At 36.9% G+C, this 71,395-nt stretch overlaps 5 protein-coding genes and 1 long non-coding RNA gene across 6 annotated transcripts; 3 read left to right on the top strand and 3 right to left on the bottom strand.

The window, feature by feature from the left end:
• Window positions 1-8,381: 8,381 nt before the first annotated feature.
• On the bottom strand, window positions 8,382-9,360 carry LOC133801882 (uncharacterized). Its single transcript, XR_009877044.1, has 3 exons — window positions 9,236-9,360; window positions 8,535-8,598; window positions 8,382-8,411 (listed from the first exon to the last, which is right to left on the bottom strand). It is a non-coding gene; the product is annotated as an uncharacterized LOC133801882 (long non-coding RNA).
• A 17,335-nt stretch (window positions 9,361-26,695) lies between these two features.
• Window positions 26,696-27,957, top strand: LOC133802426 (membrane protein PM19L-like). Its single transcript, XM_062240724.1, has 4 exons — window positions 26,696-26,970; window positions 27,114-27,333; window positions 27,454-27,499; window positions 27,615-27,957. Exons 1-4 carry the CDS (start codon window positions 26,844-26,846, stop codon window positions 27,699-27,701), a joined length of 480 nt encoding a protein of 159 aa, XP_062096708.1. The 5' UTR covers window positions 26,696-26,843; the 3' UTR covers window positions 27,702-27,957.
• Window positions 27,958-28,323: 366 nt separating this feature from the next.
• LOC133802425 (membrane protein PM19L-like) lies at window positions 28,324-29,423 on the top strand. The gene is made up of 4 exons (XM_062240723.1): window positions 28,324-28,569; window positions 28,663-28,882; window positions 28,960-29,005; window positions 29,115-29,423. Exons 1-4 carry the CDS (start codon window positions 28,359-28,361, stop codon window positions 29,199-29,201), a joined length of 564 nt encoding a protein of 187 aa, XP_062096707.1. The 5' UTR covers window positions 28,324-28,358; the 3' UTR covers window positions 29,202-29,423.
• A 222-nt stretch (window positions 29,424-29,645) lies between these two features.
• LOC133802424 (suppressor protein SRP40-like) lies at window positions 29,646-33,366 on the bottom strand. The gene is made up of 4 exons (XM_062240722.1): window positions 32,957-33,366; window positions 31,739-32,547; window positions 31,508-31,606; window positions 29,646-30,115 (listed from the first exon to the last, which is right to left on the bottom strand). Exons 1-3 carry the CDS (start codon window positions 33,045-33,047, stop codon window positions 31,514-31,516), a joined length of 993 nt encoding a protein of 330 aa, XP_062096706.1. The 5' UTR covers window positions 33,048-33,366; the 3' UTR covers window positions 29,646-30,115; window positions 31,508-31,513.
• A 12,290-nt stretch (window positions 33,367-45,656) lies between these two features.
• LOC133802434 (SH3 domain-containing protein 3) lies at window positions 45,657-50,399 on the top strand. The gene is made up of 10 exons (XM_062240732.1): window positions 45,657-45,903; window positions 46,486-46,608; window positions 47,705-47,774; window positions 47,877-48,022; window positions 48,361-48,462; window positions 48,581-48,778; window positions 48,877-48,939; window positions 49,028-49,114; window positions 49,587-49,661; window positions 50,017-50,399. The coding sequence occupies exons 1-10, from the start codon at window positions 45,844-45,846 to the stop codon at window positions 50,119-50,121; spliced, it is 1,029 nt and encodes a 342-aa protein (XP_062096716.1). The 5' UTR covers window positions 45,657-45,843; the 3' UTR covers window positions 50,122-50,399.
• Window positions 50,400-50,495: 96 nt separating this feature from the next.
• Window positions 50,496-57,682, bottom strand: LOC133802427 (ABC transporter B family member 9). Its single transcript, XM_062240725.1, has 11 exons — window positions 57,282-57,682; window positions 55,614-55,668; window positions 55,336-55,511; window positions 55,025-55,246; window positions 54,161-54,399; window positions 53,533-54,058; window positions 53,082-53,355; window positions 52,316-52,985; window positions 51,730-52,225; window positions 51,383-51,646; window positions 50,496-51,297 (listed from the first exon to the last, which is right to left on the bottom strand). The coding sequence occupies exons 1-11, from the start codon at window positions 57,555-57,557 to the stop codon at window positions 50,650-50,652; spliced, it is 3,846 nt and encodes a 1,281-aa protein (XP_062096709.1). The 5' UTR covers window positions 57,558-57,682; the 3' UTR covers window positions 50,496-50,649.
• Between the last annotated feature and the right edge of the window lie 13,713 nt (window positions 57,683-71,395).

Genomic DNA, 71,395 nt, shown 5'->3' on the forward strand with positions numbered 1-71,395 from the left:
CTAATATTGATTTTAAAATTGATGAGGAATCTCAAGCTGTGATTTTGTTGCAGGCTTTACCTGAATCTTACAGAGAGGTGAAGTCAGCCATGAAGTATGGGTGTGAATCAATATCCCTTGAAGATGTTTGGTGCAGTCAAAGCTAAAGAATTTGAGTTGCAACTAGAAAAGGGGAAGAACAAAGAAGAGGTGCTTTTAACAAGAGGAAGACCCTTCAAGAAAGAACTAAGGGGGAGAGATTTCAGCAAGCCAAGAGATCACAGTAGGCCAAGGTGGAAGTCTCCAACAAGATCAAAGTCCAGGGGGCGTGAACTAAAGAAATGTTTCGACTGCGGAAAGGTTGGACACATCAAGAGATTTTGTTGGGAATTAAAGAAGCAAATGAAGGAGAATTCAAACCAAGGTTCAGCATCTGTGGCTGAGGAGAATGAAGACTCAGATGGGGAATTATATTCAATCTCAAATGAAGGGAACTCAGATGATTGGATAATGGATTCTGTATGTACTTACCACATGTGTCCGATTAGAGAGTGGTTCTTTGAATATAAAGCTCATAAAGGCAGAGTTTTGATGGGAAACAATCAATCATGCTTGGTTGAAGGAATTGGCTCAATAGCAATAAAGCACTTTGATGGAACAATAAGAATACTTGATAATGTTAGACATGTTCCAGATTTGAGGAGTGTTATCCCCATTTCCTGCATGGGCTCGTGGCCTTCGTCCTGGCCCACTATCAGGGGCCAGCTCAGCACGCGGGCCCGGCCCAAGGTCTCTTGGTATGGAGGGTGCCCAAGGGGAAGGGTACGGACCGGGGACTCAAGACTGGGCCCATTGGAGGGGTCCGGGATGTCCCTCCGGGTCCGTCTTCAGCGAGGATAGTCCAGGCGGCGTGCAGAGCGTTCTAACCATCGCGGCCTACGCGTCCCTATCTCGGACCACTGACACGGTCCGGGCCGATGGTAAATGAAGCGGGACAAAGGTAAATGGACCCGGATCATCTCGCCCCCGGTTGAAGGGGCCAGGCATCCAGGACCCTGACGCCGCCTCGCTCCACGTGGGCGTTGTCCCCCACTTTTCACCTGCAGAAAAGGTCATCTCGGGATTGCACGCCAATGTGTCAGGTCTGCGCAGCCAAGTACTCTGACTGGTCTTGTCCCCTGAATCTACCTCGTGACTCGAAGTGGCCAGACCAAAAGCGCCGTTTTGTCGGGCGAGATATAGCTCTAAGGTCAATCTGTTGGGCCTTAGCTGGTTTTGGATTTATGTATTTTGTACCTTTTTGTATTGGGCCTCCACTAGAAAGACCCCTTATATCCATTTCTCCGATGGGCCCGGTCTGGACCCGGTCCAGACCCGGTATTCCCATCAGCTTATAAATATAAGCTACAGAACACTGTAAAAGGGGTCTCCTTTCACACAAAAGGAAGGAACTCTGTCAAAATATAGAGAGAAAACTCCATTGTAAAAGCTTCTTCAAGCTCTAATAACATAGACTCGTGGACTAAGGCTAGTTAACGCCCCAACCACGTAAAAATCCCGTGTTGATCTTCTGCTTTCATTATTATCATCAGTAAATATTACTTATCGATAGAGTTGCCGAAAAACTTGGTTAACAATTTGGTGCTTTCATTGAGAGCTGAAGGAAGCTAGTGCTAACGTCACGCCTTTACTACGATGGTGAACACACGACACACCACCTTCGACCCTACCAATCCAGAGCAAGGCAACGAAGACCCGCTGCCTTCTCAGCATATTCCTCAGGACCTGCCCGAGGACGTGCCTCCTCAAACATCTCACCAAGATGAGTCGCAAGACTACGAGGGTGGGACAGAGTACGAAGTGGAAAACGAGGAAGAGTATTATGAGGAGGAAAATCAGGGGGAGTACCAGGACGAAACTGCGGATCCCAGGACCCCCCACGACAATCAGCAGGACTTGGAGGTGACTAGACTAAGGCACCAAGTCCTGGATCAGGAAGCCAGGATCGCTGAGCAGGCGGAGGCGCATCGCCGGATGCAAGAGTCTCTCCAAGCCCTGCAGGCGCTCATGGTCGCGCAGGGTCCGGCAACCAACCCCACAGCTGGCCCACTTCCAGAAACGTAGCAACCCGCTCCCCAAGAGCAAGCCGGGGTCCCCAGAGGTCCCAGCCCGGTCCGTCCCCCGGAGCCTTTTTCCGAACCGGCTCCAGGAGTCCCGGACAAGGAGCGACGGAAGACCCGGGAGAAGACCACCCCTGTCGAGAAAGCCGGGGCACGTTCACGACCGTTACCTAGGAAAGAGAAGGTGCGCCCCGTCCCAGGACGAGGCCACCCGATCGATCCGCAGGGGACGCGGCCACGGAATGGACAGTCCCGGCACGCCCCAGGGCCAAACGGGCGGGAAAGGTCTTTGCACCCAAGTGCCTCGGTCAACAAGAACCGTCGAGAACAGCCTCGTCGCGAGGAGCGCCACGCTCTCAGTTCAGGGGACGACACTTCCCGGATAGATTTGCGTGATGGACTGAACGCTCGGAAAGAGCGGGCCCGCAAGGAAAAAATCCTCCCTCGGGACGGCGACCTCAGGAACGACATCAACGACAGGAGGAACGAGAGAATCCCCCTGAAGGATAGTGCGGCCAAGCTGCTCCTGGAGCAGATGGCCGCATTGAAAAAGGTCACTGATCGCCTAGTCCGCAAGCAAGAAGGCGCGGACACTGACTCCGACGAAGAGGATAAAGAGCCATGCGCGAGGCACATCCTGGACGCCGTACTACCCAAGGGGTTCAAGATGCCAAGCCTCACTGCCTATACTGGAAATACCGATCCCAGGGACCATATGTCCCGGTACAACCGACTCATGACAGTAGCTCATGTTAGCGACGACGGCAAATGCCTCTGCTTCTCGATCACTTTGGGTGGCCCTGCCAAAGAGTGGTGGAAGAGGCTTAAACCGGGGTCCATCCAATCCTGGTCCGGGCTACAGTCAGTGTTTCGAAAGCAGTTCGTGGCCGCCATGAGGATGGATATGCAGAGCAGCGCTCTCGCCAATATTAAGCAATTACCCGCGGAGACATTGAGAGCCTACATCCAGCGCTTTACTGAAGAAGCCTCCAAGACGAAAGTCGACGACGGGCAGCGCCTGGTGGCACTGCAGTCCGGGATCTGGGCCGGGTCCCCCCTCTGGGATGACATGCAGGGCAGCAAGGCCGCCACCTTGGAAGAGTTCGTCAGGAGGGCCCAAGGATTCATCAACTGGGAGGAAGCTCAGATCCAGGCCTTCGGGTGGCACCCAGCTCCCCATCCCATCTCTCAGACGATTCCGGAATGTACGGGACAGTTCCCGGCGCAATCCTACGTCACGCCCCCCATTGCCCCGGGATCGCCCGTCACGCCCGGAGTCAGTTATACCCCCACGGTATACGGCCCTGCCACTTCGGGGTACGCCCCGGCCCAGTCCACCCACTTCTCCGGTTATGGCGTCGCACCGGCAGGACACAGCATGGCCCCCATCGCAGCCCATCCGTCACAAACGGGAGTGACTGAGGCAAGCGTGAATCCCTCCCGGGGGAAGCGATCAGGCAAAGGCCAAAACCGGCTCGAGCCGGCCAAGAAGGGGAAGAGGGGCTACGAGCCCCAATATTCAGAATACACCAACTTGGTGGACACCAGGGAAAACATCTACCTGGAAACAGAGAGGGCGGTCCACTACCGAAAGCCTAGCCCCATGTTTAAGGGGGGAAGGAATCCGAGAGACACCAGCAAAAGGTGCGCATATCACAAAGACGTGGGCCACACCACCAACGAGTGTCGACAGCTCAAAGATGAGATTGAAAATCTCATCAAGCTGGGGCACCTCCACCAGTGGGTAAGGATGCCCGTGGGAGTCCCGGGCATGTCAGCAAGCCCCAGGCAATCCACGGCCCCGGTAATGACTCGGGCATACCCCCCCCCTAGGGAGGATATGCACAGGGACCTCTAGCGCAGGCCCCTCAGGGGGCCCTCGCCGCGCAAGTTCCCGGCCCCAGAATGCCCTATTCCTCCGAAGCAGCACCCCCTCGAGTGGACGGGCATGTGGCGACCATCTCGGGCGGACCTCACCTAGGAGGGCCTTCGAGGAATGACCAAAAGTGCTATCTGAGTGAGCTGGACCACGACCAAGAAGTTTGCGCCCTTGTCCAGGCTCCGGCTCAGCGCCCTAAACTGATGAACCTCCCCATCACCTTCACAGAGGACGACGCCCGCAACGTCCATTTTCCGCACCATGACCCGCTGGTCATAGATGCGCAAATCGCCAACAAATTGGTGTCCCGCGTGTTGTGGATGACGGAAGCTCCGTCAACTTGTTGTTCAAACCCGCCCTCACCGCCATTGGCCTGACGGAAGCGGATCTGGCGTCCTGCCCGACCCAAATCTACAGCTTCAACGAAGATGCGCTTCTCCCCATGGGAAAGATCCAACTGTCGGTTACGCTGGGGGGTGAATTGCAGCACTCGTTCAAGTTCTGCACCTTTGTTGTGGTGGATTGCCCCACCGCTTACAACATCATCTTTGGCTGTCCCACACTGGTCGAGTTCGGGGGCGTCACCTCCATCCGCCATCTTTGCATGAAGTTCCCATGCGACAACGGAGGGGTAGGGACTGTCCGGGGAGACCAAAAGAGCGCCCGGAAGTGTTACCATGTCTCCGCCCGGCCCATATACATGGTCTGGGAGGAGCCCGTCGAACCATCCCTCCTCCCTCCTGCTGAGCAAGTGGTCCAGGAAGAGGATGATCTAGACCCGCGGATAGGGGACGATCGCGTCTTGGAGCCAATGGACGAAATAGAAGAGGTGTGCATCAGCGAAACCGACCCGGCCAGGATCATCCAAGTAGGAAAGAACCTGCCGGCAGACATTCGGGCCGCCATCATCGCCCAAGTCCAGGAAAACCAAGACCTTCTGGCCTGGTCCCACTCCGATATGACCGGGATCGACCGCAATATCATCTGCCACGCGTTAAGTATTGACCCAAACGCGATCCCGGTCCGCCAGAAGCGCAGACCTTTGGGGACGGAGAGGGCCGAGGCCCTCAAGTTGGAGGTGGAGAAGTTGTCTTCCATCAACTTCATACGCGAGGCTGTGTACCCCGTGTGGCTGGCCAATCCCGTCTTGGTGCCGAAACCGAAAGGGACCTGGAGAACGTGCATTGACTTCACGGACCTCAACAAAGCGTGTCTCAAAGACTGTTTCCCGCTCCCCCGAATCGACCAAATGGTGGATGCCACGTCTGGATACGAGATCTTGAGCTTCATGGATGCCTACTCCGGCTACAATCAGATCTCTATGCACGTGGCGGATCAGGAGCATACCACTTTCCAAACCGACAAGGGCATCTATTACTACATAGTCATGCCTTTCGGACTCAAGAATGCTGGAGCAACGTACCAAAGGCTCGTCAATCGGATGTTTTGGGCCCAGCTAGGGCGAAACATGGAAGTATACATCGATGATATGCTGGTCAAGTCTAAGACGTCCCGAAACCATTCGGACGACTTGGCGGAGGCTTTCGCAGTTATCCGAAAGTACGGGATGAAGCTGAACCCTAAGAAGTGCACTTTCGGCGTGGGTTCCGGGAAGTTCCTGGGCTTCATAGTGAGCTTCCGGGGAATAGAAGGCAACCTGGACAAGATCAAGGCACTGATCGACATGGCCTCTCCCCGGAAACACATGGACGTGCAAAGCCTGACGGGGCGAGTGGCCGCCCTGAGTCGTTTCATTTCTAAAGCCACGGACAAGTGCATCCCTTTCTTCAACGTCCTTCGGGGAAGCCAGCGTTTCGAGTGGTCACCCGAGTGCGAGGAGGCCTTCCGGAAGCTAAAAGAGCACCTGGCCAAAGCCCCTATCCTGGCAAAACCAGTAGAAGGAGAGCCACTGTATCTATACCTGGCCGTGACCGAGCACGCGATCAGTGCCGCTCTGGTGCGAGAGGAAGAAAGGACACAACTCCCAGTATACTTTATGAGAAAGCGGTTACTAGACGCCGAGTCTCGATACCCATTGATCGAAAAGCTGACTTTCTGCCTGCTGATGGCGTCCCGGAAGCTTCGACCTTACTTCCAGGCTCATGCCATAAAGGTCCTAACCAACCATCCCCTGCGACAGGTATTGCAGAAACCCGAGTCGTCAGGAAGACTCCTGAAGTGGGCAATGGAGCTGAGCCAGTTCAATATATCTTACGTGCCCCGGGTGTCCATCAAGGGACAAGCCCAGGCCGATTTCATTGTCGAATGTTCCAGGATTTCCTCGGAAGAGAATATTCCCGAAGCCCCCGCGACACCCGTGTGGAAAGTCCTCGTGGACGGAGCCTCGAACGAGAATGGGGCTGGAGCCGGGATCATATTGGTATCACCGCAGGGGCACCAGTTACAAAATGCCCTTCGTTTCCAGTTCAAAGCATCGAACAATGAGGCGGGGCATGAAGCTGTCCTAGCCAGTCTGCGCTTGGCCCGGGAAGCACTACAAGAAAAAACAGTATTCATAACACTGAAAAACTGCTACCTGGGACTATTGATAGCACTTCTGAAAATGCTAACATAGCCCCTGTTATTAAAAGTCCAGTCTTTTCTATAACAGTTTTTGAATGTTATCTTCGGTGTTATCTTAAACTATTCAATAACACATTTTTAGGTGCTATAATATTGAAATAATAACATTTAGATAGAGTTTTTGGTTATAAATTTGAAGTTTAATCTTGTACTTTTTTCATAACACTTTTCAACTATTACATTTGATTATTTTGATAACATTTTTAGTTTGTTATATTATATAAACCATAACGATTTTTTACGCTTATAATATGTTTCTAAATCATAACATATTAAGGTTTTTTATTGTGATAATGGTACTTATAAGTTTTTTTTTAAATTAAAAGATTTTCATTATTGTATTTTGATAAAAAAAAATCAAAATTAATCATAAAATATAATTCTCAATAAATTGATAAACCATAAGTATTACATTAAACAATAACTAATTCAAACTCTGAATATGTCTATTTCATGAGATCTTAGTTCTAACTTAAGTTTGAAAGCATAACATAATAAAGTTTTATAATCTTGAACATTTTTTACTTCAAAAATGAAAAACAAAAAATTACAAGATTGACAAAAGTAAACCACGCATGAAACTTGCTCCATCCTTTGTTTCTGACTGAAAAGAGTGATCATCAATTTCCCCTTCGACTTTCGCATTACTGCTATCTGAGACACCCTGTCCCTTTGACGCTAAATCAGGAGCTGCAGACACTTGCATTTTTCTGAGAAACAGGAAAATGTATTTTCTAAGGGAAAAAAAATAGACAGTAGCAAAAAGAGTAGAATCCAGTGACTTTATGAATCAGATAGTGCAAGATATAAGACAAACCTATATATGTCATCTACAAGCTGTGCCACCTGTTCCTTCCCCACGGCATTCTTCTTTGCCCACAATTTAGAAACTGTAAAAGAGAACATAAATTCAGCTAGAATTAATTTCACACAAAATAAGAGAATTTAGACCACAACCAGGACATGGTAAAAGCAAGAAACCTCAAAGCAGAATGCTCAATTACAGTACTAATAAGCACAAGTTTGAGCAACCCAACCAAATTCTATACCAGGCTACAATGCCAGAAAACTAAATTTGAAATGGAAACTAACCTATAGAAAACATAATAATAACTTTTTTAGAAAAACAAAGATGTGTGATGTAGACAGTCGCTGTTTTAGTGTTTAAGACTGACTATTTAATAGATATCTACCTAGACAAACATCAACTACATAGCCAAGGTCCAAATATATAAATTTCACTGGAAAGAAAAGTAAATAACACAAGACTGACAAATGCAAATGAAAGGAATTTAGAAACATAACCAACCAAGGATAAAGGACCACTACCCAAAACAAAATACCAATTCGCTCTCACATCTAATTCTTTTGTTGCCTACTATACGTGAAGCATCTTGGAGGCCTATCACATCTAATACCTTTCCTAATTGCAAAATAAAATAAAAACTAAAACTAAAACAAAAAATATAGAAAGAATATGCTGATATCGATGATTGTGCCACACTAATCCTTCTCATTTGCTGACATTTTACCATGTCACAGTAAATGGAGACATTTTACAAGATTGACCAATCAGCAAAAATAGATTTTAAGGTCACAGTAACTTAGTAATGCATACTATCAATACTAATAGTTCGAACCCAATGTGGACACACCTTTAACATAACGATACTGATTCTAAAAATAGAATCGACTAAACAAAATTAACTTTTCAAATTGTGTTCCATATCAAGACACTGCACCTTGTCTACATACCAGAACATCTGTGTGCAACTGCATTTGTATAAATTTTAATCGAGCAGCTATACAAGGCAAGTAGAGTGAAGCTGCACGCCCCATAAGCCGCACAACTGTAGTTGACAATTAAATTTCGTTAAGCACAGTAGAGTGCAAATCAAAAGATAAGATGGGTTAAAATGTAATCTAAAAGCTAAATCACTACATGTTCCATGACTTTCAACCAGCATACTTACAGTGATAATATTTTCCAGTTGATCTGGCATCTATCATGACATTTCCAATCATTTCTGCATATATCTGAATAAAATGAAGTGCATCACATTATTATTAGTTTCCTTCAGTGTATCTGTTAGTTGCATATCATAGAAAGTGTCACGCTATTCATGCCAAGGAAAATCAGGCAGAACCAGACTTAGGCTAATCAAGTCAGTATTATATACATGATCCAATGAAGTATTTTTTTTTAATTTCTCAGGAAATAATCCTGTTAGAATAATAACTTTAACACCTAATTAGTTTTTTAAGCAGGACAAGGTACATTGAATAATATACTTTCTTGCTAGTTATAGTTGATGGCCCACACAACAATTAACCAACTGATCTGCAAACAATTTTCTATGAGAAGTTCCTTCTCTTAACATGTAAAGGTTGATGCTTAAAGTAAATTCATAAGTTCATGACCATAATGAATTAGCAAGTAAATAAGATGATTCTAGGAATATAAATATAACCCAGTGGCAGTGAAAAAAAAATGCTTCAACAAATAAAATTATCATCAGGTACATGGATAAAATTTTCAAGCTAGTGGGGTTCAAGTTCGTATCTGCTAAAAAATAAAGATTGCTGCTCCAAAATTTCCTACACGATATATGGAAAGGACCACAAAGAAATTTAAGGTTTCAAGTAATAAAAAAAAAAATTTAGTTGCAGTCACCTTGCAAGCAGTATCAAAGCCAAAACTTATTGGGACTTCTTTGCATTTCAAGTCACCATCAATGGTTTTTGGACACCCAATCACCTTAGTTTTCAAATTCTTTCCCCTGGTTGAACAAAAGAAAAAAAACCAAACTGTGTTAAACAAACCAACGAAACAGCGTTAAAGGCAAGACTCCTGTTCTTAAGAAAATCTACACCATCTTACAAAGAAGACAGAACATCAAAAGTAAATTTTATCATGAAGTTTAAACAACATGAAAATTGCCCAAAATAGCACAATAACATGTCCCAATGCTAGCTACTAAGACCATGTTCTTAAGAAAACATAAGTGATTTGCAAGTAAAAGACAATAAACAATATAATCAGAGATAATTAAACCAATCTAGGTTGCTAATGAATTAAACTCATCATATTATATGACAGTTTTAAATCTTTACTTTCTAGACATATTTAAATTAAAGTAATTAACAAATACAAACTAAGCACTGAGTAGTGTACACTTTTGGGTTGAGTCTCATTTAAACGAAACAAATAAAACCCAATTTCATATTAGTTATAAATTTTCTCATAAATAACACCAAACGTGACAAAGTAGATGATTGCCCAAAAATATTTTCTTGTTCCAACAGGCCTGTTGAAAACTAAAATAAATAAATAATATAACAAGTGAATGCAAAGCCAATCCCATAACTATCATATAAACTATAACTTACCAAAGCTATAAATAAGAAAAGAGAATACAGTGCAAATAAAATCAAACTTGTCAAACAACTTGCTGCCATTAAGACATTAGTTTTTCAGATAGTAGAGAGCAATGAAGACATAAAGTGTTTCATAACTTTCTTCATAAAGCAAGGCAAAGGCTTGATACATTACAAACATAATCAAGCAAAGTTTTTTTTTTCAAATAATACAAAAAACAGCTATATGTCCTTTACTGATATTAAAACAAGGAAATACAAATCAATGCAACTTAATCTTAACTAGAGTTTATAAGAGCAAGCATATTCCTACTGAATTCCCAAAAACTTAGTAATATAATCAGAATTTGGTATTATTCCATTGTATGCACTACTAGGAAACAAGGAAATTGTTAAAGTAATTGGACCTATGTAATTGTGGCATGATTAAATTACCAAATTTAAAAAAATAGACCAGCAGTAGCAGCAAAATAGAGCAACAGTAGCAGTAAAAAAATGACACAAACCAGTAACAAAATACACCAAAGCCAATAGCAAAATACATATTCTATGCCATTAAACCAGTAGCAAAATGCACCAAAGATGTTAAAGAAAAAAATAAAAAACAATCGAAAGAAAAAAAATATAGAAGGAAATGAAAAAACAGAGGAAAGGGAAAATGGAGTTTTGAAAGAAAAATCTGAATAAATCAAAAAAGCAAAACAAAAAGTTAAAGAAACAAACAAACAAAATACTAACACTAATACATAACTAAGGCTTAAAGCAAATGATTTACAAAGCATTTCCACAAAGCAGAACCATAAACCTAAATCCTAAAACATAAATAAAAATCCCCAAATTATATAACTTAACAGACAAAATCAATTCTCAATCACAAGAAATATATAAGGAAAAACATAATGCTGAATATTATACTTAAAAACCATAAAACAAAAAGGGATATCACTAATAAATATAAAAAACATGTGATGTTAAAAAAAATAAACCCAAGTAAAGTTTCCATAAATAAAAGCATGATATGTATAAGAACATTTGTAGTTATTGCCTTTGACTAGATATTGATGATAAAAAAAGATACTATGACCAGAAGTCTATTTGTGATTTTGTTTTATTTCTTTTGTTGGTAAAAATTGGAGTAACTTTCCTACTGTCTATTTATGGATGAAATAAAGGGAGCACAACAGGAAGAGATATCAATTCCAGCTACCTTCATGGCATGGTAATTGTACCAAAAAAATAAAAAACTCAAAGGAAAACAATTACCAGACAGTTTGAACAAAGAAATTTTGTATCATCTTCATCATGTAATACATATTATAATATGATGACAAGTTGAGATCCCATGGCATCTATTGTCACAAGCCAATGAATGAATGCTATACTATAATTTTTGCAGACCAATAATGAAGTATCAAAGCATAAAGTTGCAAGTGGATATAGTAATTATATCACAGCATAAAGAATTACTAGCAAAAATATATATCAAAGCATAAATATATATGACCACAACAACAAAGAAAACGTCAAATGAAGAGCCCTATATCATGATAAACTCTCAAGTCATGACTACTAAATTTTGTAGTATCCTGAGGAAATAAAAAAAGAAATAGAAAAAAAATACCCAAACTAGAAAACACATAAAAAACTTGTTATTAAACATAAAAGATGGAAGGCATTAACACATAAAAAAATAACAAGGAAATCTCAAAATACAGACACAAAAACACGTTTAAAACTATTTCTAAATCATGCATACTTATAGTTACTTCAAAGACAGTTCAATTCTGTTCACACCATGAGTTGGCATTCTTATGGTCTTTAGTAGAAATATCACCCAAAAATATTTCTTTCAGTAAATTAATCAAAGAGTTTCAAGGCAAACAAATGAAACATACCCAAAAACAAAGTTATAGACAAAACCCAAAAACAAAGCAAGTTATAGACAAAATTATGGACTGTCCAATACTAAAAAATAGAACTTATATATGTATGCATGAAATCTTATGAAATAGAAACAAATGAACAAAAACTTAATAAGCTAGCTGCCAATATAATTTTCAAGATGATTACAATAAACACCAAAATTTTAAGCCTCACCACATCACTTTTAGCAAATAAAGATACAATAAACATATATGTACATATATATAAATACAGACCAGATTGGAGGGGAATACTTAGCGAAGGAAGATTAAAACTAATTCGATACACCATAAGAAACAACTGCACGGGCACATTCTAGAAGAACAAAATCACCATTTTTTTGTTCTAAACAAGAAAACATAGCAGCAACAGATTGTGGTAGAAATACAAATAGGATAAAAGAACTTACAACCCGACTGTTTCCACCATCAACACCTACCTTGTTCGCCATCACAACAAATGCCAACTTCCCAAGGCCGGATGGACTAGCCTAAAAATCATGACATATTACATTAAGAGACATATTGCATTAGGGCAATTAAAGACCTAAACTACCGTATAAGAACACAAGAAAGCCGATCAAACTATTAAATTCGAATTCTACTCACCTTTCAGAATAATCTGCCTGAAGAAGATCAAGGTAAGTGTCCCATTTGTTCCCAATAACCTACACGAATCATTTCAATAAACCAAAATAGATTAACCATATGCTATGAAAAATCTTCCCACAAATAATTCAGGTTTGATCAACCATGGTTTAACAGAGCATTTCGATAAGAAAAAAGAATACGACCATCTTAAGTATTAGAACCCAAACGAAATATGCAAAAAGAACATAAACCCTATCAAAACTATGGTAAAGAAGAAAGTGAGATCAGTTCGAAGGGGCTATAGAATAGAAGAGAGAAATACCTTGCCGCAAGTGAAACAACGAACAGGGATGATCATCTTCAACCTCTCGCTACGGTTTCTTCTAGCTCTCTACGTTATTAGTCCCAGAGAGTAGAGAAAATTATTTCAGAGAACTTGAAAACAAAAATTACTATTAAGAACAAAGAATCATCACAAGATCTCTACTAACCTCAGGAGCCCATCGCGTGGTCAAATCCCACACATCGTCTCTGCAATTGCAAGTAGAGAGAGAGAGAGAGATATACCGTGGAAAAGAGTTATTGTGACTGAGAAACAACACAAGGGGAAGGCAAGCAGTCCTTGCCCGAAGCCCATCGTTGAGAAATGGAAGCCCCTGTACCCTTCCATTCATCCGTCGGCCATGCGTGAGAGAGAGAGAGAGAGAGAGAGAGAGAGAGAGAGAGAGAAGGGATAGAGAGAAAGAAAGACCGAGTGAGGCGAGAGATAACCCATTTCAGGAGAGTTTTTTTTTTTTTTTTATGATTTTAGAGAATGAAAAAGTGAGTTAAGAGTGGGGAAAAAGTTAAAGGCGGGATGTTTTAACAAAAAAAATTCATTTGGCGCTTTTTTACTCTTTCTCCGTGTTTTTTATGCTAATTAATCAACAATAACATTTTTAAAATTATGTTATATTTTAATGTAATATTTAGTCAAATTTGTTGTAGTGAAGTAGGGGCAGCGAACCTGGAAATTTACAGTGATTCCCAGCTAGTCGTCAGACAAATCTCAAGGGAGTATCAGACCAAGGGAGAGAGAATGGCGGCATACGTGACTCAAACGAGGGAAATGCTCCAAACATTCGCAGCGCATTCCATCCGCCAGATCCCCCGGGAGCAAAATGTTTTCGCAGATACACTGGCGAAGCTGGCAACCGACGCAGAGGCCGAGCTGGCCGGACTAGTTCCCGTCAACCATCTCCCCGCACCAAGTATCAGGGCCTCCACCGTCCACACCTTCGACCACTCTGCTTCCTGGATGGGACCGCTGATCCGATACCTATCCACCGGGGAAGTTCCAAACGACCGGGCCGCAGCCAGGAAACTCCTGTACCAGGCCCACCGGTACGTCATGATGGAGGGAAAACTCTACCGACGGGGGCTGTCCATGCCTTACCTCAGGTGCGTGTCCGGGACTGAGCTGCGTGCCATCATGCATGAGGTGCATGAGGGTTTTTGCGGAGATCACACGGTCGGGCCCAGTCTGCCCAAGAAGATCCTGCGCCAAGGATACTTCTAGCCCACCATGAAGAAAGACTGTATAGACTACGTCCGCAAGTGCGAACAGTGCCAGAGGTACGCGAAGATCCCACGGGCCCCCCCGACAGAGATAACCTTGATGAATAGTCCCTGGCCCTTCGCAGTGTGGGGGATCAATCTTGTTGGATCCCTCCCGACCGGGAAGGGATGGGTTAAGTATGCCATTGTGGCTGTGGACTATTACACAAAATGGGTTGAGGCAAAGCCCATGAACACAATCACTTCCAAAAAGGCCTTAAATTTAGTCATCAACAACATAGTGTGTCGGTATGGCCTCCCCTACAAAATCGTGTCCGATAACGGGAAGCAGTTCGACAGCGCCCACTTCACGGATTTCTGCGAAAGGCACGGTATAGTGAAGAGCTTCTCCACGGTTGCCAGACCTCAGGAAAACAGGCAAGCAGAAGCCGTGAACAAAATCCTAAAAGGGACACTGAAGAACTCCCGGTCCAGACCCGGTATTCCCATCAGCTTATAAATATAAGCTACAGAACACTGTAAAAGGGGTCTCCTTTCACACAAAAGGAAGGAACTCTGTCAAAATATAGAGAGAAAACTCCATTGTAAAAGCTTCTTCAAGCTCTAATAACATAGACTCGTGGACTAAGGCTAGTTAACGCCCCAACCACGTAAAAATCCCGTGTTGATCTTCTGCTTTCATTATTATCATCAGTAAATATTACTTATCGATAGAGTTGCCGAAAAACTCGGTTAACAAGGAGAAATTTGATCTCACTTGGAACATTTGATGATGAAGGGCTTGAGTGCAAATTCAAACATGGAGTTCTCAGAGTAAGTAAAGGTTCTCTTATTATTAGGAAAGCAACAAGAGAAATGGTTTGTATTTTTTGGTAGGAAAAACCATCTTGAAAAGAGAAGCTGGTGTTGTAAAGCAAGTTGATGAACTTACTGAATTGTGGCATGTGAGAATGGGCCACATTAGTGATGAACAAGGATTACAAGAGCTGTACAAACAAGGTAGGGAGTCTAAAATTTTGTGAGACTTGCATAAGAGGAAAACAACATAGATTAAAGTTCAAACTCAGCAAGCACAAATCAAAATAAATTCTTGATTGTGTCCATGCAGATCTATGGGGTGCAAGTTGTGTCTCAACTCATGGTGGAAAGAGGTATTTTCTCTCTATTTTAGATGACTTTAGCAGTAAGGTTTGGGTGTATTTGTTAAAGGAAAAATCTAAATGCATAACTAAGTTTAAAGAATGGAAATTACTTGTTGAAAATCAAACTAGACTAAGAGTTAAAGTTTTAAAAACAGATAATGGTCTAGAGTTTGTAAACCATGAATTTAATTTGTTATGCAAAGAATCGGGTATAGATAGACATAGAACAGTTATACATACCCCTCAAAAAAATGGTGTAGCTGAGAGAATGAATAGGACTCTTTTAAACAAGGTTAGATGCTTACTTTTAGGGGCTAGTTTGTCAAAAATATTTTAGGGTGAGGCTTTAGCAACTGCATGCTATCTTGTTGGCAACTGCATAGTTCTCGAAAAACCGCTGATATGTATTCTGCATCTCCACGTTTGTTGTCGAACATTTTTCAGGTGGAAGTTGCTGATACACGTACTGAAGTTGCTCATTCATGACCTTCACAAACCAATTCACGTATTTCCTCAGTCGATTGTTAAGCTGGTGTCTGAGACTGAGTGTTTTGAGAGGGACGGGTTAACGCTTTTCTCTTTAAATTGCGGCCAACTACTCGCTGGTGGCCCTGCCTTTCACCAAGAACCTAACTTAGTATCTTCATTTGATCGATTGAGGAAGAATCATCGATACCAGATTTAACTGTCTGCTGAGTCTCAGCTTCAAGAGTTGACATCAACTTAATTTGTTTTTTTTCCATAATTGAATTTTTTCTTTCCAGGGATGATTGAGATTTTATTATCCAATAATTTTTTTTCTAGGGGACATTTATACTCTAATAGAAATTACAGAGTATATACTGAATATACTCTGGCTGAAATTACAGAGAGAAATTGAAAGGGAGGCTGAACTGAAAAAAGAATTTGAGATGAAAGATTTGGGTGCTGCAAAACTAATTTTGGGTATAGATTTCTGGTTTATGATGGAGCTGGAAACGAATATAGGACAGCTACTATATAAGGTATTGTTGACTCATATTTTGCAGGCTGTCTAGAAATTAGAAAATCACTTACAGGTTATGTTTTTGCAGTTTTCGGTACAGCTGTTAGCTGGAAAGCCAGTTTGCAAAAGATGGTTGCTTTATCTACTACAGAAGCTGAACATATAGCTTTAACAGAAGTTGTCAAGGAAGTTATATGGCTGGAAGGCCTTGCTCGAGAATTGAAGATACAAGACAAAGTTATCTTCACTGTGATAACCAAAGTGCCATTCACTTGTCAAAAAATCAAGTGTATTATGAAAGGACAAAGCATGTGGACATCAAACTGCATTTTGTTAGAGAAATAATAGCTCAAGGATCAGTTAAAATTGAAAAGATTTCAACTGATCATAATCCCTCAGATATGATTACTAAGGTGATTCCAAGTAGTAAGTTTTTCCACTGCTTGGATCTGATTCAGCTGAAAGGAAACTAAGCCATTCGGGGCCTTAAGTGCAGCCACTTATCTAAGATTATTACTGCACCAAGGTGGAGAATTTGTTAGTTATTTTGGTCCAGTCAACAATCTTTTATGTTTACAACCATTCTTGTAAAGCAGTTAGTTATGTTTCGTTATGTTTACTACTGCTATATATACTGTTGAGTTGTATACTTTTACATATAGTTTTTTAGAAACTCTTCCTTGTAATTCAGTAAAAAAAATCGGTAACTGAGAGAAGAGAGATTTGTACTGAAAGAAGAAGGAAGTTCTAATAAAAGTGGCTGCCCATGGATGTAGCTTAGAATTCTAAGGTTTGACTCTAATTCGGACCACGTAATTCTTGGTGTTGTGTTTTAACTGGTTTGATTTCTTATGTGTTTCTTCTAACTGGTTTGTTCTTGTGACTGTTTCTTTGGATCAAATTGTGTTTGTGTAAGTTGTTGTGATCTCTGGTCTTGGCTCTACATGTTTTAATAAATACTCTATGAACTATATATCAAAAAGATATTTGATCAATATCTTGATTGAGATTTGACTCATTCTCCTTGCATATTATTCCATGTACTGCTTCTTCAGGGTAGGTTATCTAATGGAAAATATATAGCATTAAAAAGACTCTCCAAGACTGCAGGACAGTTTTTTCATTACAGGAATGAATTAAGAGAAAGTAGAAAGATAAGCAAAACAACAAGTGTGGTGGTCCTCATAGTCACAGCATGGGTTATATCAATAAGATTGTCCATAATTTTTCAATCTATATCAAATACATTTTATCATATAGATTATATACATTGGAACAAGCAACAAGCATCTTTCATTTTTATTCTTTTCCTTTCCAACTAGGGCTGCTAGCAATTCTTGGCTCAATTCAAAACATGCCAAAAAAACAACATGGAAATAATTTGATTCCATTCTAATCCCAAGTAAGCTAAGTTGTCTAAACATGTTTTCTATGGTGAGAGGAGACCAAAATATCAGAGTTTGCAAAGCAAAAGATGATCAATGATTGTTTAGGTGACAATGGACCCTATAAAATCAACTAAAGATATGATCTTGAAAGCAATCTGAGAACAATTAGAGAATATTATATTGTAACTACTAAAGCCTCTCTGATCTAATCCAACTTTCCCAACATTTATACCAGTATATTTTAGAGCCAAAAATCAATCAAAGTATCTTGTCTTAAGAACAGTTCAAAATAGCAATCAAAATATGATCTTTAAACATAAACGAGTAAATTGTCCATATAAAAACTCAAAATAAACTGGTAAAGTTGATAAAACATAAAACATAAAAAGTCTGAAAGATGAAAAACTCAAAATAAAAACTTGATAAAACATAAACATAAACTGGTAAAGTTGAAAAAACTCAAAATCAAATGAATGCTTCAAATAGAAAGTCTAAAAATATTTCAAATCAACAAATGCCCAAACCGTACCTGGTGAAAGCTAATGTAGTTGAGGTAACCCAAGTCTTGAACTGGTGGGAGACTGAGTGAGGAAGGGAGGTGCGACTGAGCCGAGATCGAGGGAGTGAGGCCTCGGATTGAAAATTTTCCAACAATCTGCAAAACCCACAATTAATTTTGAAAATGTTGATAACTTTTTAGGTTAATGCTTCCAATAACACCTAAAACTAAATATACTTACCTGGCTTGCCAAGACCGAAGAGAAGGAGTGAAACACAGAACCCAACGAATGGAAACCGATTGACAGAGAGATAGAGAAAGGCGAGACAGAGAAAGGAGATATGAGGGATGGAGGAGACTTGAGCTGAGATTTGAGGGATGGAGGAGATTTGAAGCAGGGATGGATGAAACCGAAGCTGGATAGAGTTCGGAGATGAACTGTGCTTAGCCGAAGAAGAAAATGGTGAGTCCGAAATTGGAAGGATTTTTTCTGAAAAAAATGTATAAGTGGCAGGCTCCCAAAAAATTACCGCCTTTTTCATTTGCCACATATATAGCATTTTCCATAATACTTTTTTATTAGTATTATATTCATGTGTTATGGAAATGGGTATTTGGTGTAGTGTGTTGATACACGTACTGAAGTTGCACATTCATGACCTTCACAAACCAATTCACGTATTTACGCAGTCGACTGTTAAGCTGGTGCCTGAGACTGAGTGTTTTGAGATGGATGGGTTAACACTTTTCTCTTTAATTTGCGGCCAACTCCTCGATGGTGGCCCCGCCTTTCACCAAGAACTTGACTTAGTATCTTCATTTGATCGACTGAGGAATAATCATCGATACCAGATTTAACTGTCTGCTGAGTCTCAGCTTCAAGAGTTGACTTCAACTTAACTTGTTTTTTTTTTTTAAATTATAATACAAAAGAAAAATATAACTATTTGAATTGATAATAAACTTAAACTTACATAATATCGTTCAGCATCGTCGTTGACAAAATTCTTATTCTTTTTTGTCCACTGATACTCATTTCATTTCCTCAATGAGGTTCGGGTTCAACTAATAAAGAAAATGAGAATGTTAGAGAACTTATAAATTCATACAACTTAAGTTAATATTTTCACTTACTTTTTCGTGACAAGTGGCCGCTAATAATTTCGTGCCTTCATTTGGTCTCGGTTTATTTTGTTCTTCACAGAGCGTGCAATAACTCTGGACTTCTGAAAAACTCACAAATTTGTTTCCACTCATCGGCTTTGACATCTTTGGGTGGATTCTTTATGACCTCGTCTCAGTCATCTGGTCCTTTGTAGAACTTCTTGAAGTGGGTGTGCCGCTTAGTTTTCATATCTCGGTATCTCTCAGCCCTTTCATCATCGATACTATCAATGAGGGTGGTATAATCTGGCTGCCTATATATTTGATAGATTTGGTACAATCAAGAGAAAATATATTAATCGTGCTTGAATTATAATACAATTATTATTAAAGTAAATTCTAAAAATTTTACCGTCACTTTACTAATGAATTATTGGGGTCACTATTAGCGGCGACACGTGTCACCACTAATAGCCTTACATATTCATGATTTATTAATTTATTAGCGGCGAGTTTTATTATTATTTTTTATTTTATTAACACTATTACAAAAAATACATTTTAGGACTCGCCAGGCGCGAGTCCTATATTTGAGTGCCTTAAAAATTGAGGTTTTTTAGGACTCGCGTTGCGAGCCCTAAAAGAACTTTTTTAGGACTTGCATTGCGAGCCCTAAAAGAATGTTTTAGAACTCGAAATGAGTCTCGGGCCGCCCCACACCATTGTTGGCTGAAGCTCACGCCGAAGCTTTGTCAATGACAATGGCAACACCACCCCAGCGGAGGTGGTTGAGGAATCAACCCTTGGGTTTTGAAGTAGAGGTCGAAGGGGACTTAAAAATGGTGGTGGTGAGACTCACCACCCACTGTGGCGGTCGGAATAAGGCCAAGAACCCTCGGGTTTCCATGACATGGGTGAGCACCTCCGGCGACATTTCAGACCAATCTCCATAGGGGTTTTGATCCCCTTGAGCTCACGAATCCGACCATGCTATACCCATCGGCCGAGACGACGTCAAAACCGCTAGAAAATTGCTTGGGAAGCCACAGCGGCGGCGAACTACAGATATCACATCGAGGCAGAGGACAACAAGTGGGGAGGCGAGGTTATAGGGCTTTGGGTTTCGGGGGCTCAAGAACCTAGTGGTGTGGCCGGAGGTGCGCCGTTCGGGCCTAGCAGATGCAACGCCAAGGAGAAGGAGAGAAAGGGGATCGGGTAGAGAGAGAGGAGAGAGAAACCGAGTGGTTAAAAAAAAGTTATTCATTAGGGTTTCTAAAATGATTTTAATATATTTATTAAATTATTAATAAAACTTTTGTTAAAAAAATTATTCAAACTTTTAGGACACACATTAGTTTTTAGGACTCGCACTGCGTGTCCTAGGCGAAATTTTTTAAAGACTTTCAATGAGTGTCATAAAAAGTTCAAGAGTTGTGTTTAGTGCTCGTATTTAGATGAGTGTCCTAAAAAATGTCCTAAAAGCCTATTTTTATAGTAGTGTGTAATTATTAAAATAAAATTAATTTAGTTTCTTTATTTTATTAATTATTAAAAATTATTTTCATGTTTAAAAGTCGTAGAAGTACATGCCAATAAACAATTCAAGCATCATTTTACTTCCCTTTTATTTATTTATTTAATTGCCGGAAAAATCATAATTGAAAAAAAAAATGAGATATAGATGGGAGGGCTATCAAAGAAGATGCATTAAAAAATTTGAACTATTTTTTGATATATATATATATATATATATACATATATATTCGTTGCTGCATCTCGAAAGAACTTCTGAGGTTTATATACATATTTGAATCCCCAAGCAAAACGACATGAATTAGAAAAAGAAAAGAAAAAAGAAAAAGACATTCTTCAAAGAAGAAGAATAAGAAAGATGCAATATTATTAGTATTATTATTATTATCCATATCAACATCATCAGATGGAAATTAAAAGACTAAACCAAAACAAATAAAATGTGATATAATTGTTATGATATGAACAAATTAAAAGAGTACTACTCTATTGTTGTTGTTGTATCAGACGAAGAAGACGCTGACGAGGAGTAACCCAAAGCTCTTCATCTTTCAAAGTCATCTCCTTCTTCAGAATCTCCCACCTAATCATCCCTCTCTTACTCTTAATCTCTTCTCTAATCAGGTTTATATCCACTTCACATTCCTCTAAAACCTTATTATTATCATGATCATTAGTACTATCATTACTGCTCAGAAACTCTTCCAATGTCAGAACAGTCTTGGTCAATCTATCAACCACACCATCAGCAAAACCTATCAACTCAAAATCATCATCATCACTGCTGCTCTTCTTTCTCATCTTCAACAACTCCTCTCCGGTTTCGACCAATGCCGAGATCTTGCAAGCCATCACGAATCCCTCCCCTAGAGCTTTCACTTTCGGCTCAAGAACCGCTTTGAATCGCTGAAACACTCCAAGAATCAATCTTTCCCCCTCTTCTTTATTTTCTTCTTGTTCTGAAATCAAGTACACCAGAGCCACGATCAGCCTTGAGAGCCTCCGAGCTAATCGAGTAGCTTCGGCCTTTTCCGAACGTCTTGGATCGTTTTCTGGTATTGTTGGAAAACGTGCCTCGAATTTTCTACGAAGAAGACTGCCATGAGTAGTAGCAGTAGTTCTTCTAGGAGAAGTAGGACTACTACTACTGCTGCCACCATCGTTTCCAACCCTCTGCATTGTTTGTTTCTCGGGAAAATGGAAGAATGTGAGAAAGAAAGAAAATGAGATTATAAGATTATTATTATACTGGTAGTGAGTTTATATAGATAAATGATATTTTGGCGGTGACAAAACGGTGACGTTTAGTATTAGTGTAACGGAGCGTTTTGATTGGCTATATAAGGGTTGGTGCACTTTAGCATTATCTATATGCAGAGGCAGTTAAATTCCGTTATATATACATAGATAGAAGTTAAATTTGGCGCACTTTAGCAAACTATCAAAGGGAGTTAATTGTTTCTGTTATATATATGACCAACATCAATAAACTTCATTTAAACAAATTGCTACTATCAAAGACTTTTTAAGGAAAAGAGAGGAACTATTTTGGCTAACAATATATTAATGCATTTAAATTTCTAAGAGAATTATATGAATGCTTATTAGGATTTTTTCCCATCGAACTATTAACACTACCAAATCGTATCCCTGAATGTTTTTGTTTGTTAAATATTCCCTCTGAACTATTCACGTTATTCAAATGTGGGACTTCCGTCCAATTCTACTAACAAAATAGTGATATGGCGACACTAGAGTGTTGATGTGAATTGCCACATGTATAATTTAAAAAAAATAGGATTTTACCCACAAACTTTTACCATCACCAAATTATGTCTCTCGAATTTTAAAATTTAAAATTTAAACAATATTTTGAATATTAAAAAGAAAATATAAAAATCATTAAACTAACAATTCATTTCCATTAAATTAAATCATACAAAATAAAAAATTAAACCCATACGAGGTTATATGTATTGCTTCACAAGCTCACTACCTCTGTATCAGCACATGTATAATTATACATTGATTTTTGTATTCTTAATATCTTCAACTTCCTTGCGACTAATATCACTTCATGAACTTGTTAAAATTACTTTTCTTTAGAGAAAAAATTACTTAAATAATGATGTGATTCCAACTGATGATGTTCAATATGAGACATAACGACATCGTTTTTGCTTTACAGTTGAGTCAAAAAATCACATATATATATATAGTCATTATTATGAAAATTCAAAGCTAAAAAGACATTCACAGAAAACCACAACATGAATCAAGAACAATGCTATACTATTATTATTGTCATCTCAGTCTCAAAATCCACCAACATCAGCACTAATAACATCGATCACAATAAGATTAATCAAACCAAAATTTTCATCATTCTACATATTGATCAACAAATGAAATCGATCTAGTGACGACGACGAGTCCGTAGTTGGCGACATCTCAAGACAATTTCCTTCTTGAGAATCTCCTTAGCGGTGCTGTTTCTCCTACTCTTGATCTCTTGCTCAATCGACTCCATCTCCATTTCGCATCCTTGCAAAGTTATTTGAGCCATTTCAGGCTCACTCTGATCACTGCTCACGAACTCTTCCAACGCCACTATATCTTTGGTCAACGCATCCACCACAGCATCAACAAAACCTTCTAATTCCAACCCATTATTATTATTATTCTCATCATCAGCGCTTACTGTACGACTCATCATCTTTCCCAGCCCATTCTCTCCGGCTTCAACCAATGCCAAGATCTTCCTCACCACCACAACCTTCTCTCGCTCTCCCAACACCGGCCCAAGAACCGCTTTGAATCGCTTCAAAGCTCGGGAAAGAATCGTTCTTTCATCACTATTATTTTCCAGCTCTGAAATCAGCAACAGGAAATCCGCTATCTGCTCACTCACCATGCCTGCCAATCGAAGTGCTCGATCTTCTTCCGATTCGGTTGTCGCTGGATTTGGATTGTTATGTTCAGATACTGATGATGATCTTTGTTGATCAGTAGTAGTAGTAGTAGTAGGAGGAGGAGCCTTACTACTACTGCAGAGCGAAACAATCTTTAAGAACCAGTTAGGACGCCGACCACCACCACCATCACCATCTTGTTCTGTGGAAGACTCCGTCCTCTCCATTGTTGTTTGTTTCTCGGGAAAATGGAAGAAGAGAGAAAGAAAATGAAAAGTATTGAGATAGCGTGTAATATCTCTCTGCATGGGTTTATATAGAAAGAAATAAAATGTGGGTGAGCTGTTGGATTGGTTATGAGTGAGTTAGGTTAGGTATACACTTTCTTGATGATAACATACGGAGGTAGTTATTTCTGTTATACGGACCACTTTGATTGGCTATGTGAGCGAGTTAGGTAGTGTTATTGTATCTTCTAATATGAACGATAATATGTTCACAAAGTAAGCAATGAGGTTTAAAATGAAAGTGGTTTGGCTCAAGTTATATCTTGGCTTTAAAGAAGTTTTCAAGAAAAGGGTGTCTTCATTTTAGTGAATTCAAATAAAAGCCAGAGAATATTGGGTGCCGATGGTTGGATGACTTGTCTTTGCGTCAACTTGTACACAACAATAAACGAAGAGTTAGTTCTGTGTAATAACTCGGAGTGGATCTTAATGATGAATAGTAAACTAAAAGAGAAGATAAATAAATGCAGTAATAAATTAATGAAGCAAAAATGTATAATGGTTCGAGACCCAAAAAAGATGACCTACGTCTACTTTAGTTAGTATTATTTATGAACTTGAGTTTGATATTGCCATTGGGGCAGTATAGTAATGGAGAGTAGGAGCTCTCTCCAAAAATGAACAGTTACTAACTTGTTTTTTAGATCTCTTCTTCCACCCTTGCTATAGTGCAGGTTGCATTATTTATGATCGCGGAGATGGGAAGAGCTGACCGCGGCACCTTGTTTCCCAATCAGGCTAAATCTTGGTACACTTGGCTGGACATGTTTGTGTCTCGCCAAATATGGCAGTCTGACGTGTCATGTTCATTTAATGGTTGAAGGTACACTCGGTGCGGAATGAGGCTCGGATGGCGAGGGCCACTGGCGAGCAGTGAGGGGCATCAACGACCGGTGAGGGCCTCAGGGATCAGCTATGTCCGACTACAACTTTAGCATATTCTTGTGACGTGTGTTTGTCCAGATTGTGTGTTTGGCTAGGGTGATTGGCTAGAGCCCTTTTTCTTCTTACGATTGAAGTTGGCGTGGCCGTCTAGGGATCATTTGGCTTCACATGATGTAAAAAGTAGGTCGGCACCGGCGAGTCCTGCCTCTCCTTGAGTATTGGGGAAGTGGTGAGGGCCACTCCTTACAACGGTCGATGGTGAATGTTATGTCCCAACACTTTGTATTAACAGCACTTTGTATTGACATGTCATTGCTTCGCAGACTGCCACGTGGAAGTGTCGAACTTTGGGTATAACATTTGCCCAAGTCAGGCTCTACATTGGCGTGGGGTTGACTTTCATATCCAAGGGGCATGTTGCTGCCCTGAGCTTGCTTGGCACTGATTACTCTTCATGGTGGGAATTGGCTTCTCCTCCATTTTCGCTTTCTAACTCGTGCTCGAATTCTGATCACTTTCTTTGAGAGAAATGTCATGAGCTATGTGAAACTGGCCATGGAAAGTGTAAGTTGGACTCTTGGAGGTGAGTTGTTCGGCTGATGGCGCACAACCAGCTCGTATTTATAGATCGTGAATCTTCATTCACTATAGATTCATATTGCCTTTACTCTGCAAGAACTCAGTGAAAGATGGGGTCTAAAAGAAGCCATCAAGAGTAGTTTTTTCTAAAAGTGTTTTCTCATAAGCAAAAATAAAAAATGGGAAGTGAACCCAACCATAGATATGAGAAATATAAGATTCCTTTATATCAAAAATTGGGGGAAGAATCTCAGCACCTCTATGGATAACGATCATAACGTTAAAAGCCTTGTTTGTAAGTCCCAATGCTAATGTAATTTTAATGTGGAGTTTATAAAATAGGGTAAATTCGCATTTGGTATCCTATGATTTATCGAAATACATACTTTATACCATGTGTTTATAATAATGATCATTTGGTACCCTCTGTTTGCAATTCTTACCAATTTGGTACCTTCCACTGGAATACAGTCAACATATATTTCAAATATGATCATATTACCCATCTTTTTAATGATTTATTTGATTTTCTTTTGTTTTTGTTATTTTAAAATGATTCATAGATATTTTTTTAAATTAATAAAAGAAAATTTATTTTATAAAATGAATCAATTAAATGTAAATTATTAAATAAAAATAATATAAATTCATTTCAAAATAAAATTTGATAAAACTATTTTAATTAATTAAATAAACATAAATATGTTTAATTTGAAATATAAATTTAAAAAAAAAAACTAAAACCAATATTTGAAATCAAAATAATAATTTTTTTAAGTTTTAATTAAACTATTTTTGTTTGAATTTATTTTAAATTTTGGCTTTTAACTTTAGGGTGTTGATTTTAATTTTTTGTTTTAAGGTTAGGGGTTAGATTTAATTTTTTATTTTTGTTTATTTAAATTATATCAAAGTTTTAATTATAGTTTTTTTTTGTTTTATTAATTCAGAAAATATTTTTAAAACATTTTAAAATATGAGAGAGAGAGAGGAGAATAAAAAGAATAAATAATATAAACATTAATTAATTAAACTTTGAATAGTTAGATATGTGAGGCAAGTAAGAATATAATTAAAAAAGTATAAACTCTTTTTTGTTTTATTAATTCAGAAAAAACTTTTAAAACATTTTAAAATATGAGAGAGAGAGAGAGAGAGTACAAGGACTAAATAATATATACATTAATTAAAAAAGGAAGAGTTAGAAATGTGAGGCAAGTAAGAATATAGCACAATTGTGCTGGCTTGCCTTGAGTGACAATGAAGAATAATCCTTTTAGAGGGTCTGGGCTGGTTCTGTGCAGCCTTTGCAAGAAAAGAACCCAACAATTTCTTTATAAGAAGAGACAAGTCTCTTCATTCATTCATAAGTACCAAGTACAATTTTCTTTTCTTTTCTGAATTTTGCAGTAACTTTCTTTCTTGATCTGTCTAGGGATCCTATAACTCCTTTCTTCTTCTACCTATAATCACCTTTTCTGTTTTTTCAGTCATAAAAGTTTTCAACTCAGCTTATTAAAATGGCAGCTGGGCAGTTGAAATCTGTTGCCTCACTACTTTTGGTGCTTAATTTCTGCATGTATGTTGTAGTTTTGGGCATTGGTGGTTGGGCTATGAATAGAGCCATTGATCATGGCTTCATCATTGGTAATCTTTATCAAACTATATAATAATTTTGTGTTTGTTTTCATATATTGTTTATTAAATTCATGTCAAATGATGACTTTGACTCAAATTGAATTTTTTATAAGATGACTTAAAAGAGTGTTTTTTTTTTTTTTTTATGACAGGTCCTGATTTTAGTCTCCCAGCTCATTTCTCCCCCATATACTTTCCAATGGGAAATGCTGCAACAGGGTTTTTTGTCACATTTGCATTGATCGCCGGAGTTGTTGGAGCCGCTTCAGTCCTCGCCGGAGTCAACCATATTCGCTCTTGGACCGTCGAGAGCTTACCAGCTGCTGCCACTGCTGGTGTCATTGCATGGACTCTCACTGTCCTCGCCATGGGGTAAGTAATATTTTCATTACTATTACTATTACCATTACCATTACCAACGTCGTTAAATTTTATAAAAAAAATAAATGATCGAAAGTTCTAACATAGGTTTGTTGTTATTATTTGAAACAGATTTGCATGCAAAGAGATTCAACTCGAGCTAAGGAATGCTAAATTGGTAAGAAATACATGTCCATCGAACTATTTGAACTACCCTAAAATATCACGTAATATATCATAAAATTATTGTAAAATATTTACTATAATACTTTTATTTTTTTATCTTTTTGTAGAGAACTATGGAAGCATTCTTGATCATCCTTTCAGCCACACAGCTTGTATACATAGCAGCCATTCACAGCGTTGGACCAAGAAGATAAATTTGAGAGTTAAAAAGAGTTTGAGAGTTAATAGGGTGGCTTAAAATTGTGTGCTTTGTCCCTTTTTTTTTTTATCTTACTTAATTTTTTTTGTAATTTTATTGTTATTCTCTTTACTGTGCCAAAATCTTGTTAGGAGGATTGTTGGCAATGGCAATTTGTTGTGTGATTTGGTGTGATGTGAATTGATTTGATTGGTTTATTTGTAAAAAAAAAAAGAAATAAAAGTATTTGTGAAATACAATGAATTCTTCATTCTTTTAGTGTTAAATTTTCTCACTTCCAAATAGATAAAACAATGGCAAAAAAATAGTGATTCAATTCTTAATGTATTTTATAGGTTGTAATGAACAATTGAAACACATAAAAAAAGTATCACAGATGGATAAAAGACCAAAAAAGCTTCTAAAGAAACAGCAAAGAATTTGAAGATAAGGGTCAAAAAGAAAAAGAAGAATATAAGGTACTAAAGATGAAAAAAATAGAGTAAAAAAATGAGAGGACAGTAGGAATGAATATTTTTTCTTGGGTTGGCTTGTCAATGAAGAAATACTTTTGTGTCCTTTAGACGTAGCAGCCTAATGAACAAGCAAAGAACCTTCCAAAACCTTCTCTCAAAATCTCTGGTTTATAATAAGATATCCCTTCAATTCATTCATGCACACACAAGCACAACTCATCTTCTTTCTTTCTGCATTGTGCAGTAACTTTTCCCAAACCTCTTTTCCTCCACTTAAAATGGTTGATAATAAGCTATTCAAATATGTTTCCTTAGTACTTTTGGTGCTTAATTTTTGTATGTATGTCATTGTGTTGAGCATTGGTGGTAATGCTCTCAACAGAGCCATTGACTATGGCTTTGTCATTGGTATATCTCACTCTCTCTTTACTTCATTAGCATGAAACCAAAGAAAAAAGATAATATTTTTCTTCTTCTTCTTCTTCTTCTTCTTCACTACAGGTCCTGATTTTCATCGTCCGGATCATTTCGCGCCAATATACTTTCCATTTGGGAACGAGGCAACCGGGTTTTTTGTCACGTTTGCAGTGTTGGCCGCGGTGATTGGAATCGCTTCAGTCGTGGCAGGGATCAACCATATCCGGTTTTGGACCGCCAAGAGCTTACCATCTGCAGCTAGTGCTGCCATTATTGCCTGGACTCTCACACTCCTTGCTATGGGGTAAAATGTTCATTTTCATTCTCAATCAAAACAAGTTCAAACACACATGTACTAACCAGGGCTTGTTGTTGATGCAGCTTTGCTTGCAAAGAGATTGAACTCGAATCCAGAAACTCCAGGCTGGTAAGAACAAAATGAAAAAAGCTTTAACATTCTTACAAAAAAAATTGCATACATACATTGAATACTTCAATATTTTTATGTTCTCTGTTTATTTTTTTTGGTTGTGTAGAGAACAATGGAGGCATTCATAATCATCCTTACAGCCACGCAGCTTTCATATGTAGTGGCCATTCATAGCATTGTTATAACAACATAATAATGAGTTTTTGAGAGTTGAGACTGAACTGAAGTGGATTTTGTTTTGATTTGATTTGCTTTGTTTTGGTTTATTTATTTTTGTACTTTATTTTCACTATCTTTCTCTTCTTTTCTTAGCCAAAATCTTGCTAGGAGTTTTGGCACTTTACTGTGTGATTTTGTTTATTATCATAAACATGTATCAAATTATTTTTGCAGATTAATGAGTTTTGGCACATAACTTTGTATTTTCTTAGCCGTATACCAATACAATCCACCATGTCCAATCTTGATTTTCATATGGGTTTTTATGAAATTTTGAGAAACAATTATTTACCCTCCAAAGATAAATAATTAAAGACTCAAGTCGTTTCACAATTGCTATAGTTTTCTAGTCCCCAAATAGAATTAGACAAGTAGCTTAAGAACCAAAATAAATAAATAAAGCATACCAAAAAAAAACTACCACAAGCAACAGAAGATACAATCATTCAAAAGTAGATTAGTCCACCCATTTTGAGAAGTAGAAACACTAGGAGATATCATGCAAGAGACTGAGAAATAGTGATAATAGCTGTACTCTAAAGATGACACCATAATCCCACAAATTCACAAGGAGGGGAAAAAAAAGAGAGGAATACAGCACAAGGAAGAATACTACACTGCAAAATTAACATGTAAAATGTTGTAAGAAGCTAGCGACGTCGAGCTCCCTAGCCTACCATTTTCGAACGCTATAACCACCACCAAACCTTATGCTGTTTATCAAGCCAGGCCTCTTGCCCATTATTCTTCGGAGAAAAAATAAAAATTTAAAACCTTTACGCAGTTCTAACTCTCAAAATTCACAAGGTTGCGCTAAACAGATCCTTCCCCGCCATCGCGAGTGTTGTTCATCCACCGAATTCCCTTCAGCTTATGTTTCTGCATCAACTGAAAACATAGATTGGCAAACAAGATTAGTTTCTACAATTTCGGTTTGCAATTTCAAAAAATTCAGATAGAAAAAAATTATTAACAAGAGAATGGAGGAAGTGTCAAATCCAAACAATTCAAATATATACATATATCTATTTATATATGTGCAAGAGTATATATATGACAGTGCTCATAAGACAAGAAAGGATCAACTAAAAGCATTTCAATGACCTTAGGAATTGCCTCCATAAAGCATTCTTTTTGCTTTCTAAATAGGGTCTGACTAACAATTCAAGCCACTATTGTCTTTCTGGAAAGACAAACTATATCATACTCATCCTGATTTGTGATCTGGTCCTTAGTTTACTCTTTACCTTCTTCAACTACTAGCAATTCTTAAACACTTGATTTATATGTAGAAAAATCCAACCTCCTTGAAAGCCAAATGACAAGTTTCTTCCCTCAAGAACCTATCTCATCACCTTGATTACCAACATAGACTGCATAGAACATCATTCCACTGCTACAGCATTCTCACCTTAATGTCTTTATTAAGCCCATTGAACAGAGATCGCTTGTTGGATCATGGCAAAACAAAACAAAAAAGGAGCACAGATTCCTTAAGCATCCGCAAGAACTAATTCAGTGAAAAAATTCTACCTCTCCAAAGAATGCTCTGGTTTTTTAACTCGACTGTCAAGACTGCGTAACTGGCAGTCCAAAACCTGAGATATTATGATTTATTGACAAACTTTAAGAACTAACATTTTTAAAATAAGCAGGCAACACTATATGACTCTAGGCTTCTTCTTTTTCTAAGTATTGCAAACTACGGTATGGTATGCTATTCTTTCCTTTCCACATCCTTCTCAAATTGTCGCCTGTAACAATTTTACATATTCAACCACTAAAAAAACCACTCATTGTTTCTCAGACAGAATTCCTATACCATATAATTGACTATCAAAAACATTAATTCATTATGTCCCATAGAGAACTTTTCTACCTCCTCCTACACACATGATAGAACAAAAGAAAGACCCATCACTGTTTCTTCCTTTCAAATTCCAACCTGTTGGCAACACAATAACTATAAATACCATAAACAACAGAGAGTTTCATCTCATCCAGAAATAATCTCTTTCCTAGACAAAAACAAAACAGATATTGAATGTTGATGCTGCAATACAATAGGGTGAAAGTAAAAATATGAGAAAAAACAGCCTCCTGGAAGATTTTTCAATGGTAAGTTTAGAATACTAAAAATTAAAAATTACTAGGGAACTAACATATGATATAAATAACTAAAAGTCCACATAACTTCCCCCGTGAAATCGTACATGGCATATTGGCACTTCAAACAAAGCAGAAAAAGTTAAAACACAAATATATGAATACAATACCAACCTGAATTCATCGACTGGATCCTGTAATCACATCAAAAATTCCACAGCAACTCAACCAAGAGGCTTTTTGCACAACGGGTGGAGCTGGAGAAACCAGAGGCTGCATATAATTCAGCAGAGAAGAAGAGATTCAATTGTCATTATATATTTATGACAAAATTAAATAAATAACTGAAAAACTTGTTAAACTTAAACTTCAAAGGGGAAATGGGGGGGAGTCTAATAGTAATACCTGGTTTTCAGTGGGTTCGGGAGTCTCAGAAGTTTTAATGCCTTGAGTACCATTACTAGTTTGAGCCTCATAACCGCTTGAAGGTGGCAATTCTTCAGCCTCATAAGCATTCGAGACAGATTCTGATTTGCTGGGAGATGATTTTGCACTCGCATCCAACATGTGATATATCTTATCCTCACTTTTCTTTGAAGACAAATCAGTATCAGTTTCCCCAGTAGACAATTTCTTTTCACCATTTTCGAAACCAGGTTTAATCACATCAGAAACCAATACATTCTTCATTGGAGCACTTTCTAAGACACCCACTGTCTCACCAGATACTGGAACCACTGGCTTAGGGGAAAATTCAGCAACCTGAGTCTCTTCAGCTGAAGAGGATTCAACTGGCTTGACAACTTTAGTATATGAGATTGAATCTGAAATGGAAACATTGGCTTTCATGTCCTGTTTCTTCTCAATGGCTCGAGAATCGTCATCCGAACTGCTGCTGCTGCTGCTGCTCCTGCTGCTGCTCCTGCTACTACTAGAGTTTCTATCATCCCCATCACGCGATTCCTTTCCAGACTCAACATACTCAATCCTTATGTTTTTGCTTTCAGAATCCTTCCCAGATTTCAAACTCCTTTCACTAGAAACTCTCTCCCCGGACTTATCCTCAGCAACAATTGATCGAACAGCTGATGGGTCACCCTCCTCACTCCCTTCATTAAAATGTCGGTGGTTTTTATGGTGGTCCTGATGTACAGGGGACATAATCTCACCACCATCACTTCCCTTCTCATCTTGGGATTTCGAATCATCGTACCCTGTCATAGATTGGAATCAACCCAGAGAATTTCAATTACCCATTATGGCAAAATGATTCAAAATCAACTTTTCTAAACAAACAAAGTACAAAAATTGACAGAAGAAAGAGCCGATTCAATCACATGACTTTCATCAAACATAAAGCGAATAACAGCTGCCCCTAACCTAAATTCGCATAAAAGTAACAAAGAAACCAACTTTGATAAAGCATAATCCACGATTGATAAACAAATGGATAAGCTGATTCAATCAAAGTACAACCAAAAACACCAAGACTATATTTTATATATATATATAAACAAAAGTAAGCTCAAAACAACAACCAAAAAGGTCGAACAATGATTTGAACAACAACAAACACACCATAAGAATAGTAGTTAATATTAAAATACTGACAAAGTACCATACCTCCATGAGGGTTGGTATGAGACGAGGTGGTGCTGGCTGCCTTCTCCTTCTTCTTCTTGGCAGCTTTTCTCTTCTTCGCACCTGATGGCATGATTATAGGGTCTAGTGGGCTAAAATAAAATCTGGGTTTGCCTCAGATCGCTCGTGGGGTTCCCCTACTCCCCCCTACTCCCTCCTTCTCCCCCCTCTTGTCTCACCAAATCTGGACCCTGCAATTCTCTCTCTCTCTCTCTCTCTTATGCTTCTCTCTCCTCTGTCTCACTCATATTTAACCAAAAAAAATACATTTAATAATTGAAAAATGGGAACGCTTACCAGTGGAAGATGAGGATCCAATAGCGATTTTGAAAAGAGAGAGAAATGAGTGTGTTAGAGAGAGACAGAATCTCTCTGCGTTTTTTCTTGAAGGGCTTATTTGATAGGCTTTTGGAGAGACAAGGGTATTATCGTAATTTCACTAGAAGGGTATTGATGTAAAGGTTTCAACGAAATTTTGGAATGTTCACGAATGAGTGGGAAAAGTTTCAAAATATAATGGGCCATATTAGGACATAGGTGTGGGGGCATTATCGGAATTTATGGCTTTTTATGTGGTGTGTATATATTTTTCTAAATTTAGCTCAATTATTGATATAATAAATAATAATAATGATAATGGTAATAATTTTTTTTGAAATATTATAATAAAAAAAATTAAATTATTATTATGTGTGTAGAAATTTTGTCCAAGATAAGGACAGTCCAAAAATCCAAATGATAAGAAAGTTCCTCTTTGGAGCATCCAAATCAATTATTTTTAATTTTAATAAATGAATTTTAAGAATGAAAGAAAAAGATAAAGTTGGCCTAATTTTTTTTTTTAGGGAAAAAGTTGGCCTAATTAATTATTAAAGTTTTTTTTTTATGGCATGGTTCTTGGTTTAAATTTTAGTTCAATGAATTAGTTTCAAAACGCAATTTAGATCTAAGACCCTAAGAAAAAAAATCAAAATTAATGACCAAATTTTGATTAAAAATAAAAAGTGGGTCATTCTCATTTTATTTGGTAATTATTAACTTACCAAAATTTCTTAACACACATTGATGATTATATGGATTATACCAAGATGAGTTTTTTTTGTGCCCTTAGTTAAAATTAAGATGACTATTTTGCCCTTGAAATTTCAAATTAGTAACAAGTTTAGTTTTAGAAAAATAAATAAAAACAAATTTATATGTGGTTATTAGAACTAGGGTTGTTTATTGTTCAATTTGATTGTGTATAAGAAAAACAAAAAACCAAATGTAAAAAAAAATGGTTTGGAAGTTGTTCATTAGTGTATATCCAATCTATTAGTCGATCCAATTATATTTTGCCACATCACCATTACAAAAGGGTTCTTGCTTTAAAATATATAATATATAGGGGCCTAAAACATAAAAAATGAAAAGCTTAGGGACCAATATATAAATAAATAAAGATATTGTCAAAATTAATGGTGTGGCCACCCAAACCGCTAGTAGTTATTCAAGGTTAATATAATTTTTTTTTTACATTTATATTTTTAATTTTTAACACTTGTCATTATAATATCCCTACATCACAACTACCTGAAAATATTCATATATATTTTTTTTTTTTAATTTTTTATATATGTATATATTTTTTTTGGTTGTGTGTGACTCTCGTGAGAGGTTTTTAAGACCACTAGATATTTTAGTGGTGGATATTTTATTTCATTGTATTATTTGAGCTGTACTAGTATAATTTTGGAAATACATGTAACCTTATTGTGCATTAAATACTAATAATCCATTAAAAATATCTGTCAAAGAAAAATTAACCCATCAAAAATGAATTCTTTAATTATTTTATTGTATGTGAAAAAAAAATACTCACATTCACATCACATTTATAATAAGATTCAAAGTCAAACTACTCTTTGAATCCAAATAAATTGAGATTATTACAGCATGAATGTCATGAAAATTTATATTAATATAAATATAAAAAAAAATGGTATGATATTTAATTATATATTGGGTTCATAAAATTTATGCACAAAAGTTATTGTGTGTGAATTTTAAGAAATGTTTTATCAACTAAATTTTAAAGTTTATTTTATTTTAGTATAGATAAATAGTGTTGTATTATATTTGGTGTAAATGCTATTTGTATAGAATTTTATATATATTTAATCAATATAGAATTTATATTTAGTAACATTTATATATTATAGAATAAAATTTGGAAATAGTGAGTAGTTTTTTTTAGTATGAACTATATTTAGTACAATAATATTCATATAAAAAAAATTACATTTAATACATAAATTAAACTGTATAGAATTTTGAATTGAAGGTGTTCTTATACAACTACCCCAAATTAAATTTATTAAATTTTTATTTCACTGTTAATGCAACTGCACAATAAAAACAAGAAAAGAAGTTACATTAGTATTTAAAAATAATAATAAACAAAATATATATATATATGTATGTATATACTTTTGGTCTTTGATATAAGACAGTATGAGGTACATAAAAGATTTGAAACTGTTATTCTTCAAGGTCACCCTGTCCCATTGACCAATCAATGGTGGTGGGGTAGTAAACAGTAATAAATAAATAAAAACAAAAATAATTAATTTAATAAGTGACAAAAATCGATATATTAATGAGATTTACTGGTTTTTAGAGTTAATTAGTGGTAATTATAGATGTATTAATAGTGGGAAAGGGTTATATGTAACTCATGTTTATGTGTGTAGTAATTTCCAAACTATGTGCCTTCCTAAACTCAGAGGACTGATCATATATTTATTGTTAGTATAATTTAATTACATAAGAAATAGAGGATGTATGTTACCATAATATATAGTAATAGATTTAAATTTAAGGTTATATAGGTTTATACATTTTTGTACCTTGTATTTTTTTTCATTATCTGTTTGGATCTTATGTTTTAAAAAATTCATTTTTTGACCTTATATTTTGTAAAATGATTCAAATAGACCCCTAAACTCAATTTTGATGAAGAAAAAATTATATATAACAACACAATTTTTAAGCATAATGATTTTATTTTTGTTCTAAATTATTAGTTTGATGAATTATTTGTGATTTCAATTAAAAAAATTTAACCAAAATCGAGTTTATAATTCTATTTTACAAAATATAGGGTCCAAAAAATAATTTGTCAAAGCACAAGGTCCAAATAAGTAATAAGACAAAACACAGGGTCCAAAAATGTATGAACCTTATAATTTAAATTTATCAGATAATTTTATTTGTGATTTGTTTATGTGCTACATAGTTAATATAAGAATAATGTTACATTATGCACTCTTTAATCTTTGTACCACACTAAAATAATTATTTATAATTATAATTATTTATAAGTAGAGGATGTTTATCAAAATATAATAATAGATTTGATTTAATCAACTATTCTTTTACTAGTTAATATTATGAGTAATTGGAGTCAAAATAATCTTGTTTATATTTTATTATGCTTAATTCTTTATTCTTTAATTTTATTGGGAAAACCTCTCAAATTATAGTTTAAAAAATAAATGAATTAAAATAAAAAAATTCTTTAAAAATACACTAAAAAAAAAAAAAAAGCAAACTTTGAGCCTGTTTGGTATTGTTTTCTGTTTTTTGTTTTCAAAATTGTGTTCTCAGAAATGAGAACACAAAACTGTTTTTGTAGTTTTCAAAAAACAAGAGGTGTTTGGTTAATATTTTCTAAAAACAATTTTTTAGTTTTATTTTTTTTAAATCTTAAATAAAAAATTAACAAATATATTTACAAAGAGAAAAATATTTTAAAAGTTTGTAATAAATAATGAGATAAAATAATTTAAAAGAAAAAATGATGAAAAATAAGAAATGAGAAAATTTGAGAACAACAGAAAACAATTTTTTCTTGTTTTCAAAATTTTTAGTTTTTTGTAACTTTGTTTTTAAAAATTGTTTTATGAAAACAATGCCAAACACCCTCACTTGTTTTCAAAAAACAGTTTTTAGCTTTTAAAAACAAAAAATTATTTTTTAGTTAAGGTGCCAAACACCCTCTTTAATTCTTCCCCACTCTGTCACCTCCCTTCTTTCTCCATCTTCTTCTTCCTTTCTTTTGTTTCCTTTGACTTCTTCTTTCTCTTTTTTTTTTTTTTTTGCTTTAACTTCTTCTTCCTTCTTCCTCCTCTCTTTTTTTTTCTTCTTTTTTCGGCACATCAGTCGACAACAGTTCTCGCCAGAGACTCATCTGTCGCGCAACTAGCCCCTCGTCGTCAGTCACGAACCCAACCCCTCTATACCAAGATTTGACCCCCTTTCTCTCTTAGCATGGTTTTTATTTTATTTTCGGGCATGAGTCTAGTGATCTTGTTTTTGGGCATGGATGAATGGGTCCGATATGAGTTGAGCATGAATTTTTCTTTTAGATCATAGTTGTACCTGAGATTTTGAAGATTTTGTAGGTTTAAATCTAATTCAAAATCTAGATAAGCAAATGAGAATGGTATTCATTATTTGAAATCATAATGGTTGTAAAGTTATAAACGTATATGCTAGATGGAACTACAAATGACAGGTAAAACTAATTATTGGTGTTTTTTGTTTCAATTTTAATTTGGATTTTTGATACTTTGAGATTTTATTGTTGGTGTTCTTGATTTTTTATTTTTTAATTTAATTTTACATTATTTTTATTAATTAAAATATGTTTTTATTATTTTTTATTTTAAAAATATATATATTAACGACGTGGATCACAATTTATAATATGAATGGATCATGGTAGAAAATAACAACAAAAACAAGCTGGGATTGTGGATTTGTTAACAAAATTATGGTTTGAGATGTTTTTCCACCAAAACAAAAAAAATAGGGAGTTAAGTGTAACAAAATATAAAAATTATGGAATTTTGCTGCTAATTACTTTAATATTACCTATGATGTTTATGTACATAGTTAATATAAGAATCATGTTACATTATGCATTCTTTAATATGTGTACTACACTAAAATATTAAAATATTTCATATTTTATTAATATTATATATAGTTATTATCAAAATTCACTCAAAGAAAAACATTTTTTTTAAAATAAGCATTAAAAATTTTGAGTGGCAAGCGACTTGTAAAAGTTAACTACGAGTTCAATCGGGCCTATACTAGTTTGTGTCTAGATTTTGATCCCAAATTTTTTTAAATGTTTTCTATGAAGATTAAATAAATGCTAATAATTTACTAATGAAAAGTAAATTGTAATAATTATTATTACACTATAATATTGATTAAATCATTTTAATAAAGTTGATTAATACTTTTCCAAAGAAAATAATTATTAATAGAAGTGATGATGAGGCGAGGTGTGAACAAAAGTCACTTGGTTATGACTCTTTAAAGTTACATAATTAATAATTATGTGACTTTGGTAGGCATAACTAATAGTAGTCATTTCTATGTTAGTTTTTTCAAATTGGATATGGTCTAAATTATGAACCGCTCATTTTATATTCAATAGCTAATTATGTTTGCTTGAAATTTTGATAGTATTGTGTTTTCTTTATAAAAGGGCATTGATGGTATTGTGTTTTGACTTTTGTATTGTACTTTTTTTTGTTGAAAAAGAAAAGGTTGGACACACAAAATAATGCTACCAAATTATCTAAAACACTACAAGAAATAAATCAATTTTTATTCCATTAGTGTGATTTGTTGTATTTTAGAGTATTAGAAGTGATTATTTCATTTTAAAATAAGAGAAAATATCATTTTAGTGTAAAACTGAAAAAAAATATATAATAATTTCTTATCAATTTTTTTATTCATATTAATTTTTAGAGTAATGATATGTCCACTAAAATATTACACCAACCGACGTGCCAATTTCATTTAAAAATAGTGTCACGCCAGTTGGTGTAATATTTTGGTGCATAATTTTAGTCTACATATCATTATTCTAATTTTTATTCAATTCTCTTCTTATTCATTTATTTTTATTCTCTCCAATAAAACGTCACTTATCTTCTATTCTGTCTACTTTCTCGTCCCGAATTATGTGTGTGTGGGGGTTTGCTAAAATGATTAAGAGAGTTTGGTGGAATGGATTTTAGCATTGTGTTCTTGGGTTTCTATTAGCCTACTCAAGCACTATATGGTGATATGGGATTCCATGCATTCAAGGATATAAATTTGCCTCTCTTATGTGAATTGGTGTGGAGTGTGACGTGTGTGGTGAGTACGTAGATGCTGTTCAAAGCTAAGTATTCATATAGAAGTAACTTTTGGGGTATGATAAGCATCTCTTCAAATGTGCCACACGTACGAGATTGTCTTCCTACTAGGAAACACATTATGGAGTTGTATTCCATTTTCTTAGTATTGTTTTTGTTGTTTAGGCAACATATTTTTGGTCCATTGCTCTTTAGTTAATACGGGTATTAGCAGGTGTCCAACACCACAAGAAAACGGCATACTGTTATTGGTGAAATTCAATATCGGATCCCACACATTTGAATTTAGCAATTATTATAGGGTATCGCTAACCAATTATACAGTGTCACCTCTTGTGGTGTTAGGTATATGAGAATAAATCAAGTGTTAAACTTTATTGGAGTATGGTGTTCTATATGGAACATGTATAAAAATATTGAGTTATTTATACGAATATAGATTACTCCACTAATAATCAATTATTTTTAGATGGAATCTCATAATTCTGATTCCCATGAGCCATATCTCGCATTCTATCTACATCGATCCAAATATTTGTTCCAGTAATTCAAGACCTAATAAACTTGATAATTTTTTATATACCAAATAGGGATCATTTAGAGGAGACAATAAGATGATGATAATAACATCTTATATGTGGCCATTGACCATTTTTTATGTGAAATGAAGCTTGTAAGTAGAATCGAGGAATGTTGACATTTTTGGTGCAAAAGATTCAATTAGAGGAATTGTTGACTTCTTGACTGGTTGCCCAATTTCAACATTTGTTAGATTGAAAACTTTGGTTTAAAGAACTTTTGTACGAGTCTATGTCGGTTGAGTGGATTTTTGGGGAGTCCAATGGAAGTGCTCTAGTCTATAAATAAATACATTATTTTTCTTTTGATTTTAAAAAATAACTAGCAAAATCTTTGTAGCTAATAATTCTATTATATTTTCATCTTTTTTTCTTCTTTATTCTATGGATTATTGATGTAACTCGTCATATTTTCAGTCACTTACATCATCTTTACTTTAGGCCAACTCCAACGAAAGTGGATAACATCAAATTTGAGGTGATTTTATATCAAATATCATTCCAATTAGGCGGTAAATTATATACTATATATGTTGTTATCTACAGTAGTTCCTCAAATTTGAGGTAGCATTGTAAATGACGGCTAAAAATTATTTAGTATATTTTTTTTACTTAATATAATACTAATAAAACTTGTTAAATGTATATATATTATAATTATATGTTTTTTAAAAATAATATAATAATAAAAAATATACTTTTTGATATAAGTTTTGGTGTTGTAGTCGGAATGAAAAAAAAATATGGTGCTAAGATTCTCTAGTTTTAGTATTGGTGCAACACCATATATGGTGTTATGGGTTGGAGATACATTTAGTGCAACTATTAATTAACCCCGTTAATAATTGTATAAATTAAAAAAATATATTTATTATTGGAGTTGGTAACCATAATGGAATAAAATACCATAATGGAATAAAATATATTCCAAAAAGTTATAGTGATTCAAGTATGATGAACTAGGTCAATAATCTGTTATCATAAAATACTAGATGCCATCTTTGCAAAAATAATAGTTAAAAATGTATTTTTGTAAGGTAAAGAAATATATGAGTAAAATTAAGCAATAATGCAAAGGCAAATTTGCTATTTCTGCTTAAAATAATAAAGAAAACCTAAATAAATCATTAAAAGATTTGGGTATTGATGACATATATTTAGAGTGATTCTATGAGTAATATCATTATTATCAACTTTTCTTTTTGAAAAGGAATATAGTACTACATCAACTTTGAAAATGGCAAATTTTTACGAGGTTAATCTAATTTAGAATATTATATTTTTGTTACTACTAATTTTAATATGGTAAATATTCTTTTGTTGTTGCATGAGAAGATTGATATATATTCTTTGAATAATTTTTGTACAGAGTTTTACTTTAAGTGTGAGTCTTTTATTGTTCTTAATCTGTGAATAGTTTTTTGGCGCGATTTTTTTTTATGACTGTATATATATTATAGCTATTTAAAGTATTCTACAAATTTTTGGAAAATTCTGAATAGTTTACAGTACTAAAAATTAAGTTCAAGTATGTTGCACGCATGACTAATTTTTTTTATGCACGTGGAAAGCAACATGTTTGAACATAGTTTTCGGTACTGTAAATTATTCAAAATTTTATGAAAATTTTCAAGATGTTCTATACAACTACAATATACACGGTTCGAAAACTATTCACGGGTCGAGAATACTGAAGAGTCCAACTGATAAAGCTTAAAGTAAAACCTCTATATAAGAATTGTCCTATATTCTTATCCTAATAATAACAATAAGGTCATTTATGCAAATTTAAACAATAATTCATTTGAGGACCTTTAAGAAAAACAAAAATCAAATCTCACATATGTTAGTACTAATTAATTTTGGTCAATTATTATTATTATTTTTCTATAGTTGCTTCTAACAAGGACAGTAGATACATCACTCAATTTAAAATATATATATATATATAATTACTCTAAAAAAACATCGAAGAAGGGATTCTAAAGTATTTTTTTAATGAGTCTAAAAACCATCATATTATAAATATAAATAAATTCATGAAATCACATGCCATTTGGAGTTTAATAAACCATATCAAGCAACATGATATATACATTATTTTTTAATTTCCTAATTATATTATAATTAATTTTTTTAGCAGTTGTACTTATTTTTTTTTCAAAGGTCACGTGACAAAGCACATAACTAATCAAATCAATTTTTTATATTAAAATTGATTTTGGTTGTGTCTCATATAAAAAAAATTGTAGTATGACTCGGTGGATGGATTCTGCAGACAAACTGAAAATTTGGGGTATAATAATAAAAATTAAAGAAATTATGGACTAAAATGCAAAGATACCGAAACTTTGGAAACTACGCCAAAAACCTTTTCACCATTATTGTCTTGGAATGCGGTCCTCCACTCGGGTCAATTTATTTTATTTTATATTTTCTAATATTTAATTTTAAGGCTTTAATACATTAATATTGACTCTTGTTTTTTTATTTTTTTATTCTAAATCTTTCCTGGATTAACACAATTAATCATATAGATACTAAGATTAAAAATAAAATAAAAAGTTAATAAAAAATGAGTCAACAAACTATGTCTTAGGAAGAAAATTACATTTGTAGAAAATGTTTTGTTTAGTTTAATACGTGGTTTTGATTCAAATTTGCCTAAACTACCATTTTAATCATGGTTAATAACAATTTTGGAGATTTAGATTATATCTGATCGAGGAACGATGAATGTCTCTACAGTTGTTAAAATTAAAACAACAATGATATATGATTCACTTTTCAATGAAATTGTTGTCTTAACATACCAAAGTTATTTATGTCATTTTATATATAAATGTGCAAATATCATTATTTTTTAAAAAGTTGTATAAAATTGAAAAGTAAGGAGAAACCAAACTGAGCTTTGAGAGTTTCCATGAAACTTTGGGCTTGGTCCAAAACTAATAAGGCCCACTATACACTTCTTTCGGACCAGAGCTTGAACTAGAAGAAGAAAACTTTGGCCTTAAAAATGATCTGACCTGTACTTGGTTAGAGGATAACAATTTCAAGATTTAAGATAAAAAGGAAGCATTTTATTTTGTGGAAATTAGATCTTGTACCCATTTTAAATGATACACTTTAATTTTTACCCACTATTTTTAACTTTTATTTTAGTACCCAAATCTTCAATTGATGTACCCATTATACCCCTTTAATTACATGTTTTTTTTTCTTCTTAAACACACTACAATTAGAATGTATTTCCAATTTAACTCTAATATGACACATATAATACACATTACAACAACACTTAAAATCATGTGCTCAAATAAGGGTAATTGGGAAAATCTCATGATAATAATGGGTAAAATTCAACTAAATATATTTAGTGTCTAATTTTAGTTAACTACCCCTAAAAATGGGTACTTCTCAACTTTTCCCTTTTATTTTTAGGCTAAACAATCTAGTCAACAAAGTGACCCATTAGAATTGGTCTAAAAGATTTCAGGTCCCCAGAAATTAGGACAAGAAAAGGAAGTGACCCCATTATGTGAAAAAAAAACAGTACATATATAACCAAAAAATTGGACATGATATAGGTACTCTTACCAAAAAATACAAGAGTAGACTCTACAAGCTCATTTTTTTTCATTTTATTCTTAAGCCTTCTTGTATTAATAGGAAAATAAGATAAAAATATGAGAAGAAGAAAAGAATGAAATTGATTCTGTATTGAATGAATCGAATGAATTGATACAAGAAAGTTTATATACAAGTTACAAGTAGCCAGAAATAGTAACAAGTTGTTACAGTTGGTTATAACAAAACAACCACTAACTCATTGCAACTAACTCTCTAAAACTTATTGCGTAACCAACTTCTACTACTCTGATATGTATTGAATATGGTGCATTATTTTGCTTCTTATATTTCTTTTTGGGGTGTTTGGTATGGGATAAAATAAATGTGAGAATGCGAATCTAAATCCTTTCATATGTTTGGTTCAAATTTTAAAGGGGTAAAGTTAATAATTTGTGTAGGTCTCACATGTATTTTATGGGTAAAGTGAACTCTTTTGTATACAAGAGTTTAATATTACCTCTATCCTAAGTCCCTTTACACTTTCCTAGGCAACTCAACTACTCAAAACAAACACATCTTCTATATTTTTCTTTTTTTGGCTCTTAACTCTGATTTTCATGACTGGTGAGGCTTTTGTGATATTACTTTGGACTAAATTTGAGATAATGAAATAAGTTCATTACTTCATTTCATGATCAATTTAAGACCAAAAATAGAATGAGAAAGATAGTTTTTATTCTAAGTTGGCTTTGTCAATGTCAATTACATATAATTATGAAGTTACATTTGAGTAATGCTTTTGATATTTTATTATTGTCATTCTTAATAAGGTCTTTGACTCTGTTGTTATGAGCCCTTATTTCCAATGAGAGAAAGATCAATAATTAGTGTGCTCATTTGTTTTCTTCTTTTTCATCATCATCACTATGCTGATTTCAAATAAGAATGATGAAATCATAGTAAGATTGGATCTCAAAGATTAATGCCAACTCTCAACTTTGTGAAACTCTTGTTATGACTTGTGACTGAGATACTAGTTGTGTTATAAATTTTTTTGATGTGCTCTTTATTTTAATGTTTTTTTTAGCCATGTAATGATCTGTATTTGAAGATATTCACTTTCATATATGAAGTCATTCCTGAAATAATTTTTTTAAAATACTCTTGAGAAGGATGGAGCTAGAGTTGAGCTTGTAAGTAATTTTTTTAACTGCTCTAAACTACTTAGACTTTATTACAATTTGAGGGGGAAAAGACTACTAGGATTAGGATTCGGGTTCCATCTTAAACCCTTTTGGTGTTAAGTGGAGTAATTTTTTCCTTTATAATGAAATTGTTGTTCCTATATATTTTTTATGTGTGATTTTTTTCACATCTAATATGTTCTCTCACGTTTGAGCCTGAAAGTGTGGACATTATGAACAACTTTAGATACAACATAACCGAACGTGAATATTTGATAAAATACCACAAAGTCGAAGCCGACTCAGGAAATTTGTGGAAATATAAGACAAAATTTGTGGAAATATAAGACATCACAAGGCTAAGGTCAAGAACGAAAGTCGAATTTGCTTCTTGATACCATATTACAATTTAAGGGGGGAAAGACCACTCCTTTATAATGATGTAGACTTCACTAACTATTGTATTTGTTTTGCTGTATAGGTAGAAACTATTGCAAATTTTAAACATTTTAACACTGTTCCATAATGTATTGTTTATGAAGATAATATTTTTTTGGTTTTATTATTAAAATTTGTGTGACTAATAAAAATGAAGTATTCTTCTTGTATAGACTTGAAAGTGTTAGAGATAGAACTTCACTTTCCATATGGGACTCCAAAATTTCTTAATTTTCAACTTCTCATTTACCTCATATGATAATTCTAATTTTTGATTCATCTCATCTTCATTTTTAGCAAATAAATATTCACAATTTTTTTTTAAAGATAAATATTCACATTTGATGTATTATTGTAACACAAATTTACAGAAATATTTTATAATGTACTCTTGTAACACAAATTTACAAAAATATTTTACCAATTCACAATTGAATTATGCCAAAAAGTGACTAAGAAAATTTAGTGTGGCACATAATTTTTCAACACCACAAATTAGTGTGACTATAACTCATTACTATCCATTAATGTGGGTGCACCACCATTTTTTATATAAATGTGCAATTTTATTATTTTTGTAAAAAAGTTGTGTAAAATTGAAAAAGAAAAAGAAATCAGAGAGTTTACTAGAGAATTTGGGCTCGGCCCATAAAACGAATAAGGCCCACTATACTCTCCTAATCAGGACAATAGAGTTTTGCTTCCATGGTCGGTGATAGCAAGGAAAAACGAATAGCTGAATAAGCTGTAAACACATGCTGCTGATCCCTATCGTAGTAACGCTACTCCATCTTTCAGATCCCAAAACCTTTACAACTCCAGAGACTAGCTTCACTCGAACCAGAGCTTGAACTAGAATCAGAAGAAGAAGAACAACAACAACGACAACCATGGATGCTCTGCGCAAACAAGCCAGTAAGCTCAGAGAACAAGTTGCCAAGCAACAGCAGGTGATTTTTGAATTTGATTTTTTTTTTTTTGTTGAAGTCAATTATATGAAACCTTTGGTTTCTTCTTTGTTTGTTTGGTTCCCGAGAAAATGTGCAAAATTGCTAAATTAGAACTGTTGAGATTTTTCATTTCTGTGCTTCTTGTTTTTTTTTTTAGTTCTGAATTCCATCGTAAAATGGTTAACTTAGTTAGTGCTCTGTTGGTTTTGGGATCTGGATTTTGTTTTGTTAATTTTGGGAGAAGAGACTGAAGATTTTGATATAATTGAACTGAATTTATCGAAATAGGGATTCTTTTTATATTCTTGATATGCATTGACAAGATTAAGATCTATCATAATTCTTATATGTACGAGTTGTTTTGTGGAGAGTATTGTTGTTAGTAAATCTAGAGTTATTGATGTAATGGTTTCTATCAAATTCAATATTCCATGAAATTGACAACTTCAATTTCTCCCATTAGGTTTAAAGATGAAGATTTTATTGTATTGTTGCATGATCTTAGGTCATATAACACTTGCATTTTATTTTTTGGGTATGCTATATATATGTGATGTATAATATATTTTGTTCAAATTTCAGGCTGTGATAAAGCAATTTAGTGGGACTGGTTATGAAAGCTCAGATGTAATGGTGATAGATGAGATTGAATTGCAGAGACATCAACAACTAGAGAAACTTTATAGATCTACTCGTTCAGGAAAGGTATTATTATATGGTTTTGCTTTTCTATTACAGTTTGATTTTGATGTTTTTAGGTTTAGCTTTTAAAGTACTACTGTTAGTGGAATTAGTAGTTTAGATATTATAAAGGTTGAAATGTTGTAGAGTTTTGTAGTGGTAATCAAACTATCTGAGGTTGACGATGAATCATAAATTTGAAGCTTCTCTACTTGTGAGATCTGGGATTTTGAAAAATAGGAAGTGTATATAAAAAGGATGTTGCTGGTTGTTTACTAAACTTTACTTAGTGCTATGAAAGTACTGATTACTGAAAAAATATTTCTGCATAGGTTTTTCTGAAATATTCTTAAGGTGTTGTAATTTCTATTTTTGTATAATGTTTCCTTGTTTAAAGGTAATAAAAAACTTGAATGGAAAAAGATAATTCCATATTCTAGATCATGAAGAATGGAGAACCATTTGTTTTTCAAAGAAATTTTTGTTAGACATAAGTGTTCCATGTTAGTATAACTCTATACGCCATAGTATGACGAGGTGCATGCTGTTATTGCTTTGCAATAAATGAGAAGGGCTGTAGTACAGTGCCACTTATTTGTATTGGTAAGATGTTTTTTCTACTGTCTATTAAATTTTCTTCCCTGTGAAGCTGAGTGAAGATGGGAAAGAAAGATAAAAATAAATAGAAAGAGGAAAGAAAGAATCGGAACAAAATAGTCTGTAGTATGCCAGCTTAGTTTAGAATTAATACGAGAGAGCTATATATAGAGTTCTGTGTACAACAATTATGAGTAATAAACTTCAACTGAATTATATAGGAACTAACTAAACAAATAGAGACACTCGAGTAACTAACTCTCCAAGTTGTTTACTGCCTTAACACTGTCTCTGGAGTGTTTTAAGTTTTTTTTCTTTCAAAAAATTGTGATTGAAGAAAAAGTTATCTGAATTTAGCTCTGAAAACAGAGGGACATTACTCTGTGTGCGTTGTTATTATTCATTCTCCTATTCTAAGCTAAAAAGTTTATACTGCACTACTTCTAATATGAAAATTCTTGGTTAGTATGTATGCTTTCTTTTTATATTCTAATCCATGTTGAATTTCATTGTTGTTTTCCAGGATTTTCAGAAAGAACTTGTAAGAGCAGCAGAATCCTTGACAGCCATAGGAATGAAGCATATGGAAACAGGTTAAAGATGGACTGTAATGAGTGAAATTTTCTAGTTTATATGGAATATGATTCATACATTGATTTATCGTAGTTATTTCTTATCATTTTTATGGTAATCAGGAACCAAACTGTCTGAGGATTGTTGTAAATATGGATCTGAAAACATCGATGACTACATATTAGCAAAAGCTGCATCTATATATGGTGATGCTCGCAAGCATGTGGAAAAAGAACAAGAAGAATTTAACAAGCTGCTTTCTATACAGGTTCACTTATCAGAAAATTATATTACTGACTGTAATTAAACATTTCGGTTTACTTGTTTGTTGGTTTATAATTTCTAATACATTCTAATTGATTAAAATTACTCTGGGATGAAAACAGAAAACTATTTGCATCCTCGTTATTACATTATTTTTTAGTGGCTGGTGGTGGTGTTGTTTTTTCTTTCTATGAACTTGATTACACTTTTAATACTTATGAAGGTTCGCTACTTCCTAATGTAATATGAATGCAATGTATTCTGAATGATAAGATAATAGTTCATTTTCTATCAAATTAATTTTAGTACAGAAACTTGAGCCTATGTTCTGTATGCTTCCAGGTTTTAGATCCACTGAGAGCCATGGTCATGGGGGTTCCTCTTGAAGATGCTCGCCATCTTGCTCAACGTTATAGTCGAATGAGACAGGAAGCAGAGGCACAGGTATCAGAAAGAAAGTTGACATTTCTGTATATTAGTTCCTGACCATGTTTAAAACTAATCATTTTTTTCCTTTATACTTTAAGAACTCATATTCATATTGACCATTAAAAGCTAACAGGCAACTGAGGTTTCCAGAAGACAAGCAAGGGTAAGGGAAGCGCCTATTCCTGAAAATGTTGCAAAGCTGCATGCAGCGGAGGCAAAAATGCAAGAACTAAAGGCAAACATGGCAGTTCTTGGTAAAGAAGCTTCAGCTGCATTGGCTGCTGTTGAATCGCAGCAGCAGAGACTGACTTTCCAAAGACTTGTTGCACTGGTTTGTGTGCACATGATTTTAGGAATAAATTTTTAGGTTGAAATTTTTAATGGTTCTGGAATTCACCTTAACAACAATGTTTACTCACCCTTATGAAGGTTGAAGGAGAAAAGAATTATCACCTGAGAATCGCTTCTATTCTTGGTGATGTCGAAGCTGAGGTTAGTTCTACTTTACGTTGTTTGCAAAAGAAAAACTACTTTATATCTGCCTATTCAAGCTTTTAACTTGGCATGAAAATTTTCTCAGATGGTGGTAGAGAAACAGCATAAAGAGTCGGCTCCTCCTGTGATTCCATCAGATAGTTTCTCTGACAAGACATACTTCTTGGCTGAAGTATGTTTTCTATTCTGAACTTGTTAATTGTATCACATTACAAAACATGCATGGACAATTAGATGACCTTTTGCTTCGTTGTAGTCATTCAAAAGTATTACACCAACAACTGCTTTGGTAGATACAAATTTAAATATAGTGCTATAGTTTATAGATGATGCTTGTTAGAAATTTAATTATAATGCTCTACATGAGTTTTTATACTAGCAATTCAACTGTAGGCTTATTTACCTGGACATATGTGTTGGCCAAAGTTGACAAACTGAACTTTTTTGGGTTTTAGGACAAATAAGAAACACGTTGATATTTTATTAGAATATTAGAAGAAAGTATGAACGTGTAATGAGGAGAAAAGGTTCAACATATTGATATTTATTGAGAAGTTAGAGGAATTTAGAAAATAAGTTATAATTAGAGCTTCTCTACTTGTACTAATTATATCTTAAAGAACTTTCTTGCCCAAATCTTGCAGGCGGTGCATTCTTTCACTGCTGCATCAGAGAAAGAGTTGAGCTTATCAGTTGGTGACTATGTTGTTGTGCGAAAGGTATTCTTTTATTTCCTTTTCGCGATGCTTGGTTTAATTTTGGAATAAATCATTTTTCCTACTTTGACATCTATTATTGTTGAACCAAGCTTTCGTAAAGAGTCACCAATGGAAGGAAATTCCCATCCTTATCTTTCTTTCTTATTGTTTCATCCTTGTCACTTTCCTGTGTCAAAAATCTTTTGTTTTTGCCGTTCGTATTAAATTTTCTTTTGAAATGCCACAATAGCCAAGGAACCAAACCTATTGTCACATCTACATCTCAGCTGATAACAAAATTAGGTTAAGTCAAAGCAAATAAGCCATGATTTGAGCAGATGCTAAGAAAGATTGTTAATTTCTCTCCCTTTTTCAGGTGACTCCGTCTGGCTGGTCGGAAGGAGAGTGCAAAGGCAAGGCTGGGTGGTTCCCATCTGGGTATGTCGAGAAGCGCCAGAGACTTCCGACTGAAGCTTATTGATTTGTTCTTTCTAGTCCCAATGTTGTTTAGATTCATTTTTTTGGCCTCCATTTCAATTCAAGTTTACAGAACATGTATGTGTATGTGTATATTCTTTCTTGTATACATTCATTCTTTTTGGACTATATTTGAAGACACTTGCCTAGATGAAATCCAGATCAGTCCTGGAAAAATGTGGAAAAGGTTTTTTCTTTGGATGGTGTTTCAAAACAAAAATTTTTGCTTTTTAATTTTCATACCTGTAATTTACTTTTCTCTGAATAATTTTTTTTTCATTATTTGATGGTTACCAAATTATATTTTTATGTTTCAAAATGAATGAGTAATGATTTGATAGGATAGCAAAAAAATAATACATTTAAAAAAAATAATAATAATAAACAACAGCCATTGTATAATCTAACAACACTTTCGTTATGTTAACATTTTGTTTTGTCTGTCTCTGTTATACGAACTAAAACAGTGTGCCCCCATGATCTTGGCTGGGAGAGTAAAATTCTGAACTAATACACACTCTTAATACTATCATCATCTAGTGGAAGTCATGTGAAGAGCCACCAAAGATGCATAGGCACCATCAGGGATCTTTATCAAGGATTCATGGCGACCCTTCTCAGCGATCACACCGTTCTTCACCACGGCGATGATATCAGCACCTTTGATGGTGGTGAGCCTGTGTGCAACAACAACAGTAGTTCTGTTCACCATAACTCTGTCCAAGGCATCTTGAACCACCCTTTCTGACTCTGCATCCAATGCACTTGTAGCTTCATCAAGCAAGAGGATTTTCGGGTTCTTTAGTATTGCTCTGGCTATGGCTATCCTTTGCTTTTGTCCTCCTGATAACTGTGTCCCTCTTTCTCCAACTGAGGTGTCATAGCCATTAGGAAGTGATGATATGAAGTTGTGAGCATTGGCTGATTTTGTTGCTGATATGATCTCTTCCTCAGTTACTTCTCCTTGTTTTCCATAGGCGATGTTGTCTCGAATCGTCTCGTTGAACAGAATTGGTTCTTGACTCACTAACCCCATTTGTTGCCTCAACCAGCTTAGCTTGAACTTTTTTATGTCAACTCCATCTAGTGTCAATTGACCAGAAAGAGGGTCATAGAATCTCTCAATCAAGCTGATAACTGTTGACTTTCCACTACCACTTTCTCCTACTAAAGCTACAGTCTGCAGATTGAAGATTTTCGTTAGTTAGGAAAAGAAAAAGAAAAAGAGAAGTGTTTGATGAAATTGAAAAGAGAAAAGGTTATACCTTTCCAGATGGGATGGTTAAAGACAAGTCTCTGAAGATTTCAACATTTGGCCTCGTTGCATATCTGAAACTGACATGTTGAAGTTCAATATCTCCTGTTATGGTTGGCAAGGTTACACCTTCGTCGCTGCTCAAATCGATGGCAGGCTTTCTGTCGAGAATTTTGAATATTGAGGCTGCTGAATCTCTTGCTTTGGTGGAGTCAGGAGCCAAGGCACTACTTTGTGACACCCCCATTGCTGAGATTGTTAAAGCAAAGAAAACCTGATATGAAAATTTCAATGTTAGTAAGAGAGTAAATAATAGCAAAACTCATAAAGAAGAAGAGATCAACACAATCTTTTTACCTTGAAAACCTCTCCAAACTCTGCCTTTCCATGTTCTACAAGAACAGCACCAATGTAGAAACAGAATGCATTCATGCAGAACATAGCAAAGAATGAGAAGCCAAAGCCTCCTCCACTCACTAGTCCTAACCTCACTCCATGAGCCATAGGACCCTCACATTTCCTCTGGTACATCTCCATAACCTTCTTTTCAGCACAAAACGAAGCCACAGTTCTGATCCCGCCCACTGCATCGTTCGCCACTTGACTAGCTTCTTCATACATAACCTTGGCATCAGCACTGAACCCTTTTATAAACTTTGTCTGTACGGTTCCCTGGAGGATCATAATAGGAGACACTGCTAGAATTATCAAGGCTAACATCCAGTTTGCTGTGAAAGCTATCACTAGCCCTGCTACGATTGTCGCTATGTTCTGAACAACTAGCGCCAATGCATCACCAACAAGAGCCTTAACCGTCGAAGCATCAGTTGACAACCTCGCACCAATAGCGCCACTACATAACAGTGAACACAATCACGGTTTAGAATGTAAAAAAAAAAAGAATTCTTCAAAAATAAACCAACTAATTTCTTGTAAAACTCACCTTGAATTAGCAGGGTCATCAAACCAGCTGATTTCTTGGTGGACAACTTTGGCAAAAGTTAGAGAACGAATTCGCTGGATTAGTTTTCCACCAGCTATTGAGAAGAATAAATTCTGGAATGGAACTACCACGAAAACAACTATAGCCAAGATTAAATAGATCAATGCCCAGAATCTTGAGTCCTTTCGTAGCTGGCTCGGCGGTTTAAAGAACATGTCAATGGAACTTGAGAGTAAAAGGCCAAAGATTGGGAAAATAACACCATGAACAGCTGCAGCCATGGAGCCAATAATCAACACCGGTATCTCAGGCTTGTTAAGCTTGAATAACCTCCTGAGAGGAACCTTTTGATCACTTCTTGATTTGTTCTCCTGTTCTGTATAAGTCTCTTCACCTTTTTCTTCAGTCTCATGAATACTAATCTGGCCAGGAAGACCGAAGCCTAGAGCGAAAGAGCGGCGGCTGCTTGATGAAGAGCCTCTACTAATGGATCTCCTCAATGATAATCTAATGCTGCTAGACTTTGTCATGGACTTTTCGCGGTCAAAACTAATGCCGTTTCTATCCATCTCAGAACCATGGACATCTTCTGCTTCATTAGCTCCTTGTTGCAGGCGAACCAGTTGGGAGTAAGCTCCTTCAGGATCAGATATCAACTCATCATGAGTACCTGTTTAAGTCAAAATTTGGTGATCAAAACATGGAAAATTCGAAAGGAACAACAAAGACAAGAACAAAACACTAAACTCTAAACATTTTTCCTTACCTCTCTCCACAATCTTCCCTTGGTGCACCACTGCTATCAAGTCAGCATTCCTTATAGTTGTCAAACGATGAGCAACAACCACTGTCGTTCGATTCTGCATAACTCTCTCCAATGCCTCTTGAACAATCCTTTCGGATTCTGTATCGAGCGCGCTTGTTGCTTCATCAAGGAGAAGAATTCTTGGATTCTTCAAAATGGCTCTTGCAATTGCTATTCTCTGCTTTTGTCCACCAGAGAGCTGTGTTCCATGCTCTCCTGCCAGTGTATCCAAACCCTGCAGACAAGTTCAAGAGTTCAAAACTTTTCCCTTCAAGTGTTTTGATTTCATGAAACAAGAAAAAAATGCATATGGGCATGTTTGGCATGGCTTTGAAAGTACTTTTAAAATAGACAATTCAAAGAAGAAAAGTACATAACTTGAAACAAAGAGATGGGTTTTTTCTGTGTTTACCTGAGGAAGTTTGTTAATGAATTTAGCAGCATTAGCAAGCTCAATGGCTGTTTTAATCTCCTCATCTGTTGCATTTTCCTTCCCATAAGCTATATTTTCTCTTAAAGTTGCTGCAAACAGAACAGGTTCTTGGCTAACTAGTCCAATCTTCTCCCTTATCCATTTAAGCTGCAAATTCTTCAAATCAACACCATCTATAAGCACTTGTCCTGAATCAGGATCATAGAATCTTTCCAACAAGCTGATCACTGTTGATTTTCCACTCCCACTTTGGCCAACTAAGGCAGCAGTCGTCCCACTCGCAACATGTAAAGAGAAGCCAGAAAAAATCTGAACATCTGGCCTTGCAGGGTACCTAAAGTAGACATCTTTGAGCTCAATTTCACCTCTTATGTCTTCCAACACTGTCCCAACAGTGTCATAAGCATCGATTTTCGGCTTTCTTTTTATAGTTTCGAACATTTTGTAGGCTGCAGCTTGTCCTGAAGCAAAAGCATTCAAGCATGGAGATGTCTGTCCTAAAGACCTGTACAATCAACCAAAGAAAAAGCAAAGTTTAGTCAAACAAACAAAAAAAAAAACAGTGATGAAACTCACAAGAAAAAAACATGTGTACATATGTACTTACATTCCACCAGTCATGATGGCAAAGATCACATTTATAACTTGTCCACCATTGTAGCCCTTTTCAATGATCAACTTTGATCCGTACCATACAGCAAGTCCATAAGTCCCAAACACAATACACAAAACCACACCAAGTCCTATCCCTGAGGCCAAGCCTTGATGAGCCATCATCTTATATGCAATCTCAATCTTCTTGTCGTACTTCTCAATAGCTTTCTTCTCTCCGGTGAAAGATGCAACCTTTTTGAGGCAAAAGAGAGAATAAATTAGTACTAATACAAGATCATTATTTCACCGAGAAAACATAATATTGAGAAGGGGCTTAGGATGGAGTTAATATTAAACCCTAATGTACAAAAGTGTTTACTTTGCCCTTAAAATACATGTGGGCCTACACAAATTATTAACTTTACCATTTTAAAATTTGAACCAAACATAAAAAGGATTTTAGAGTCTAATTAGTTCGTGATTGAAAAATTGCATTTTAAAAGTGTGTTAAAAATATGTTTTTGAAAATGTGATTGGCTCAGTATCTGAAAACTGTTTTTGGGTTTTAAAAAACTGAATATGTAATTGGTATGAAATCTAAAAATATAAAAAAGTGATAGATTTGTAGGATACAATGATTTGGAATCAGAGAAAACGTGATTTTATTGTTTTTGATTTTATAACACAAAATTAGAATACTAATTTGAATTTTATTTTAAAAAACATCCTACCAATCACTTATTCTTGTAGGTCCTACTATTTTCAAGTTTTTAAAATGATAAAATTGGATTTAGATACTCTACCAATCACATCCTTAGATTCTCATTACCACCTTTACTTTACCCCATACCAAACACCCCCTAATTATTAACATTACCGTTCTAATGGATCCAACAGTTTGTTCAACAACATTGCCAGCATCTGCATAAGCAATCTGTCCTCTGCTCGCCATTTTCGACATCATCGAGGCCATGATACCGCCGGCTAAGACAATGACAGGAATGCAGGCTAGCAAGACAAGGGTGAGAAGCCATCCTTTGATGAAGCCAATGACAAACCCACCAAAGAAAGTTGAAGTGAGTTGTATGAACTTCCCTACCTATAGACAAAAAAAAGATGTACTAATTTAGTTGTTTCATCAAAAAAAAAAACACAAACACACAAAATATAGTGAAAATGAAAAATGACCTTTTCGCCCATGGCCTCTTGGATGAGAATGGTGTCCCCTGACATTCTACCAATGACTTCTCCAGTGGTAGTTTCGGTATCAAAGAAGGCAATGTCTTGTCTGAGTATAGTTTTTAAGTATAAACCTCTAATACGAGTGGCTTGTCTTTCTCCAGTTACCATCCAACATGAAACCTCTGCATTATTAAAAAAAACACATGTTTTTTTTATTAATGTAACATTAAAAATATGTATTAATTAAACTAATGTAAAAACAATATAAAATTACAGTTACTTACGAAGAAAGGCAGCAATGCCAGTCCCAATTGCCAAGTAAACAAATTTCAACGAAACCTGAAAAAGCACATAAATAAGTTATTATTGCATGGTTTAATGAATAACGTTATATAAATATGTATTAATATATATATATATATATATTTAGGGTTTATATATTTTTAGGCTCTGTAATCTGATAAATTATTTTTTAGATTCTGTATTTTGTAAAATAGTTCAAATAGGTCCCTAAAACTTGATTTTGATGAATAAAAAATTGAATATAACGACACAGTTCTTAGGCAGAATGATTGTATTTTTGTTCTGAGTTGTTAGTTTGATGAATTATTTGTGATTTTAGTAAAAAAAAAACTTTGATCAAAATCGAGTTTAAGAATTTATTTGAACCATTTTAGAAAATACAAGATCCATAAAGTAATTTATCAAAACACAAATCCAAATAGTTAATGAGCCAAAACTAAGAATCTCACAAGGCAAAAACCGATATATTTATAACATCTAAAAGTCTAACCTTAACAGAACCCATTAAATAAAAGTGAACGAGGAATATAGCAGAGGCAAGCTTTATTATTTCCACCGTTACATTATGGTTACTTCACTAACTCACCCTTATAGTTATAGATATAGATATAGAGATGTAGATATATATGCATCATTAAATTCTTTTACGGTCCTCCTAGTACCAGTGGTGGGGACTAAAAAAATTTAGATCATTACTTTAAATTTTTTCTTTACTTGTAAGTTATTCTACAAAATTCCAGGTTCTATTTCTGGCAAATAATTGTATATTGATAATAACAAGAGAAAATAGATATATATACATACAGTATTTATTTGATACTTTAAGGTGCCTAACACCACATGAGTTGATACTTTATGGTTGGTTAGCGACACTCCATAATTTTTATTAAAGTCAAATGTGTGAGACCCGATATTAGATTCTACTAATAACGGTATGTCACCTCCTTGTGATGTTGGGCACCAGTGCCTCTTAGCATTTCTCATATATGCATCAACTTTTTTTATAATACTGGTGTAGCTAATTTGTGTACGATTGTAATCATTTAAGACGCTTTGTAAATTATCACGAAATTCCGAATAATTTATAGAACCGAAAACAAATTTCAAAGAATTAACTTTTACACGTACGTATAAAAAATAACTAGTAATAAGCTGTTTGAACCCAATTTTCGGTAATATAATTTATTCAAAATTTCTCGATTTTCTAGATAACTATAATGTACACGTTCATCTAACAAAAAATGCGATTACATATATCAATTAAAAAAGAAGGCTCCGATATTGTAAAAAAAAAATGAAAGAGCTGTACATCACCTCCCAGTATATATATTTAATATGAAAAAAAAATACCATTGGCTTAAAAGATGATGATCCATTATTCATTGTATCAAACCCTAAAAACTTCAACATTATCATTGCGTATTAATCAATAATTGCTTTGGCAATAAAAACTCGATCATAATTTTTTTTTAAATAGAAAAAAAGAAAGTAATATATATCAAATCAAACACAAACACGTCACCACCCCAGAACAAAAAAAAAAAAAAAAACCAAGAACTTCCCAAACTTAGAAGTAAAGAAAAGATTGAAAACCATTATTGATTGAAATATATACATATATATGTATATTTATATATATAAATAGGTACCTTAGAAACTTCGTGAAGAATATTGGACTGATCGGTGGAACCGAAAGTGTTGATGAGTTGGCCAAAGACGAGAGTCATGAGCGGCTGAGACAGCCCATTCGCCACCGCACAAACCGACCCCACCACCATCAACACCATGTCCAACCGGTCTGCGAACGTGAAGAGCTTCAAAAACGACACCTTTTCCACCTTCACGACGTCGTTTTGTTCCGCCGTTGATGGTGGCGACGACGGCTCTTCATTATTATTACCACTACTGTTCTCTCCCCCCGCCATGGCCTGATCTTTCTCCTGTTCTTCCTTCTCTTCGATCAGTTTTAGAAATCGAACCAAAAAATTTGGTCAAATTAAGAAGAAGGAACACACAAACTTGGTATGAATATTCCAACTCGGCGAGTTATGAGTTAACGTGAATGGGGTTTCGCCTTTTTATAGCATAAATTTCTCTAGTCTGTTTTTTTTTTTAAAAATAAAATAAAAAGACTAAAAAAAAACACATTTATTTATTTATATAAATAAAATAAAAAGTTTGGAAAAAGATGAAGAAATCACATGATTTATATATATTGACAACAAACTAACAATTCTTGGTCAATTTTTGGCTGTTTTAATAATAGTTTGATTTTTCTGTCAAAATAAATAAATAGTCTTGATTTTTTTTTTTTTGGGTTTGGATTTTTTCTTGGGGTTTCTATTTTTAGTGTGTTTTCACGTACTTCTTTCTAGAAGTAAAATATATTTTGTTTTTATTTTTCATTGTGGTATATTATAACTAATAGTTAATACTGAAGTATTAGCTATTAAAGAAATTAATATTAGAAAACTGCAATTTCCATAACAGTAAATCATAAAGAGTTAATATGATCCATCTCAGCATTAGACGCCACGTGGCAAAATGTGATCCGCTCAAATAACTATTATGTCCTTCTAGAAGACCTGATATTTTCACACTGTATACATAAATATATTTATAAATTATATATAATGAAATTATTATAAACAAGAAAGAAAAAAAAAAAAAGAAGAAAATTTCAATTGGAAAAGGTTGACATATATTCCTACTTTGTGGGGTGACCCATGTTGGTATAGTTGTTCTATTATTTATCATCTTGAATTTGATGTGTTTTTTTTTTATATATATTATCTATTTTATTATTTGGATGATTTTCATTATTTATGATATGATTGGAATCATCCAAATATAGTTTGGTTTCTAGCTAAAATTAAAATTTTATTTATATATATCACTCCATTTGTTTATATATGATTTTATAAATTAAAAAGGAATGTTTGAGACAAAAATACATAAATTATTGTGTTTTGTAGCACTTAAGTTTTTTTTTTTTTTGCGGCGAAAGTAAATTTCGTTCATGTTTTGGTGCAATTTAATACAGTTGTTTGTTTCCTCATTAAGTTTACCTACATGATATGAAATTTATGCGATTATAACTTTAGTACTTTCACCGCAAAAATCTCTTTAATTGAGTACTTTTACCACAATCATCTTTTAAAATGGTACTTTCGCTGTAAATATCTCTTTAATTTGATACTTTTGCTTATGTATCATTTTCGAACTTAACAGTGAGAATTAACGACTGTACTAAACTGCACCAAAACATAGACGGACAATTAAGTACTACAAACGTATAATTTTGGTACTTTCACCGCAAATAACTCAATTAAAAATATTAAATAATGAGATCCAATTTAATTAGATGTTTGTTTAGAAAAAACATTACACATAACAAACTAATCAATTATTTCCATAAAATTAATAGCCAATTAAATATTTAAAAACATATATTTTAGTTTTCTATAAAGATTTTCAAATAAATTAATTTAAAATCAATATCTTCAAAATCTTTTAATTTAATGATTTATATTGTGGTATTTTTTTTTTGTTCACAACTTTGTTTTTGTTTGTCTCATATCATATCTATTTGTTTGGTTCTATGATTTTAATTTCAGAAAAGGGCTCTTGGAATTAATCACCATCCTAAAATATTAACCAAATTAAAAAAAAATTGTCAAAATAAATAGTGTTTTATAATCTGGTAGTTTAGAATAAGTTATTTTGTATAAAACATATATATATATATATTATTAGTCTCTGTTTCCTTGAAGCACACTCACCAGCTTTTTTTTTATTTGCCACTTTGACTAAAATAAAAGGTGGTGGCTCAGAAAACGACACCAAAATAGTAAACGACAACGAATTCAATAGTTATGTTGACCAACTTTTTTCCACGGAAAATTGTTTATTTATTATGATTATTTTTTCTTCATCATAAAATTCCTTTGGACTCAAGAAAGGCTGACCTAAAAACCCCACTAGGATAGTAGAATTGAATAAACGGATAACTTAATTTATTAGTTACTATAATACAAGTTGGTAAAAATATATAAATATATATATATATATATACATACATGTGTTATATACATTAGCCTTGCATGTTGAAGTTATATAGTCAATTCAAAAGAGTTCAAGTAAAATTGATATCAACATTTCAACTTTCATATAAATATAATGTATTTATTTAAATGATCAAAACATACAATTATAAAATTAGGAAAAAGTTTCCTAAGTTTAGTTACATTTGTAACGCAGTACTTTCTTAACATATATATATAACGTAAAATAAAGTTGAACCTGAATACGACAATACTGAAATTTTGAATTTACAAATTTTTTTTTTTAAAAATACATAAACTAATGTTCATAACTTCAAACTATACAATACTCACAACCAAATAAAAGTTTTATCTTACATACAAATCTTAATATTTTTATAAATAATTTACGTGGCGTTAGAACTATAGATGTATCCAACCGAAAAATTTAAAAGTTTTTTGTAAATTACAAAGTTCACGAAATACTTTTAAAGCTTTATGTAAACTATAAAGTTCACAAAATACTTTTTATGAAATATAAATATAAAATCAAGTTTCTTGTTTATTTTTAATATAGCATAGCAGAACTTCACTCCCTTCAGGTTAGCCACATATATACAGTCATGTTGGCTCCATGTATACTCATCAATAATTTATATTTGGGGCATCTTACCTACAATGCAAATATTATCTGATGAGCTAAGGCTCAGTAAGCAGAATAACTACCTCATATGCATTAAAATAAACGTGCAACACGTTATATATTTTCTTTCTTTTACTATCATTTCTTTTGGGCCCTAGAGAATGTTGTTGTTGTCATTATATAGGGAATCACATTCCCACCTAAACATAAACATGATAATAGATAATTTCTCCCTCATAAACATTCGTTATATAGGGAAGTACGTCTTCCTTATTATATTTTGGGACATAGGTCTCCCAAGCAGCATTTCTAATTTAACGTTTTCAATAACTTATCTGTAAATATTTAGCATGCTTATGCATAATAAGTATAACATGCTTGAAAATAACTCATGCATAAAAAAAATATGGAGGAATAACATGTAAAACATATAAATGTACATAAGACACATAAAAGACTTGTGTTGTAGATGAAAACTCTACTTACCTTGCGTCCTGATAAAACAACTGAAATTGTTAGCTTCCTGATAAAAACACAAACTATTAACTTGCATAAAATTAATCTACATGATGTAATTTTAGTTTATAATTGTTATTATTCAATTTTTCATGTTTTATTATTTATTTTATGTCCAGGCGTATGGTTATACTATAATTGTCCATGACCAGATCCCGGTCTAAAAGTCGTGGTCGTGGTTGTACGCCCTGGTTTTCCCACGGGCTGATTAGCAGGTCGAGCCTCGGACTAATCATGGTTAGTCCGTAAATTTCCCCAGACCGGAGCTCCTGTTTTCGAGGTCGTACTCTATTAGCTCGAGGTATCCTCAAGGACTCGCCAAGGTTGCCCAAGACTGGGGGAAGGAGTCTGAAGGCCGAAGGTCGGGTCAAGGGAGCAGCTCGTGGTACGAGCTGCTCATGGATCTCTGACCCTCTGTAAAGTCAACACACGCAAGATAAACGTGCCTATATCTGACATCACGTGTCCGATATCTCCCTGACTTCTCGGACACGCAGCAGGAACGTGCGTATTCAGACACCCACGGCTGGGTTGGGCCGTGCGGCCCATTATCTCCTTACCTATCAATTTGACCATACTTATGTGTCAAGTTTAGGAATTAATCATGAATGTCACAGAGTTGATGTGACAAATAAGAAGGTCACGGGATGACCTCCTTACCAACTTCTAGGTGCCTTCTCCTATAAATATGGAGACCCTGGGAGTTGATAAGGGTTGGAAAAAATAGTCTCTGGAGAGATATATACTTTGTAACCAAATACCCAGAACAGATCAATAATATTGACTAGTGGAGTAGAAGGATTTTAACCTTTGAACCACTTAAAAACGTGTCTTGAGTCACCAAGTTCATCCTCTAAGATTTCATATCTGTGACGGTTCTACTTTCAGCACTAATCCCTTTCTCTTATTCTCTTAATTACCTATTGGCGAAGAACCGCGTCAACAGTTTGGTGCTTTCATTGAGAGCAAGTTCAATTAGTGCTGCCGCAAACATCCAACTATGGTGACCACTCGATCCAGGCATGGCAACGAAGCAGAGCAGCAGGAGGGGCAGGAGGCCCACCATATTGCCATCCCTGATGAACAAATTCCTGAAGTCCAACAGAGGCCAGGAAAGCAGCCGGCGGGCCAAGACGACACTGGTAGCTCAGCGCCCCGGCCACCTAATCCGAACCCGTGTTATTATACTGCGGTGGAGATGGAGAATGCTCAACTGAGGAGCCAGTTAGCAGCAGCCGGTCGGCAAATCCAGGATATTCTGGCCCGACTACCCCCTCTCACAACCAACGTTAACGTTGGAGAGAGGCAAGGTGAGACTCCTAAGTCTCACCGGGGTAATCGGCCTAGGCATAGCCAGTCGGATAAGCCTCATGCAGCCAACTCTACCCCTTCATCGCACCATCAAGAGGCAAACTTCAGGGAAATGCCTGGGGTCGGACAACAGCAATACAGCCGTTCGGTCAGGACGACAACTCCTAGTTCTCAACCTTCCTCGAGAACGCCCAGGAGAGCTCGAGGAAATTCCCGAAGGAGATCCGGGGAGGGCCAGCGACGTCAGCTCGTCCCAGAAGACCGTCCTGCGCCTCGTCCAGCTCGCCCAGGGAGGGACCAGCAAGCTGGCAGGGCCGAAAGGCCCCCACCAAATTTGATCCATCCAGACGGAACTAGGATCGCCTCCCCAGTCAGGCATCCTCCTTCTCCAATTAGATATCCGTCTCCTCGGCCCGTCCGAGACATCCCGGCTTACGGGAGTAGTAGGAGAGACCCACCATCAGCGGGACCTTCCCGGCGTAGCAGGGTGCCTGAAGAAAGCTCAGGTCCTCACCACCAAAGGCGAACTCCAAGCCTGTCCGACAGGAGTCATTGGACCGGCAGCCGCCGGAGTGATCTCTCCAGAGGAGACCTGCGTCAGCGACTGAGTTCGGCCCAGAGCCACCAGACCACCCAGGGAGGCGACCTTCGAGATCGCCTCAACTCTCACAGAGAGGATCGAGCTAGAGATGGTAGCCCGGCCCGCTCGGCAGGAGTCCGATTCGAAGTACGTAACGGAGGGAATGTCCCAAATAACCTATCTCAAGATAGGAGGGGCAACAACCTACCTAATATGTACAATGGGTCCGGAGCTGTTGAACAGCCCGGGAATAACCCAGGATCTCAGGACCAAACCCTCGAGCGTCTAACTCAGATGGAGGAACTGATGAGAAAGCTCCTATCAGAAAAAGAAAAAGACGAATATGATTCGGGTGACGGAATGGAACTCTTCGCCCCCAATATAGCAGCGACGGCATACCCATCTGGTTTCCGTATGCCCCACTTGTCAAAGTTCAACGGGGACGGGGACCCGTCGGACCATTTAGGGATGTTCAACACCCTAATGATGGCCCATAACATTGGCCCGGAGCTGCGTTGCTTGATCTTCCCTTCCACACTGACTGGACCTACCAGGCAGTGGTTCAAGCAGAGTAAAAGGCAGTCAATCAGTTCCTGGAAGACTTTCTCAGCTGACTTCAAAAGGGCGTTCCGCGCCTCCCAGGCCGCCCGAGTCCAAGCCGATTCCCTAGCTAACGTGAGACAGCAGCCCGGTGAGACGCTGAAAGCCTACTTGAGCAGATTCGCGAATGTCGCTGCTCGAGCTAGAGACGCAGATGATAGCTCCAAGCTCATGGCCATGAGAACCGGAATCCTGGTCGGGGGAGACCTGTGGAAAGATATCCAAAGGAAAGGAGTCAGCTCGGTTAACGAATTCCTTAACAGAGCCCAAGAGTGGATAAACTTAGAAGAAGCTGAAGCTTCAGCCGCGGGGACCAGCCAGGTTCCCGAGAAGCCCGCTGGAACGGGGACAGAGATCGTGGTGACGATCCCCGAGATCACGCAGAACAACCAGCCCGGTGGTGGCAAAAGAAAGGGAAATGGTGAAAACAGCCAGCACGGTCAAAAGAAGAATAAGTCTGTGGATAAATTCAAGCCCGTGTTCACAACATATACCGAGCTCACCCAGTCCAGGGAAAGTATCTTCCTGGCCAACGCTGCTCGGGTCCCCTGGAAGAGGCCGGAGCCATTGAAACACCACAAAGGAAAGAGAGACACTTCAAAATTCTGCCGTTTTCATAACGACGTCGGCCACAATACCGACGATTGCAGGCATCTAAAAGATGAGATAGAGACTCTCATACGAGCAGGCCCCTTGGCGCAATATTCACGAAACAAGGTCCCAGCGGGTCAACCTGCTCCAGAAGTCCCAGCCAGTCAGCCCGGGCCTTGGGTAGATCAGGACGTCCCTCCTCCCGTGGTCGAGGGAGAGATATCCACCATCTCTGGAGGACCGCACATGGCTGGCACGAGCAGAGGCACCCAGAGGAGGTATGTGAACGAATTAAAGGCCCACAACGGAGCAGAGTTCGTCCCGGAGCAGCGTCAGTCAAAACAGCAGCGGTTAGAGAAGCAACCGATTACTTTTACAGAGGAAGACGCAGGCCATGTCCAATTCCCCCATAATGATCCCTTGGTCGTAGCAGTCCAGCTCACCAACCAGAAAGTGAGGAGAGTGTTGGTGGACAACGGAAGCTCGGTGAACCTCCTGTTCCGATCCACCTTAGAAAAGATGGGTCTAACCGTCGCCGAGCTAAAGGCGACCTCCATGATGCTATATGGTTTTTCGGGAGAAGGATCGGCAGCGATAGGGACGATCGAGCTGGTGATCACCCTAGGAGAAGAATCTCGGACAGTCTCCAAGCTACTTGAGTTCGTGGTCATTGACTGCTCCGCTGCCTACAACGCCATTTTGGGCCGACCTACGCTCATAGCTTTCGAGGCCATCACTTCCATTCGACACCTCGCCGTGAAATTCCCTACTTCAACAGGAATCTGTACCATCAAGGGCGATCAGCTCGCTGCCAGGGAATGCTACAGCATTTCCATGAAGGGAAAGTCTAAACCCGGGCAGCTGGCAATGGCCATTCAGGGCGAGGAGGAATCTCAGGGACCCTTGGCGGCTCCTGAGATTGAAAAACCTCAGAATCCCGAAGAGGAAAAGATCGCCTTGAGTGAGGACATTGACCCCCGAGTTGGCGAGGACAGATCCGAGCTCCAGGCTATTGAGGAGCTCGAGGAGGTGAACATTGATAAACAAAATCCATCACGGACGGTTAAGCTTGGGAAGAACCTCTGCGACAAGAGAAAGGCGGAGCTGATTACGTTTGTGAAGAATAGCTTGGACGTATTCGCATGGTCCCACGAGGACATGGTGGGGATCAGCCCGAGTGTCATCATGCACACGCTCCATCTGGATAAAAGCGTTCCTGCCAAGTCTCAAAAGCAAAGGCGTTTAGGAACAACCCGAGCTGAAGCCCTAGAAGAAGAAGTGACCCGGCTCAAAAAGTGTGGCTTTATCCGCGAAGCCAAATTTCCAATTTGGGTCGCCAACCCCGTGCTAGTTCCAAAGCCCAACGGGAAATGGCGGACCTACATTGATTTCTCCGACCTGAATAAAGCTTGCCCCAAGGATTGCTTTCCATTGCCAAGGATCGATCAGCTGGTGGATGCTACGGCGAGGCACGAGCTCATGTCCTTCATGGACGCGTACTCAGGCTACAATCAGATCGCGATGAATCCGGCAGACCAAGAACATACCAGCTTCATGACCCCAACGAATGTCTATTGCTATAAGGTCATGCCGTTTGGCCTGAAGAATGCCGGAGCTACCTACCAGAGGCTAGTAAACAGAATGTTCGCAGACCAGATCGGAAAGAGCATGGAAGTGTATGTTGATGACATGCTCGTCAAGTCAAAGACTGCCGAAAACCATGTTTCCGACCTGGAAGAATGTTTTAAAATACTACGGGAATACGGCATGAGGCTTAATCCTCAGAAATGCACATTCGGTGTCGCATCGGGGAAATTCCTGGGGTTCATAGTCAATACCCGAGGAATCGAGGCGAACCCCGACAAAATCAGGTCACTGCTCGAGCTTCCTTCCCCCAGGCCGCGGAAAGATATCCAAGGCCTCACAGGAAAAGTGGCAGCACTCAACCGGTTCATTTCCAAGTCAACCGACAAGTGTTTGCCCTTCTACAACCTGCTCCGGGGAAACAAGAAGTTTGAGTGGACAGTAGAGTGCGAAAGCGCATTCCTCGATTTGAAGGCGCATCTGGCTAAACCGCCCGTGCTGTCCAAACCCAGGGCAGGAGAGCCTCTTTTCCTCTACATGGCCGTCACGAAGGATACAGCTAGCGCTGTGCTAATACGAGAAGAGGACCAAGTTCAAAAGCCTGTCTACTACATCAGCAAGAGACTCTTCGGAGCAGAATCACGGTACCCACTGATGGAAAAATTGGCGTTTTGCCTAATCACAGCCTCGCGAAAGCTCAGACCGTATTTCCAGTCCCACTTGGTACACGTCATGACCGATCAGCCTCTAAGGCAGGTTTTGCAAAAGCCTGAAGCATCGGGACGTTTGTTAAAGTGGGCGGTCGAACTCAGTCAGTTCGAGATTTTCTATACTCCACGAACTGCCATAAAAAGTCTGGCATTGGCTGACTTCGTGGCGGAGTGCACGGGATTCCAGGAGGATCCATCAGAAGGCCTACTTCAAGTCGCCTCGCCGCATTCGTCATGGAAAATCTTCGTTGATGGTTCATCTAACGAGAACGGCTCCGGGGCCGGAATCATTCTAATATCCCCCGAGGGACATAGATTCCACTCGGCGCTAAGGTTCGGATTCAAGGCGTCTAACAACGAGGCAGAGTACGAAGCTTTGTTAACTGGGCTGAGGGTAGCTAAGGAGTTAAAGGCGAGCTCCGTCCAATGCTTCAGTGACTCCCAGCTCGTGGTGAACCAGGTTCTGGGAGAATATCAGGCGCGGGGGCCCAAGATGGCCGCCTATTTGGCAAAGGTAAAATCCGAGTTGTCTGCATTCGAGCGAGGATTGATCGAGCAGATACCGTGAGAACAGAACGCCAACGCAGATGCTCTCGCCAAACTCGCCACCTCGGGAGAGACAGAAACCCTGGGGTTGGTGCCAATAGAATTCTTGAAAGAACCAAGTATAGAAGGAGATCGGGCAGAGGTCGAGATGATTGATGCTAGGCCGACCTGGATGACTCCCGTCATTGAGTATCTCACCAAGGGCAAGTTTCCCGAGGGACGTAACAATGCGCGATGAATCTTGTATCAAGCTCCGAGGTATACGCTGGTCGATGGTGTGTTGTACCGACGTGGACATTCCCTGCCTCTCCTCCGGTGCGTTCATCCAGGTGAGGCACAAGCCATCCTGCAGGAAATTCACGAAGGATTCTGCGGAGACCATGCTGGGGGGCAAAGTCTGGCCTTAAAGGTTCTCAGGCAAGGCTATTACCGGCCAACTCTGTCCAAAGACTCGATTTCATATGTGAAAAAGTGCGATAAGTGCCAGCGATTCGCTGTGGTTGCTCGAGCTCCTCCAGTCAAACTGAAAATGATCTTGGCCCCTTGGCCATTCGCCGTTTGGGGGATAGATTTAGTAGGCGCCCTGCCTACCGGAAAGGGCGGGGTCCGCTACGCCGTGGTGGCCATCGACTACTTTACTAAGTGGGCCGAGGCAGAGCCGTTGGCAACAATAACACCGAAGAAGGTACTCGACTTTGTGGTTAAAAGCATCATCTGTCGATTCGGCCTGCCGAAGAAAATTGTCTCCGACAACGGCACTCAGTTCGACAGCGACCTGTTCACCGAATTTTGTAAAAGGCACGGAATTGTGAAAAGCTTCTCCTCTGTGGCCTATCCTCAGGCAAACGACCAGGTCGAGGCTGTCAACAAGACTCTAAAGGCAAGCCTCAAGAAAAGATTAGATGAGGCAAAGGGGGTCTAGCCAGAGCAACTCCCCCAGGTCCTTTGGGCATACCGGACCTCGCATCGGACTCCTACGGGTCACACTCCTTTCTCCCTAACCTTTGGGAATGAAGCAGTCCTCCCCGTGGAAGTTAAAGTTCTGTCGCATAGAGTCCAGTCCTACGACCAAGATAGGAACCACGAGCTCCTGTGCCATTCCCTAGACCTTATCGATGAAAGGCGAGAGGATTCGCAACTCCAGCTCGCCCATTACCAGCAAAAGATCACTCGCTACTTCAATACTAAAGTCAAAAAATGTACCTTTAGCGTTGGGGATTTGGTCCTAAGGAGAGTTTTCCTGGTCGGAAAAGATCCCAAAGATGGAGTCTTGGGACCGAACTGGGAAGGACCATACCAGGTCATTGACGTCATCAAGGAAGGAACTTATAAGTTAACTCGACTTGATGGAGGAGCAGTCCCGCGGACTTGGAACGCCATCCACTTGAAGAAATATTATCAATGACCCACTTGTAAGGCCTGGAAGGCCACTTTTTATGTATTAATAAAAATCAAGTTTTTCTTTTTGTTTGCAAGTGTAATCTTAAAGTAACTACGAAAGACATTTTCCCAGTTACTTGGGGGGCATATGGTACCTGGATATAACCAGGTCTCCTTAACGACTTAGATGTTGATTCTTATCTATGTATAAGGGTTAACGCGAACTAAGTCCTATCCTGGTTTTAACCGGGTCATAAAACTTAGAAGTTAACTTAAATTTATTGATCGTGGTTCTTCTTAAAGAAGCTCGAGATATGGATAAAAGTTGACACGAACTATGTTTTCAAAATAAGATCCTGGTTTTAACCGGGTCATAAAACTTAGAAGTTAACTTAAATTTATTGATCGTAGTTCTTCTTAAAGAAGCTCGAGATATGAATAAAAGTTGACACGAACTAAGTTTTCAAAATAAGCTCCTGGTTTTAACCGGGTCATAAAACTTAGAAGTTAACTTAAATTTATTGATCGTGGTTCTTCTTAAAGAAGCTCGAGATATGGATAAAAGTTGACACGAACTAAGTTTTCAAAATAAGCTTCTGGTTTTAACCGGGTCATAAAACTTAGAAGTTAACTCAAATTTATGGATCGTGGTTCTTCTTAAAAGGGCTCGGGATATAAATAACGGTTAACACAAACTAAGTTTATCAAAAAAAAAATATATGTGTATTGTTGTAATGCCCCAAATTTCCTAATAAGGTTTAGGACCTTGATTAGGAGGCCGGGAGGGCCATAATTGATTTAATATGTTATAAAACGAATATATGCATGTTAATGTGAACTATATTATTATATGATGATAAATGCATGCGTATGGGAGTATTTAAAATGATAAGGGCATTTTGGTAATTTGGCCTATTGGGTGCGTATTGTAATATGTGAATGAGATTTCATTATTTTGGAGTTATATTCGAGCTATGTGGCATGAGACGATCTTAGATTATGAGTTAGCGGTTTTGTCATAACGGGGTCAGTTTTGGGGTAATAGAAATGTTTATTTGGTGATAGATTGGGAATATTTGAGATCAGGGTGAAATTCTGGAACTTTTGACTATAGTGTCCCCGGGGGTGTTTTCAGGACCCCGAGCACTAGGTTTTATTTAAGGTTACTTAAGCTTGAAGTAGCTTGACAGATAAGAACATACGTTAGAAACTTCTCGTTCTCTCTCAAAACAGTCTGTTTTACCGTTTGAGCCTTTTTGAGGAAATCTTGAGTTCTAGGAGTCGGAATCAAGCGAGGGTCGAGGCATAGCGATCCTAGGAAAGATTAAAAGCTTCTTAACCGAAGGATTTGACGAGAAACAACCCAATCGAAGGTAATCTAAGTTTGAAGTTTTAAGTTTTTAAAGTTTTAAAGCTTAGAATTGGACTTTGTTAATTGTTGAGTTTTTGGTCGGTTTGAGCTTTGGGTTTTGAGGGTTTTGGAGTATTGGGAAGCTTGGGAACTTTGATTTTATGATTGGGGAATGTTTGGGTATGTTTTTGGAAGATTTGGAGTGTTTAAAACGCGTTTGGGAATGGCCCAGGGTTGGGGGCCGCAGCCCTGTTCTTGTGCGCCGCGGCCCTAGTTCGAAGAAGCAGGTGTCAGGAATTTGTCTTCGCTGGGCGCCGCGGCCCTTGATGGTGGGCGCCGCGGCCCTTGCCTCAGAGAACCCTGGGGGCCGCGGCCCAAGGTGCTAGGGCTGCAGCCCTTGCCCTGTTTTCGCCCCGTTTGCTCGTTTTGACCCCGGGAACTTAGTTATGGGCCTCGGGAGTGTCCCTACTACTTGGATTAGTTTGGATTGATCTCTTGGGGGCTAGATATTGGTGTGGAACCTTTGATTATCATGTTATTAATGGTGTTCCATATATGGTTATGATTAGGTGACCGCTAAGGACTTAAAGGTTGATCGTTCTCAAGGATCGTTCTTATATTGGTACTAGCTCGAATCTGAGGTAAGAAAACTGCACCCTGTGTATATGTGACATGCATGGTTATTATGGATGCATGTTGGTTGATTATTGAGCATGACGTGCATGGCTATTATGATGCATGTTGATTGGCTACTGAATATGACATGCATGGTTATGATTGATGCATGTTGGGTGATTAAATGTAAACATTGTTAGCATAATGAATGCTTGGCAAATCTTGTCCATTTGCATATGATTATTATTGAGGCGTGCTGGATGATTAAGTGTGATGCATGTAATGCATGAGAAACATGTGATAGGGCATGCCATGAACGATGAATATGAGATTGGTCAGAGCTTGAGTCTCTGAGTTTGTGCATGATCATGACTGTGCTAGAAACTGTTTAGTAAGCATGCTGAATGCCCTATTCTTGGATAATTGGCATATGATACATATTGATAGCATTGCTTACTTGTGTATGGACTGAATACAGAATCGACAAAAGTGTTAGTATCAGCTGTGACTTATTTGTCAGGCTTGGCAGTGTTACTGGACACAGGTCAGGAAGCGCTGACTTACTTGTCAGAACGGCCTTAGCGTGAATCACGCAAGCCAACAGAGATTAGATCTAATCGATTACTAGCATTGAATGACTCAAGGAGCATTAATGCCTGACCAACCCTGAGGGTCGATGAATAAACAGAGCTTGAAGGCCAGTGGCTTACCTATCAGCCACTCTCTTGCTAGAAAACAGAGCTTGAAGGCCAGTGGCTTACCTATCAGCCACTCTCTTGCTAGAAAATAGAGCTTGGAGGCTAGGGCTTACTTAACAGCCACTCTCCCGCTAAAAGACAGAGCTTGGAGGCTGGTGGCTTACTTAACAGCCACTGTCCCGCTACAAAACAGAGCTTGGAGGCTGGTGGCTTACTTAACAGCCACTCTCCCGCTAGAATCATGTGATGTGCACCCATTGGTTTGAAAGCTTTATGTTCAGTGTGGTTATAATGATAATCATTTGATAATATTTATGAAAAGCATTATGTTTTCTTGCTGGGCTTCAGCTCACGGGTGCTATGTGGTGCAGGTAAAGGCAAGAGGAAGCTAGACCATCCTTGAGTTGGAGGGCTTAGGTGATGACGTGTACATATGCAGCTGCTCGTCCGTCACGGCCGAGGTTTAAAGTGGAACTAGGGTTGAACCCTGTTTTGCGGCTTAGAACGGCCTGTTGTAAATATTTTCTGTAATAAACTCTGAATTGTATTTTCGGGATCCCAATGTATATGTTAAACGTTCTAGTGAAACGTTATA

Source organism: Humulus lupulus, chromosome 9 (assembly GCF_963169125.1).
Source record: "Humulus lupulus chromosome 9, drHumLupu1.1, whole genome shotgun sequence".
Taxonomy (NCBI): domain Eukaryota; kingdom Viridiplantae; phylum Streptophyta; class Magnoliopsida; order Rosales; family Cannabaceae; genus Humulus; species Humulus lupulus.

What these genes read in the sequence shown, in the direction of transcription:
- LOC133802425 (XM_062240723.1), top strand. Translation starts at nt 28,359, where the DNA reads ATGCACACACAAGCACAACTCATCTTCTTTCTTTCTGCATTGTGCAGT. An exon ending in TGACTATGGCTTTGTCATTG is followed by an intron (nt 28,570 to 28,662) that starts GTATATCTCACT and finishes TCTTCACTACAG; the next exon opens with GTCCTGATTTTCATCGTCCG. An exon ending in AATCCAGAAACTCCAGGCTG is followed by an intron (nt 29,006 to 29,114) that starts GTAAGAACAAAA and finishes TTGGTTGTGTAG; the next exon opens with AGAACAATGGAGGCATTCAT.
- LOC133802424 (XM_062240722.1), bottom strand. Translation starts at nt 33,047, where the DNA reads ATGCCATCAGGTGCGAAGAAGAGAAAAGCTGCCAAGAAGAAGAAGGAG. An exon ending in TCATACCAACCCTCATGGAG is followed by an intron (nt 32,548 to 32,956) that starts GTATGGTACTTT and finishes AATCTATGACAG; the next exon opens with GGTACGATGATTCGAAATCC. An exon ending in CCGAACCCACTGAAAACCAG is followed by an intron (nt 31,607 to 31,738) that starts GTATTACTATTA and finishes AATTATATGCAG; the next exon opens with CCTCTGGTTTCTCCAGCTCC.
- LOC133802434 (XM_062240732.1), top strand. Translation starts at nt 45,844, where the DNA reads ATGGATGCTCTGCGCAAACAAGCCAGTAAGCTCAGAGAACAAGTTGCC. An exon ending in TCCAAAGACTTGTTGCACTG is followed by an intron (nt 48,779 to 48,876) that starts GTTTGTGTGCAC and finishes ACCCTTATGAAG; the next exon opens with GTTGAAGGAGAAAAGAATTA. An exon ending in TTGGTGATGTCGAAGCTGAG is followed by an intron (nt 48,940 to 49,027) that starts GTTAGTTCTACT and finishes AAATTTTCTCAG; the next exon opens with ATGGTGGTAGAGAAACAGCA.
- LOC133802426 (XM_062240724.1), top strand. Translation starts at nt 26,844, where the DNA reads ATGGCAGCTGGGCAGTTGAAATCTGTTGCCTCACTACTTTTGGTGCTT. An exon ending in TGATCATGGCTTCATCATTG is followed by an intron (nt 26,971 to 27,113) that starts GTAATCTTTATC and finishes TTTTTATGACAG; the next exon opens with GTCCTGATTTTAGTCTCCCA. An exon ending in AGCTAAGGAATGCTAAATTG is followed by an intron (nt 27,500 to 27,614) that starts GTAAGAAATACA and finishes ATCTTTTTGTAG; the next exon opens with AGAACTATGGAAGCATTCTT.
- LOC133802427 (XM_062240725.1), bottom strand. Translation starts at nt 57,557, where the DNA reads ATGGCGGGGGGAGAGAACAGTAGTGGTAATAATAATGAAGAGCCGTCG. An exon ending in AGTTTGGAGAGGTTTTCAAG is followed by an intron (nt 51,647 to 51,729) that starts GTAAAAAGATTG and finishes TTTTCATATCAG; the next exon opens with GTTTTCTTTGCTTTAACAAT. An exon ending in TAACCATCCCATCTGGAAAG is followed by an intron (nt 51,298 to 51,382) that starts GTATAACCTTTT and finishes TTCAATCTGCAG; the next exon opens with ACTGTAGCTTTAGTAGGAGA.